The 72089-nt window shown below is 41.1% G+C and overlaps 2 protein-coding genes and 4 long non-coding RNA genes across 7 annotated transcripts; 4 read left to right on the plus strand and 2 right to left on the minus strand.

Moving 5' to 3' along the window:
• Nucleotides 1-5329: 5329 nt before the first annotated feature.
• Nucleotides 5330-8093, plus strand: LOC139815090 (uncharacterized). Of its 2 annotated transcripts, none has more exons than XM_071781723.1 (7): nucleotides 5330-5837; nucleotides 6422-6637; nucleotides 6756-6944; nucleotides 7032-7178; nucleotides 7280-7544; nucleotides 7665-7747; nucleotides 7931-8093. In XM_071781723.1, the coding sequence occupies exons 1-7, from the start codon at nucleotides 5820-5822 to the stop codon at nucleotides 8072-8074; spliced, it is 1062 nt and encodes a 353-aa protein (XP_071637824.1). In that variant the 5' UTR covers nucleotides 5330-5819; the 3' UTR covers nucleotides 8075-8093. The 2 variants fall into 2 exon arrangements, with proteins under 2 accessions (XP_071637824.1, XP_071637825.1); XM_071781724.1 differs by having other exon boundaries at nucleotides 5331-5748.
• An 827-nt stretch (nucleotides 8094-8920) lies between these two features.
• Nucleotides 8921-9847, minus strand: LOC139815091 (uncharacterized). Its single transcript, XR_011732666.1, has 4 exons — nucleotides 9709-9847; nucleotides 9380-9512; nucleotides 9136-9280; nucleotides 8921-9060 (listed from the first exon to the last, which is right to left on the minus strand). It is a non-coding gene; the product is annotated as an uncharacterized lncRNA (long non-coding RNA).
• Nucleotides 9848-22529: 12682 nt separating this feature from the next.
• LOC139814726 (uncharacterized) lies at nucleotides 22530-29321 on the minus strand. The gene is made up of 2 exons (XR_011732540.1): nucleotides 28896-29321; nucleotides 22530-28824 (listed from the first exon to the last, which is right to left on the minus strand). It is a non-coding gene; the product is annotated as an uncharacterized lncRNA (long non-coding RNA).
• A 4304-nt stretch (nucleotides 29322-33625) lies between these two features.
• Nucleotides 33626-36387, plus strand: LOC139814758 (uncharacterized). The gene is made up of 4 exons (XR_011732580.1): nucleotides 33626-34726; nucleotides 34917-35459; nucleotides 35547-35709; nucleotides 35789-36387. It is a non-coding gene; the product is annotated as an uncharacterized lncRNA (long non-coding RNA).
• A 6275-nt stretch (nucleotides 36388-42662) lies between these two features.
• Nucleotides 42663-44657, plus strand: LOC139814461 (uncharacterized). The gene is made up of 2 exons (XR_011732464.1): nucleotides 42663-43628; nucleotides 44516-44657. It is a non-coding gene; the product is annotated as an uncharacterized lncRNA (long non-coding RNA).
• Nucleotides 44658-44826: 169 nt separating this feature from the next.
• LOC139814460 (uncharacterized) lies at nucleotides 44827-49925 on the plus strand. Its single transcript, XM_071780723.1, has 3 exons — nucleotides 44827-45041; nucleotides 45767-46017; nucleotides 49665-49925. Exons 1-2 carry the CDS (start codon nucleotides 44883-44885, stop codon nucleotides 46013-46015), a joined length of 408 nt encoding a protein of 135 aa, XP_071636824.1. The 5' UTR covers nucleotides 44827-44882; the 3' UTR covers nucleotides 46016-46017; nucleotides 49665-49925.
• The last annotated feature ends 22164 nt before the right edge of the window (nucleotides 49926-72089 follow it).

Raw genomic sequence — 72089 nt, forward strand, 5'->3', positions numbered from 1 at the left:
GCACCGGACCGCGGAGGGAGGGAAGACAGGAGCGCCGCCAGGCGGCGCCCGACGCCCCCAAAAGTCCCAAGAGGAAAGAAAAATCCCCAGGCGCGAAAATAAAGAGTCCAAAATCAACAAAGGCTAATCGGTTACCCGGAGGGAACAACTTATCCAGGAGATCACGAAGTTGTTCTGGTTCCAAGGTAAAGGACAAACTAGGTGTAGGTTTGCGTAATTTACTTAGAACGATCTTGTAGGGAAGACCCCAAGGATCGTCATTCAGGGTGTCGATCAGCTCCTGCCAGGAGCTGGATTTTGCCCTCTTAATGGCGTATTTAAGAGCGAGGTTAGCGCTTATATAGTTGGCTCTTTTCCGCTCCGAAACTTTACGAGCATCCCTCCGTCGTCCACGAGTCCACACTCGTCTAGTCCTCACAAACTCGGCACGTAGACGGGCTATCTCCGGGCTCCACCAATACATCCCACGGCCCTTTCCGGATGGTCGGGCAAGAGGAACCGCAGCACGACAACATTGGTGAAGCCATTTGTCCGGTTTCAGTATAATCATGTGCGGGTCATCCGCAGGAGTGACCGCACATGACCACTCCATAGATTCTTGAAAGAGGGTCTTGTCCACCTCACGAAAATTCCAGCGCGGTGCAGGCTTCGGCAGCCGAAGTGCAGGAGCGGAGACAGACCGACCAGGGCCGGATATCTTAAAGGAGATACAGAGGTGGTCGGAGAGAGTTTCCAGGTCCTCCCTAACCGACCAGTCGGTGATCCTACGGAGGATGTCAGGTGATGACCACGTAAGGTCGATAATGGACGATCCCCGATGGCCGATAAACGTAAATTTATTTCCGACGTTAGCCGGGCGCAAGTCGGTCTGCGCCGCCCACCTGTGCGGAGCAAACTGGGCTCCGTCTTTCGGAAGAGACGTTAAGCTGTTGGTCCAAAGGGTTAAAGTGAGAGGAGAAGGGTAGTAGTGTAAAGGTTTGGGTAACGTTCCTTATAAAAACGCCTTGCAAACCCTGCGGAGATAAGCAATAAAGATAGTTTATGCAAAGAGATTATTATATCACAAAATTGTGTTACCAAACTCAATCCAAGTGATACGTACCAACCTAAGTGGTAGTAGCCTTATTTCTCCTTAGGGTGCCTCCCCATGCAAGACGGAATCTCGGAAAACGGAATCTCGGAATCATTCTGATTGGTTAGTCCCATGAGGCTAACCAATAGCCTCATGGGACTAACCAATCAGAATGATTCCGAGATTCCGTTTTCCGAGATTCCGTCCTGCATGGGGAGGCACCCTTACGCCAACTACAAAGAGAATATATATATTGCTTTGAAAAATAATTGTAGTGCAACTACTCTTAAAAAATAAAATAAAATTGTGTTACCTAACTTAACCCAAGTGGTATATATCTTTGTATTCTTGAGGGTCTTTCTATCAACCCAAGTGGTAATTGCACACAGCGCATTGCACACACGACCGTATTGCACACACGGCCGTAATGCACACACGGCCCGGTTGTATTGCACACATGGCCGTATTGCACACACGGCCGTATTGCACACACGACCGTGTTGCACACACGACCGTATGACACACATGGCCGTATTGCACACACGGCCGTATTGCACACACGACCGTGTTGTACACACGACCGTATTACACACATGGCCGTATTACACACATGGCCGTATTGCACACACAGCCGTATTGCACACACGGCTGTGTTGCACACACGGCCGTGCTGCACACACGGCCGTATTGCACACACGGTTGTATTGCACACATGGCCGTATTGCACACACGGCCGTATTGCATACACGGGAGAGCGTCCCGTTTGACCAGGTTGCGATTAATCACAGCCACTCACAGCCCCTGGTGCCTGGAGTTTTTCCACTAGATCAGCTAATTAGAAATTTTTACGGACGGCCGGATCGAGCAACGCGATTGGTCGAAACCTTACCTTACTGTTACACGGAAAGACTCGCGCCCGACGAAACGCTCGGCTACGAAGCAGAGAGAAACCTGATAGTCCGGTCAAATTAGCCCAAAAAATAGGGGTAAGGTTACAATAATTCCGATAGAGCTGAAAATTCGTACGAATGTTCGGAATACCATTATAAATGAACTGTGAAAAGTCCCCATACATCCCGTGCCTGGAAAAAATTTTATTCAAGGTCAAAGGTGGCAAAAATGGGTTTTTTGTGTTTTTCAGCCGAATGGTAAGTTTTATTATAAAAATAGCTTAGACAATAATTGTAGATCGTGCAATTATCTATAATAATTGTCTCTATACTTTTTTCTGTAAGAGTCACCGTTTCCGAGATATAATCATTCAAAAAGTTGAAAAACGGTGTTCTTCATAATATGCACACGTTTCCACGCCACCTGTGAGGTAGTGTACTTGACGCGTTTTTTTTAACGTGGTTTTCCCGGTAGGCCTATTCCACGAACTATTGTGACCGTATTTAATTCAACACTATACTATTTAATAATAAAAAATGGAAAATGTTAAAAATAATAAAAGAGGTGTGAATCGTAATGAATTGGGTTAAATTATTGGTTTGATTCATAACCATCAAATACTTCTGCATCTTCTTCTTCTTCTTGTTCTTCATGTTGTTCGTCTTCTTCTTCTTCTTCTTCCTCTTCCTGCTGAGTGCAAATAAATTGTTCCAAGAGCGATTCATCAGATGTTTCCTCGCTGATATTGTATGAACCCTCTTCTGATGGCGATTCAACATTGGAACACGAATTTTTTGCAATTGTAAAAAGGGATGTAATGCTAAATGCGGCTGTAAAAAAGTTGGATTGTTTTGTTCATTAGCATGTACTAATTGTCAAGGCCAGTCGTGTTCCAATGTTGAATCGCCATCAGAAGAGGGTTCATACAATATCAGCGAGGAAACATCTGATGAATCGCTCTTGGAACAATTTATTTGCACTCAGCAGGAAGAGGAAGAAGAAGAAGAAGAAGACGAACAACATGAAGAACAAGAAGAAAAAGAAGATGCAGAAGTATTTGATGGTTATGAATCAAACCAATAATTTAACCCAATTCATTACAATTCACACCTCTTTCATTATTTTTAACATTTTCCATTTTTTATTATTAAATAGTATAGTGTTGAATTAAATACGGTCACAATAGTTCGTGGAATAGACCTACCGGGGAAACCACGTTAAAAAAAACGCGTCAAGTTACACTACCTCACAGGTGGCGTGGAAACGTGTGCATATTATGAAGAACACCGTTTTTCAACATTTTGAATGATTATATCTCGGAAACGGTGACTCTTACAGAAAAAAGTATAGAGACAATTATTATAGATAATTGCACGATCTACAATTATTGTCTAAGCTATTTTTATGATAAAACTTACCATTCGGCTGAAAAACACAAAAAACCCATTTTTGCCACCTTTGACCTTGAATAAAATTTTTTCCAGGCACGGGATGTATGGGGACTTTTCACAGTTCATTTATAATGGTGTTCCGAACATTCGTACGAATTTTCAGCTCTATCGGAATTATTGTAACCTTGAATGTCTAATTTGACCGGACTATGAGAGCGGCCACCGGGATCATTCCGTTCCAGCGGACGTATACTAACGCGCCGCCTGAGAAAGTGCACGTCAACTACGTCGTTACGCTCGGTAACGGTACACACATGGTTCGTGTCCGTGCTATGGTTCGTGTCCGAACTACTCAGATGGAGGGGATATGCTGGTCGCGCAAACCCCTCTTCTGTTCGTGTACGCTCGGCACTCGGCAAGCTTCGAGCGGGGAGAGAAGGACAGACATACGATCTGCTGTCTCTTTTTCTCTTGAGCTGGGACATTGCCGGCGCGGCGTTGCCGTTAGCACGCGCCGGCTATACCACAATGCCACGCATTTCGGGTTTCGCGTCTCGTGTCTCGTGTCTCGCCGAGTGCCGAGTCTCGAGTTGGCAAATTGACGATGCGCTATACGTTACATTTGCGTTTATATTTACAAATTTTATTTTTTATATTTATAAATAAATATATATATGTATATATATTAGAAGTTTATAAATATATAAAGATTGCAAATATAATTAATTAAATAAATATTTATAAACTTAAAAATTAAAATTCGCAAATATAATGTATAAAAATCACGGTTCTATACATATGCTTTTCTATCTAAAAAAGTCTTACATTAAAAACCTTTACTTTAGCATAATAATACGTGTAATATTTAAATGCATACCAATAATTATATTATTAACTATGAGAAATAATTGTAGTTTATAATGTTCTTTTACTCTCATTAAATTTATTTTACCTATGCATGTTTAATTGGCCAAATTACGGCTAAATTACAAGCAACAACAAAAGGATATTGGATAAAAATAAAAACATTTTATTAAATAAACAATACACGTGGATAACATTTCGACTGTACTTATTATAATTTTAGTCTTCTTCGGAACGGATTACTATGAATATAAAAGAAGAAGATATAAATATTAAAACATGATAATGTTTCAGTTAACATACTAAAACATTAAACATTAGTCTACTAGACTAAAACATTAAACAATTTCCTAATAATATAAACAAAATAAACAATAAAATCTAATTGAATCACAAATATAAAAACGCCGGAGTAATCGAATGAAACCATGACAAGATAAATTTTATATTTATATTGAGAGGTGATAAAATCTCTTCCGTCAGGAAGAGAATGTAAACAATTATTAACGGGGGTATTCTGATTTAAAATATCTTTAAAATAGATATTTTTCAGGAATTTTTTACAGGGAAACAAAAAAAGTGAATAACGTTAAACTTTGCATGATCTCTTCACCTTATTTTAAAATTTTATTTTTATTTAAGTAACAAAAATGCTCTTTTTTTCTGTTATATTCTTGTCACTATAAATGACAGACGGTGTAAATAATTCTAGCTGTTCTAGGTATCTGAAACACCAAAAGCTAAAATTTTCTTTCTCTAAAATTTCTAATTCTGCAGAAGTGTGGCTATTGTCTGAACTAGAATTAAATCAATATTTCTATTTTGTGTGTAAAAGCGGCTTTTTTATTAAAAATATTATAATTTTTTTCAAAATTTTATTAGTATTTTATTAAAAAAAAAACTAATAAACAATGTTTATTCTAGTTCAGACGATAGCCATCACTTATTTTGAATAAGAAAGTTTTTGGTTTTTACATTTCTGATATTTAGAACAGCTAGAATCATTTACTTCATCTCTTATTTACGTCTTTTAGTGATCAAGATATAACATAGATAAGAATATTTTTCTTACTTAAAAAATAAAAATATATTCTTAAAATAAGATTAAAAAAACATGCAAAGTTTAACGTTATTCGCTTTCTTCGTTCACCTAATTAAAAATTCCTGAAAAATACCTATTTTTAAAGACCTTCCCCGGCTCCAGTCGTGCTCAACTTGTATTCATGCCTAAAAAGAAAAATTTATTTTACTAAAGTTAGGGCCAAAGCACATATGACAGTCGTAGTCGTGGACGTAAGTAACGCACAAACTTTGGCGTATCTTTTTGCGTTATGACTCCGCTAACGCAAAATGCGTTACCCCGTAACGCATTGCTTTCGGAAATCGTATTCTTTAGGCTTCGTTAACGCTTTGCGTTATGAGTCCCGTGTTGTTTGGGTATCTTCGGAAATATAACGCAAAGCCCAAAGGAACTAGGAAGAAATGATGACACCATATGCTATAAGCGAATCAGAATTGAAGATTTAAATTGTAAGTCGCGTGATTTTTTCCGGACGGAAACATTTATTTATGCGTATTAATTGTATGTGTAATAAGTATATATGAAAGAAATACGTAAAGTAAGTATTTATACCATATATATTACTAAAATATATAAATATATATTATACAACTGGATTATTTTAGATTAAATTATTTACCAATTTAACCAAATAATATAGATAAACAATCGTTTATCGTGTTTTAGGTTATGTGTACATTTATTATAGATAAGGTACTTATTTATATACTTTGGTTAAAGTATGTATGTAATATGATAGAGATTGCAACTTGATTATTTTAGATTAAATTATTTACCAATTTAACCAAATAATATAGATAAACAATCGTTTATCGTGTTTTAGGTTATGTGTACATTTATTATAGATAAGGTACTTATTTATATACTTTGGTTAAAGTATGTATGTAATATGATAGAGATTGCAACTTGATTATTTTAGATTAAATTATTTACCAATTTAACCAAATAATATAGATAAACAATCGTTTATCGTGTTTTAGGTTATATGTACATTTATAGATAAGGTACTTATCTCGGTACTTATTTATATACTTTGGTTAAATTTGTGTGCACATAATATGATAGATAAATATTCTACTTTTGGATGTACTTATTTCTAATAAAACATATTAATTTTATTAGAGTATGGAGATTGCTAAAAAAAAAACAAGGGCTCCTAAAGTCAGCAATATGCAAATGGAATATCTAATTTCATACATGCAAAACCATATTGCTTTTGCTACAAATAAATTACTGGGAGCGAAAGGAAAAGTAACCCACGATAAGCAATGGCAACATTTAACTGAAAAACTAAATTCTATAGAAGGACCATCAAAGACTGTGGATAATTGGAAAAAAGTATGACTTTATATATTACATATATTTCTATTTGACACTTAAAATTTTATTACATATGTTCTTCTCATTTTTCATATAATATTTTCTTGTATCATCACTTTTATATTATATGTTATAGCTTTGGTGTGATCAAAGAAACCAAGCTAGAGCGCGGGCAGCAAAGGGTAAAGCACAAAGACAACTTACTGGAAATATCGGGGAACCAGTTCAGCTTAAAGATTCTGATTTAAAAATATTATCAATTATTGGAGGTGAATCATCTGTGGGTTTACCAGTAAAGGAAGTAGGTCTTGGAGAACAGCCTGAGGTTTGTTGCTTTTTCAAAAGACTATTACAAAAGAAAGTTATAAAATGTTCATATTTTTAATTATTTTTATTTCGTTTATTTCCATAGGATATGGTTGATGCAACATTGATATTAGGATTGACAAATGATCCTGAGGATATTGAAAATACTGATCCACAGGAAATTGAAGAACAAGCTGTTCATGAAGAACAAGCTGTTCGTGAAGAACAAGCTGTTCGTGAAGAACAAGCTGTTGTATGTATAATATATTATAGTATGATATACAAATATAATGCTTTTAATTGTTTTATATACAACGCACTGATTTTTACTAAATTAAATGTTTCTTTATGTAGGTAATAGCAACAGCCGACATAACTGGTGATGGAGATGTGACTTTTGTTGAAAATACAAGTTTGCTTAATTTTCCGAAGCAACAGAATATTCATCAAATTAACAGTCCATCCTGTACTTCCAATGCTATTGCAACATCTTCAAAATGTATTAATAATACCTCTACTAGTAGTGCATCCGCAAATATTACAAGGTTAAGGACAAAGTTAGAATCATTAAAAACAAATACGAGTACATCAAATATATCTACTCCAATCAGTCTTGGTAGTAAGTACAAATTTATAATATATCATGTATATATTTTAGTATCTCTGCATTATTATTATATTTCCTAATTTGTAATATACATATAAAATGTTTTTTTTAAATAAAAATTTTTTATTATAGAAAAACGTATGAGGTACTCTTCCGTTAAAGAGGCTACAAGTTATTTTCAAAATGTACAAGAGGATCAGAGCAAATATTTGCAGGTATATTGTATACATATCATCTTTTTATATATGTTACGCGCACTTATTGCCCTATTGAAAATTATCAAATATAAAATTCTCTTGAAGTGGTTGAAAGTAATATCTATATATTAAATGTAGTAATTATCGAATTTCGCAATTTATACAATAAATGTCAGTAATATAATTTTCTTACTTTTGCAGACAATAAGTGAAAATTTACAACGTATCGCGTCTGCAACGGAAGCACAAAACGAACTTTTAAGAGACTCTATGAACTTACATGATCGTACATTAGATATTTTGTCGGAAACTATTCAAAATCTTACTAAAAGAACTTTATCTTAAAAACAGTAATTTTATCTGTTCTATGTTTAAAAAAAACTTTATGTTGAAAAGAATAACTTTTTATTTGTTCTATGTTCTTACTAAGAAATACTTTATGTTAAAGACTGAGTTTTTATTTATTTTATGTTTGTCTTACTAAAAAGAACTTTATGTTGAAAAGAGTAACTTTTTATTTGTTCTATGTTCTTACTAAGAAATACTTTATGTTAAAGACTGAGTTTTTATTTATTTTATGTTTGTCTTACTGAAAAGAACTTTATGTTGAAAAGAGTAACTTTTTATTTGTTCTATATGTTTGCCTTACTAAGAAATACTTTATGTTGAAAAGAGAGTAACTTTTTATCTATTCTATGTTTGTCTTACTAAAAAGAATTTTATGTTGACAAAAGAGTAGTAACTTTTTGTCTATTCTATGCTCGTCTTATCTTATCTATCTTATTTTACGTTTATACTTATTTTACATGATATAAAAATTGTATTAATAATAAAAGTAATTTTTATAACTTAGACTGTTGATTCTTATTGACGTAAACCAAACTGATTGCGAAGAATTCTTCTTTGAACTCTTCTTGCTTCTGTTAACCTATCATTACAATTCATATCCCCTTCATCAGCTCCATTAATTTCTTCAGCTTGAGCTCTAATACGATTACATATTTGAAGAGCATCTGGAAGTATAGCCCTTTGCTGAGCTGCAGCTTCACCCTCTTCATCAATGTCAATTTCATGATTCATAAGATTATAACGAAAACGTATATTATGTAATACAGCACAAGCTACGATTATGTTTGCTGCCATTCTAGGATCGTAATGTAAAACACGATGACTGAGGAGACATCTCCATACATTCTTTAAAACACCAAACATTCTTTCAACACAATTTCTAGCAGAAGTATGACATTGTGTGTATCGTGCTTCTGCGCTTCCCTCTGGTGCATTTGGGATGGGTGTCATTAGCCAAGGTTCTAAACAGTAACCTGCATCACCTGTAAATTACATAAATATTTATATATATGTCACTAAAATAAAGTAAATTAATAATCAGTGATAATAATACTAACCCAACAGCCACGTTGATCGATCTCCAGTATCATATAAGCGTATCATTTCGTTCCTTACAGCGGAATATCTCCATATGAAAGCATCATGCACCGTTCCTGGAAATCTGGCATTTATGTTTAATATTTCTAAATCATGGGAGGCTACCTGTGGTAAAAAATATAAGTATATATCAATTTTCTTTAAAAAAATTGAATGTAAAAATGACGTGTATTTATAAATATTATTTGTAATATATCAACTTACTGCCTGCGCATTAATGGAATAAAAACCCTTATGATTTGCGTATGCTTCTTCATGTTCTTTGGGTCTTACGATAGCCACATGTGTACAATCAATACAACCGATAACACCTTTAAAATTTCGTTCTTCTTGAAATCTGTAAAAATATATTTTTACAAATAAAATATTGGAAAAATATGCTAATAATAAATTAGATACAGGAAATAGCCAAGTAGTTATATATATTTGCCTTAAATATTTCTTATAAATTTGTTACAATTATTTAGAAAAAATGAAAGCATAATCATAAGTATAAATGGATGATTTGCTAATTTTAAATTAAAAAAAATTACCTTCTTTTTAAAGCTTCTCGCTTTTCCTCTGTTCTTGGGAACTGAATCCATTCATCGGCTAGTATTTCGGTAATACCTACTGCCACTGCTTTTATTGCGCGACTAACAGCAGGTTGTGAGATTGACACAAGATAGTCATTTCCGATACCCTTCTGATATGAGCCAATGGCAAAAAAACGTAATGCTGCCAAAACCTAAAAGTATTAAAATGTATTTTTAATATCTTTTATTAATTTCTTGCAGGTTTTGGCTGCATTACGTTTTTTGTATTTGCTTATTGAATATATATATGTATATATACATATATAACACAATTCAATATATATATAACACGTGTGTGTGTGGGTGTGTTAAATAAATATGGATTTCAATGAATGTAATTACCTGAGTTGTCACATGTAATCCATTCGTTCGTCTACGTTGAAGAGTAGGTTGAAGAGTATTACATAAGTAATGAACCGCATTTTTAAATAATCGAAAGACTTTAACAAATTGTTGGTCTGTCAGGCTAAAAGGATCAATAGTATCTCTTAATGTCTTCATTACAATAGAGTTTTCTCTCATTACTTCCTCTTCTTCTAAGAGATCCCTCATCAATGCAGCAAAAGCCATCTTAAAGTCAAAATATATAACCTGTATAATATTATTATTGCAAAATTTTAATTTATACCAATACAAAATTACATATATAAATATATATTTGTGTAAATAAAAGTCACGTATGCATAGTTAACAAATAATTACCTTTGTGATTGCGTTGTAACCTTCTTCTTCAGTCTTATTAGACAAAACGGGCTCGATACAGATCGCGTTATGATGTTTAACGCTGTTCAACAACCGACGTTACCATTGCGTTATGTAACGCAAGCCAAACGCATTAAAATTGCGTTAAAGTGGCTTACAGAATATGATTTTCTAGTGAAAAATAGTATAACGCAAACTGTAACGCATATTGCTAACGCCGTTACGTTAAGATGCATTTCGGGAATTCGAAATCGTAAAGCATACGTTACGAGCCATATAACGCATGCGTTATAACTATAACGCATGCGTTAAACAGTTACAGAATAGGGCTGCTGATCTGTCAGGTCGGGTACTACGACCGTCGTATATCGCTACGCCATGTTATGTGCTTTGACCCTTCATTGTTTATATACAAAATATTACATATAACAACTAAAAAATAAAAAGTTAACTTCACGCGTGAGAACTCATGCGGCGTTGCCAAGTAATAACTGACGCCTCTCCTTTTCTGTCATTCCTGAACCGAGCGAAAAATTCATCAAATCGCGTACTTTACACTAGTATTTCTCGAAAACGCGTACCGCAAGGTTATTGACACTTATCGCATATTATTTCTATTGTTATGGATTATATACTAATTTTTCAAAAACATTTAGAGAAAACTTTTTTCACAATTTATTATGTCTATATTACAATAGCTCGGAATAGGAATTCCATGTTAAAAGTTGAAACTTTGAAGCTCAATATCTCGATTTTTAATATCGTAAGAGGTACTGAAATTTATACCACGCATAAAGCACACCTAAATTAATGTATATTCACAGTTTTAAAAAAAATCTAGAGAAAATCGATTTTTCGGAGAACGTCCTTAAGATCTTTCAAACTAGAATACGCCCTTGTAATTTATTATTTGTCATTAACATATTGTTATTAATTACATACATATAAGTGTGAAGAAGCATATGGTACAAAATAATTTTAATATTCAAATGTAATAATAAAGAAATCAATTATTTACATTTTCTACTGTGTGTGCGTGTGTGTGTGATATTATTGACAAGTTTTTTTGCACGTTTACATTTTTTTTGCAGATTTATTACACGCTTAACTTTCACAAGTGTGATGTGAAATACAGACAAGATTTTTATTTATCTGTTATAAGCGTGACTTCAAATGCAAGATTACGTTTAACATTTTCAATCTGCAAACGAGTGATCAGCAATATGATCCACAACATGTAGTCTTAAAATACTACGATTTTCTCTAGAAGCACTAGCGTATAATTTATTCGCCGACATTACGAATTTCTTCTGCAACAATCACATAAAATATTGAACAGTTTTTCTTGAACGATTATAACAACGTCTGCATGCTTTTGCATCATTAACCCCCCGAGGCCACACCTCTTTTTTTAATACGCCCCGGCCACACGCGTGTGAATATGAAAATCCAATTTGTATTTCTAAACATCGTGAATATTATTAATTAAACGGACATATTTTACATTTAATTATATAAATTTGTGTATTTTTATGTTGTAAATTTTTTATCACACACAAACGTCTTGCCGTTGATTATTATTGTCATTAAGCTTTTAAAAAATAATATTTATCATATTTAGAAAAACAAATTGCACTTTCATACTCACACGCGCATTATATGCATTAAAGAAATTTAAAATATATTTTAAAAGTTAAGATAAGTTTCTGTCTCTATATATAAATTAACTCTTTCTTCCAAGTCTGTCAAAATTTTTTGAAAGAATAACATTTGAGACAGCATTTTCTTTAAAGAAGAATAAACATTTTTTAATAGGATTATTATTTTAGAATGAGAATGTGAACAATACCTTAACAAATTAATAATGCAAGTACAGACGTTGTTACAACCATTCGAGGAAACTGTTTAACATTTTATGTGTTGCTGCAGAAGAAATTCGTAATGTCGGCGGACAAATTATACGCTAGTGCTGCTAGAAAAGATCATAGTATTTTAAGGCTACATGCTGTGTAGATGATATTGCTTGTCCCTCGTTTGCAGTTTGAAAATGTTTGATTATTAAAAACGTTTGATTATTAAAATCTTGCATTCGAAATAACGCTTATAACAGATAAACAAAAATCTTGTCTGTATTTGACATCACACTTGTGAAAATTAAGCGTGTAAAAAATCTGTAAAAGAAATGTTGTTCGAGAAACGTTGAACTCGGTGCTAATTTCAACGCGATCATACCCCCCCTCCGCCCGAGCTCCGGCGGCGTCGATCGATACTCGATCACGCGTGGACGAAATACGTCACGTGCTCCGATTGGTTGAAGCCCGACAGCGGTCGGCTCCGACACGTGAAATGGTCAAAACAACGCGAATAGCGATTCAGCTCTGTGCGTGTTCGTTCAAAAAAAAAAAAAAAAAAAAAAAAAAAAAAAAATTCTCAAGCTCGCTGCGAGGACTCGCCCGCAGGAGTCAGTCGCACTTCTTCGTCGCTTTCGAGCAGTATCGTCGAAAGTCGGCGCTCGAATTGGTTCGCCTAAGCTCTCACGAATCGAGCTTCCGTTCTCGCGGAGTATAAAGTCGTCTCAGCCTAGCAGTTCTATCTCCTTCTCGCATTGCCTGAATCGCTAGTCGCGCCTATCTAAGCAAGTGCGCGTCTGTCACTTTTATGTGTAATTGATTGTTGTTCGAGGGGTCTGTCTACTGCCGATCGTGCTCCGCTCGCGACCGTCCTTCTGCCGCGCGCTCAAGATCTCCGCTCGTCGCGAACAAGATTTCCGTTCCGCGTGAAGCTTCACGTCCGAGGCTTTTTCAAGATTTCCGTTCGCGATATCTGGCAGCGACAAGGAACGGATCAGAAGATTTCCGTATTCGCGGTGCACGATTCGTCGTTCCCCCTCGAGTTGTTAATAATAAAAGGCAATTCTGCAAATCTGTGTTTCACGAGTGTTTCCCACTATCTATCCCTTCCACGAGTCTACGGACTCGCGATACACACGCTTCGCGCTCAAGTCTGAGCGGAACTCTGCGACAGGGCGATCTCGAAATTCGACGCCCGAACAAATGTAAACGCGCAAAAAAACTATTGTCAATAACATCACGCATACACACACAGAAGAAAATGTAAATAATTGATTTTTTAATTATTATTACAATAATTTGAATATTGAAATTATTTTATACCATATGCTTTCTAATACTTATATGTATATAATTAATAACAATATATTAATAACAAACAATAAATTAAGGGCGTATTCTGGTTTGAAAGATCTTAAAAATAAGTATTTTTCATAAATGGGAATTTTTTATAGCGGAACTAAGAAAGCGAATATTGTTAAACTTTGCATGTTCTTATTTAACCTTATTTTAAGAATTTATTTTTATTTTTTAAGTAAGAAAAATGCTATTTTTTTCTATGTTATATCCTGCATGATCACTAGAAGGTGTAAATGACAGACGGAGTAAATGATTCTGGCTGTTCTATAGGTATCAGAAACCCAAAAACAAAAAATTTTCTTATTCAGAATAAGTGTGGTTATTGTCTGAACTAGAATAAACATTATACGTTTATTAGTTTTTTTCTTTTACAATAATAAAATACTAACAAAATTTAAAAAAAAGTTATAATATTTTTAATAATATAAGAGAAATAAGACCCCCCGTTTTATGTGACCGTTATACAATCAATCAATATTAAATAAGCCGTTTACGGCGGTCCGAGCTTGGATCTTAATAGCCTAATAATATTTTTTGTGTACTACACGTATATTTTTTCCAACCTTAATAAACTGCGCGCCGACATAACTTGTCAGACTTACAACACAGCTCCTGTGTTGGAGTAGTAAATTCTTTACTATTATTTAAATCGATTTAATTAGAGGGGAATGAGGAAATTTTACTACTCCAATAGGAGCTGTGTTATAAGTCTGACAAGTTAGTCGGCGCGTAGTTTATTAAGGTTGAAAAAAATATGTGAATATAGTATATAAAAAATATTATTAGGCTACTATAAAATACAAGTTCAGACCGTAAATTGTTTATTTAATATTGATTAATAATATTTTTGATAAAAAGGCTGCCTAGAATGGAAATATTGGTTTAGTTTTAGTTCAGACGATAGCCACATATACTTCTTCTGAATAAGAAAATTTTAGCTTTTTGCGTTTTAAATACCTGTAGAACAGCTAGAATTATTTACACCGTCTGTCATTTATACCTTCTAGTGGAAAAGCATTTTTGTTACTTAAAAAATAAAAATAAAATTTTAAAATAAGGTGAAGTGAACATGCAAAGTTTAACGTTATTCACTTTCTTTGTTTCCCTATAAAAAATTCCTGCAAGATATATATTTTAAAAATCTTTTAAATCAAAATACCCCCGTTAATAATTTTTTACATTCTCTTCCTGACGGAAGAGATTTTACCACTTCTCAATATAAATAATCTTGCCATGGTTTCATTCGATTATTCCGGCGTTTTTATATTTGTGATTCAATTAGATTATTTGTTTATTTTGTTTATATTGTTAGGTGATTGTTTAATGTTTTAGTCTAGACTAATGTTTAATGTTTTAGTATGTTAAATGAACATTAATTATTATGTTTCTTGATATTTATCTTCTTCTTTCGTAATAATCCGTTCTGAAGAAGACTAACTATAGTCGAAACATTAACCGTGTGCATTATTTGTATAATAAATTGTTTTTATTTTAATCCAATATCCCTCTTTTGGTGCTCGTAATTTAGCAAATTTAATAAGAGTAAAAAGAACACTATAAACTACCTTTTTTCTTGATAGTTAATATTTTACTATTATTATGCATTTAAATATTAAATTTAAATATTATCCCAAAGTTAATGTTTTTAATATGACTTTTTTTCTAGATAAAAAAGCATATTGGCCAGAATGGGTATTTCTATACATTACATTTACGAATTTTAGTTTTTATGTTTATAAATATTTATTTAATTAATTAATTTTATGTTTAATTTTAACGGTACAAAAACTACGGAAGTACATGATCATACGCGATTTTATGTTTAATAAAATTTATTTATTAATTTGCAATTTTTTTGTAAATATAATTGCAATATTTATAAATATAACAATTAAAACTCGTAAATATAAACATAAATGTAACATAGCGCATCGTCGATTTGCCAACTCGAGACTCGGCACTCGGCGAGACATGAGAGGCGATACCCGAAATGCGTGGCCTCTAACAGCTCAAGAGAGAAGGAAACAGCAGATCGTATGTCTGCCCTTCTCTCCCCGCGCGAAGCTTGCCGAGTGCCGAGCGTACACTGACAGAGGAGGGGCTTGCGCGACCAGCACATCCCCTCCATCTGACTAGTTCGGACACGAACCATAGCACGGATACGAACCCATGTATCGTTACCCGAGATCTCTCTGATCGTTTCCTAGCGTAACGCCGTAGTTGACGTCCACTTTCTCAGAGGGCAGATTAGGACAGGCGTCCCCCGAAGCGGGATGGCCGCTCTCAGGTTTCTCTCTGCTACGAAGCAGGCAAAAGCACGTTGCTGCGGCGACCACCGGATGGCGCGTCTATACCATCGAACGTCAGTGGTGTTCTTTTGGTACAATGAAATCGCGTCTCTATTGCCAACTGTTTTCGTGGTCGAGACATGTGTTTTCGAAGTCACATTAGCACGCCGTTTTTTGCTGCAAATTGCCCGGTGTTTTCCGCGTCCCGCGATTTCAACTTCAATTATGCAGTTTTTGATTGTGGAATTGTTGAAGAGTGTGTGTCAGTGCAGTGTTTTCTCGAATTGCGGTAGAGTGCGTGTTGAAAAAGACATTTTTGTATAATTCATAATTAACGTTCTAATTTGCACGAGAAATTGTCGGGTTATTTTGCATGGGAAATCGCCGTGCAAAGTTAGCGCGGTAGATCGACGTGCAAGATTGAGCGGGAAAAGTCGGGTTGCACACAGCCTTTTACGTTGCGCGCGCAACGTGTTTATGCATGCTTCGCAGCCCAGCGTTTTGTCGGGCGCCAGTCTTTCCGTGTACGTTTTACCTGGAAAGTGTGTGTGGCCAGCAAAATCGTGGCATAGAAAAATTTAAGGCCTCTAGATACAAATTGACGTAGCAGTAACCAGAGCTCTAAAAAAGTAGGTAGGGGAGAGTGGGCACCCTTGAACCACGTTTTTTCAAATGACATTAAAAATGGTTTTTAATAACTTCATTAGAATATAAATGGTACTATTCGATGTTTAATATAATAAACTTTGTTTGTAAATGATTTAAGAAGTAAATTGTCAGAAATATTTTGCAAAAATAATGATATTTCGAAATGCTGCGTTTGTCACAGTGGACCCCACGCGTGGGGTCGATTGAGCCACAGCGTAGGGTACACTGTGACATGTAATGTGAAAGGTAGGGTACCCTGTGATATGTAATGTGAAAGGTAGGGTACTCTGTGACATGTAGAAGAGATCTGTTTAAATCCTGTTTATTACAGATCTTTGGTCAATTGCACGTTATTACATATTATAGTATATCATAAAATCCATACATAAAATCTATACATAAAATCCAACATAGTAATCGGCAATATATTATTATAATATACCTAACATCTGTTTTATGCGACTAGACATATAATCTAAGACGTATTGCATTTCAAGACGTATTGCACTTAGTTTTATTGCTGCTTAGCAGCAGTTTTTCGGGTCGTCTTTCTTTTCGATGCAGTCTTAGGCTTAGTCTTAGATTTCAGAGCGAGCGCCGCACTCCTTTTACGCTTATTCTCCTCGATTAATTCTTTTTTTATGACTCTGGCATTCATCTCTTCACATAGAGAGTTCTTAACAGGGCTGTCTGTTAATATTGCACTACGGACTCTCTTTCTGTTAACACTCTTTCGTGGTGCAGCTTTCGGAAACGGCTGTATATCCTGAGGTAAAACGAGGTTCTCTTTGTTACCAGCTTTTACGCTATCAATTGCGCCTGGTCTAACTTCGCAAGGCATAGGAACTTCCGGGTTTGGTACCAAGACGTCACTAACATCAAGCGACATGGTTGGTAAATTAAGGTCGATCGGCTCCATTGAAGTATTTAATACAGTAACGTCGTTAGGCAATTCGATAACATTGAGATTAGGATCAATATTCCTGTTCGAAGAAAGACCGGTATTTTCCGACGCAGTATCAGCAACCGTAGGATCGGGCCTATCCGTGACAGAAGAGCACAGGAAGTCGGAGTCTTTGAATACATTTCGATTTAATTTCCAAATACCGGTCGATTCAAATCCTTTCTTAATATTAGCAGGTGTGAAAGCCGAAGGATAAGCGATTCCAAAAAGTTCCGCCACTTCATAAATAGAAATCATTTTGCCCGGATTATTGATCATCCACTCGTTACAAGCCGCGTTAAAAGCACTTTTCAAGGACTTATAAACGGTTCGGTCAAGTGGTTGTAGTTTGTTAGAGGTATGCGGAGGCAGAGTCAGAAGGATGATTCCATTTTGTTTACAGAAATCTAAGCTCGTTATGGTGACATGCGATTCGTGGTTATCAAGAATGAGTAGAACCTTTTTCTCTATAGACGCACGCGCGTATTTTTGAAAATACTCCAAAACTTCAACAAACAATTGGCCATTCATCCAACCGCTTTTGGATGCTCCCCCGCTAGAGCCCGACGGAGCCCCTTTCAACATGTGCTGTTTGAAATGTACGCGCGGAAATACCATATAAGGAGGAATCGAGTTTCCGTTAGCCGAAATAATACCGCACGCCGTAACCAAAGTTCCCCGCTCACCCGATGTCACTTGGCCTACTTGTTTTTGTCCTTTAGGAGCGATAACATTGGGTGGATTGTGAACCGTCGACAGAGCAGTTTCATCTAAGTTATAGATTGCAGCGGGCGATAATTCAGCTCCGAGCTGTTTATACGCGGACTCTAAGTTATCGAAAAAAGCGTTAACCGAAGTACGATTGAAACTAGTGGAACGAGCTAAGCTAGTTCCTTCGGGTTTCCTTAGCGAAAGCTCAGAATGCCTTTTTATAAACCCATAATACCAGTCGACACCGGCAGACTGTTTTTCTTGCCAATTCCGTGGGCAATCAAGCTTGTTTGCAACAGCTAGCTGGTATGCTAATTGCATAACTTGCCTGCGAGTTAATCCATGATGCATTTGGGATGCAGTCATTAGGTATTCTTTCAGACTTTCTTCGATAATAGGTGAGAAGACCACTTTTGTTGCATAGTTTGGTGTGAGTCTTATGCATCTACGCTCCTCCGGTGCAGTCTCCTTATACTTTTTGACATAGCGATGTAAAGTTGTTCGGTTTATGCCCAAGCTCTCTGCTGCAGCTCGAATACTCCACTCATCATCGACAACTTTGCGAATCCCCAGCTCCATCGTACCGGCATCAACAGTCTGCCGTTCCGTTTTCTTCTTTCTCTGTCGCGGCATTTCAACGTAGTTTATTATTAACTACTCTCTCTACAAAAAAGAAAAATCAAGTGCTAGAGAACCAATTTATCAATAATCATGTCATATTTGTTTCATCAGATGACCTAAGAAATTGAAAACTGAAAACAAAGTCCTATAACCTTACTTTTTATCGTAACCTAGCAGAGATAAACAAATATTGCCTCACAGCGACTCGATTACATGTGATCTGTAAGTAAAGGGGAAAAAAAAAGAGAAAATGAAAGTGTGGATATGATTATCGATGAAAATTATTTCATTTTATAGGAAAATTTAGGCACTAACATTTACTATTCCGCGATCGAAACACACTACGGAAACTCGCGCTGTCACGTACCTAGGTTAGGTAGTTCTGTAAGCGTGGCACAGAGGACCCCATCAACCTGCGTCACATTGGACCCCACTAAACATCGATATTATTTATCGTAAATATTTCAGATACAGGACAATTAAACGTTTTTGTGCGCACGTTGGTATTGAACCTAGATTTCGACGAACGTCTTATGAATTTTTTTCTAACTGTAGAATCTCTAGAAATCCATACATATCAAAAAGTTATGACAAGTAAAAATTTACTTTGCAAGGCTCCAATTACTTATCTGTCTTTAACTAAAGTATACATGCTTATTTCGGCATAATTTTTTTATGGAAGTTATATATTTTGAAAACAAAAGTTTTCATACCCACTGTGACTATTTTGCAGAACGTTAATACAGAAAACTCGCACTGTCACATTGGACCCCGTGGCTCAAGGGAGCCCACTCTCCTCTATAGAGCTTTAAAAAGAAAGGTATACTTGTTCGCCATTTTTCTTCCAACCGCATGTAAAAGGTTATGTTTTTGTAACCGTCAATACGTTTTTTGGCGTCGCGATTAATCTAAAAATGTAACTTAAATATCGATTCTATTAAACTCAAGTAGTAGTAGTGTATGCGCACTCGGGCGGTATAACGGAAGAAGTATTCTAAACCCGGGCAGGAGACGCGATCTGCGGGGGGATTGCGGAGTCCCGTGGCTACGGTAACGAGAACTCTCGTTGCGAGGCCGAACGCGCTCGACCCCGCGCAACCGTGCCGTCGGGAGTTTGTTTGTCGGAGTTCGGGGACACCTGAGAACGCTCAGTCGGGGCTCAGAACTCTGGACCCCGTTTTGTGTGTCGCCCTAGGATTTGGACGGTGGGCTTCGTCGGGAGCGGCGGAATGCCATGGTGAAGACGAAGTCGAAGTCTCTCGCCGGAGCGCCGGCTTATATATCGCTCGGCGCGGCGGGTTCGGTGGGAGGGAGGCCGATCGTCAGGTGAGTCGCGCGATAGTGGGATCGGTGCGGTCCCGCGCGCTCGTCTTCGGCGGGGATCGGCTCCCTCCGGCGCTTGTTGGCGCCGTGCGGGGAAGGCACCGGTGCCGCGTTTTGCGTTTAAAGAATCGGTCGGGCGGCATCCGGCGAGTGGCGGTTGGGCACGATGCCTTGGAAAGGCGCATCGTTACACTCAAAATAAGTGTTAATTGATTCTTAATTGATTAGACGTGTGTTCTCAAATGCGCGACAATAGAATTTGTTTTAAAAGTGCCGTATTTTTTTGAAAATCAACACATCGTGTCTCTGTTTCATTGTCGCATAAAACCTTAATTTATTCTGGTGCTTCCAGAATGCCTCGCTGCATTGCAATAAAAACTGCACTAAAGGCAGTAGGTAAGCTAGGGGGTCTCTAATTAAGGGGCAATGAGGCGTGGTGAGAGGCGGGGGGTACCGCGGGGAAGGGGGAGGGGTACCGCGGGGAAGGGGGAGGGGTACCGCGTTTTTGGGCATCGCGGGGGAGGGGAGGGGGTACCGCGTTTTTCCGGCGCCGCGGGGAGGGGAGTACTGCGTTTTCGGGCGCCGCGGAGGAGGGGTGACTACGTTCGCGTTTTCGCCGCGCCGCGGGGTGAAGGGTCCGCGTGCAACGGCCGCGTCGGTCCGCGTGACGTCACACGGCACGCTCCCGCTCGCGTTATCTCCCCTTATGAAAATGTGCCCTTGAGTGCTCAATGGCGGTCAGTGGAAATGTATGGTTGCCCTACAGTTGCAATGCGAATTATATGGAAAAGATAATGGAAAATATTGAGTGGCAATAAGATGAATGGAAACGCAATGGCAAGATTTGAATGACAACTTTTTCCATACAGGCGTAATGGAAACTGCCAATGACTCATGAAGGATAAAATTTGTATGGGATTTTTCTACCTTCAGCCAATGTTGTTCAGTGTGAATTGTAATGGAAATTCGTCAATGGTAAATGTGGCGGTTCGCGCCACCAGTGGTACATGCATCATTATCACGCCCGCGCGGTAACTGTATTACCGGCAGTTTGCATCGACGCCGTTAGGCGTCGCATCGTTCATGCATACTCTCAAATTCAAGGTTCGGCACGGACTGGTATAAGTATAAGGAGACCCCCTACGGGACCGAGGCAGATATTTTCAGGCGCTAATCGCCTAAGGTAATTAGATTGTCCGTTGAACCAAAAGCAATGGGAAATGAAGGCATTTATATTAGTAGACAAAAGACAAAATAGTACTATTTATTAAAATGCCATTGAATTCTTATTGTTCCAGACGCAATGGAAATAAAGGCATTTTTGCCAAAGATAAAAATTTCTACACAAAATCCCATTGGTATTGCCAGTGTTAATACCAATGGCAATACTAATGGCAATACCAACGGCAAAACCAGTGGCAATACCAATAGCAATACCAATGGGATTTTGTGTGGAACTTTTTATCTTTGGCAAAAAATGCCTTCATTTCTATTGCGTCTGGAACAATGGAAATTCAATGGCATTTTTTAATGGCAATGAAGGGCACATTTTCATAAGGGTCCCCCTCGCTGATGTTTTCTCGCTCCCCCATCCCCCGTTCGCGCGCGTCTTCTCGTTCGCGCGATTTCTCTCCTCCGTTCGCGCGGTCCCTCTCGCTCCTACCCATTATAGTTAGATCATTTTTTATATTATTTTAAGTGATTTATTTATTGAAAATAAAAGAAAGAATATTTAATAATTTATATGAGAAAGATGAGAAAACGTTTAATGATCGCGCGACGAGTGCGGCACGTGCATTCTTATCGAAAGTTACCGCTCTGTAATTCTAAACCGTTGACGGTGGACAAGAGAACGGTAGACAGAATAGATAATTTTAGATACAGTGATATGCATTTTAATATACATTTATTTCTCATGTAATGCACCGTGTACAATATTATCTGCAGCATACGCCAACAGTTCACAATCAATAATTGAATTTTTATCATAAAATTCACGCAAGATTCTAACTGCATTACATTTAGTGGTGATACAATTTTGGCGTAAAATGGTTACAAATTGTTTAAATTTATCACTTACGGCATGAACATTTTGGCATAGTTGAAAATACACATTCTCGACGCAATGTTCTAGTTCGAACAAGAAGAGTACGGTTGACGGTTTCATGTACAAGCTGGTGTCTCACGATGTCAATTATGCTGCGTCGTCTTGTCCTCTAGATCAATAGGTAGTAACGCCAGTTGCTCGATCCATATCACAGTTTTTAAATTCCCGCTCAAAATTCGTGCCCCCATCTATAGAGGGCAGGTCCGTTCCTTCATGACCGCATTACGTCTTTCTGTGCGATCCATGACAGTCGTGATAAAAGATCGAGGGATTCAAGATCCAGTAAAGAAAGAAAAAGATGAGTTCATCAGAAGAAAAATCGGTCAGCAGTTCGCGGAAACGAAGAAGCTCATCGAGGGATACCTTTTTGGGTAAATTACGACGCCTGGAAGACGAGTACAGGCGATCGCGTTCCCGGGACAAGGGGCCTCGACGAGAACGTTCTAGATCTCGTCACAATGGACGCTCTAGGAAAAACAGTTCCGACAAAGAGAATGGCGAGCATATCGCTGATAATATCAGACAAACGTCACATTCTAGTCGGAGACACTTAACCTCAACCAGACGAAGGCGGCAACATTCAATGAGCGAATCCGATGAAGAGAGCGGTGTGCGTTATCCGCGAGATCCGTCACGTTCCAGTCGGGAATTCTTGAGCGAGAGAGAATCACCAAATTCAGCGTACGGGTCTGACAAAGAAGGCGGCGAGCGGAATCTGCGAGATTCGTCACGTTCTAGTCAACCATCAGAGACGTCGGTAAAACAAACAACTGACAAGGAAAAAGAGATGCCTACGGAACTCGACGAAGCAACTTATTTGGGATTGCTGGGAGATGATCCGTCAAAATACGATCAAACCGGTCCAGATATTTACCTAGCAATGGCGGAACGCTGGGAAAAAATATTGCGAGGTGGTCTACCAAAGGAGCAGAAGCGTGAGCTCCAAGAAAAATATCCGACAATAGGTAATTGCCGTCTCACTAAAGCGCCAAAACTTAACCCCGAAGTCAAAACCGCGTTGTCGTCGCTAGCGGTAAAGAAGGGTTCTTACCAATACCTGTCCCAAAACCAGCTGGGAGCCGGCATTAACGCTATCGGGGCAGCTTTAACGAAGGTGCTGAAGGCGGAAAAGAACACCGACCAAATAACGGATTCGGCAAAATTTATCGAAAGACTCGCAGATGCAGGTAGGATCTTGTCGGACTTACACCACGATATGTCGAAAACAAGAAAATCGTTCATTATTCCGGGACTAAATCCCATCGTGAAACACATCGCGGGGGAAAGTGTAGTCGACACGCTGTTGTTCGGGGAAAAATTTTCCAAAAATCTCAAAGCGGCCAAAGCTATGGAAAATTCTTCCAAGGATCTGGTCAAGCAAAGGAGCGGATATCGTAAGACTTTCGGTACAGAATCTCGAGAGGAAAATCGCAGATTTCGGTTCTCGCGATCCAGGCAAAGCGGTTATTTGAATCAAAAGTTCGTGTTCTTGTCGGGAAACGACTTGATTACGCTCATTGATGCGCGTTTATATGTAGCGATTTCTTTTTCTTTACAACCAGTTCCAGAGGTCAAACTGGCGCCGTCCCTCCGGGATGAGTTACAGGGGCACTCAGCGGAAGGGACATAATTCGAGAGACTCCCGATCCAAGGACAACAATCAACAAAGGATTAGAATCGGTGAGAATAGCAGGAAGAGTGCGCAAGTTTAAAGTATATGTATAAAGGGTTATGTTATCCCATTTGACAGGCGACCACATTCACGATTAAAAAGTATGGAACCGAGATTGACAACTCAAGAAAAGGTTGCTTGTGAATCTGAAATTCGTAAAATGATCAAAAAAGGTGCAATCTCTAAAGGTATTCCTAGAAAAAAATCAGTTCATCTCACCATACTTTTTAATTCCTAAACCCAACGGCGACGTGTGGTTTATCCTTAACCTAAAAGAACTGAATTCATTTATCTCGGCTCCGCATTTTAAAATGGAGGATAAAAAGACAGCCATGCGATTAATGCGTAAAGATTCGTTCATGGCGTCAATAGATCTCAAAGATGCATATTTCCTGATTCCGGTAGATAAATCATATAGAAAATATCTCAGATTTAGTTTTAAAAACAAATTGTACGAGTTTAACTGCATCCCATTCGGTTTATGTACGGCTCTGTTCGTATTTACTAAGGTAATGAAACCAATAGCTCAGTAGTTAAGGTCGAGAGGATTTCTATCAGTATTCTATCTAGATGATATTCTCTTGTTAGGACAATCAGCACAAGAGTGTCTTAAAAACGTCAGGGAAACTAAAAAGTTATTAGAAGCAGTAAGTATGTTTTTAAATCTAAGCAAATGCAAGCTCGTGCCTTCGAAAGAGAGAAAATTTCTTGGCTTTTTATTTAATTCGGAAGAATTCTGTGTAAAATTGACAAGGAAAAAAAGGCTGCAAAGATATACAATCTAGCAAAGAAATTTCAGGTTATTCATAGTTGTAAAATCAGAAAGCTTGCAGAATTTATTGGAGTTCTGATAGCCGCGTGCCTTGCGGTAAAATACACGGAAAAAGGTATTCACCGTATGAGATCGTGCAAGGCGGACCATGAAACGCACTGCGCCCTGCCACTACGCTGGACCCTGGGCCGTGTCCCCCACTCTCTTTCGTCGTGCGCCCATGTCAAAACACGCTGCTCGCGCTGCACGATACGACGTGCTACGTTCGCAACGCGAAAGCCGGTGCGATGCACGGAAAAATACCGTGCTTAGTCCGAGGATAGACGTTGCTGCGCGGCAGCGTGTTTTGACATGGGCGCACGACGGAAGAGAGTGGGGGACACGGCCCAGCGTAGTGGCAGGGCGCAGCGCGTTTCATGGTCCGCTTTGCATGATCTCATACGGTGAATACCTTTTTCCGTGTACGGGTCTTTGTACACAAAGAATTTGGAAAGAGAAAAATTCTTAGCCTTGGAAAAAACGAACGGATATTACGATAGATACATGACGATTTCGGAGGATATAATTCCAGATATAATTCCAGATTTAAAATGGTGGATGGACAACATAATGACGTGTGCGAACTCGATAAGAGAAGATCATTTTGAGATGGAAATCTTCAGCAATGCATCCCTTACTGGCTGGGGAGTTGCCTGTGATGGAGAAAAGACACACGGGTTCTGGAGTAATTAGGAACAGGAAGAACACATTAACTTTCTCGAGTTAAAGGCTGTATTTTATGGGTTAAAATGCTTTGCTTAAGGATAAACTCTCGTGTGAAATATTATTACCCATTGACAATACGACAGCAGTGTCGTATATAAATCGAATGGGCAGTATTCAATTTCCGAAGTTGTCAAGGTTAGCTAAAGAAATTTGGCAATGGTGCGAAACCCGCAACCTGTGGATTTTTGCATCTTACATTAGTTCTAGCGATAATAAAGACGCTGATACAGAATCGAGAGTCATACAGAGCGAAACCGAGTGGAAATTAGTGGATTGGGCGTACAAAAGAATAGAATCATTATTTGGAAAATTCGATACAGACTTGTTCGCTTCGCAGGTGAAAATGTAAAAAATTTATCTCCTGGCATAGAGATCCAGAAGCATGGGCGGTAGATACGTTTACGGTACCATGGACTAACTTATATTTTTACGCTTTTCCCCCGTTCGCGGTTATCTTACGAACAATTAGAAAAATAATTTCTGAGAAGGTATAAGGGGTGCTAATTGTACCTTTTTGGCCTACACAGTCGTGGTATCCTCTATTTAACCCTTTTTGGTCACACTGGGTAAAATACACCCCAGCGTTATTTTGACTTCGAAAACGACCCAGTAAACCAATGGAAATGGGCCTTGTGCCGCCATCTACAGGTAGTTGGGACCTTCAAGTATCGATCCCCGTCGGTGGTATATTTTTCGGCCTGTTAGTTCTCTCTCGGCATTTTTTTTCCGCAAAAAATTGCACTTTTATACCTCAAAATAAATAAACTTTTTGGAACGGCCGCATAGACTGCAATAATCAGTGAAAAGTGCATCATCTGAGGATAAAAAAACCGTTTGAAAAATTAAAATTGAAAAAGTTACATTAGTTTTTGTGAAAAAGTCACTTTTCCTACTTTTTTTTTCAACAATTTTTTTATATATGTTAAATTAATTTTTTGCAAATCAAACCTATACGGTCTTTTTAAGGAAAACTTAAGGGGATGCTGGAGCCGTCTGTATAACCGACAAAATTACCATTTTCTATGTTATCGACCATATCTGTCCTTGTATAGACAAAGATATAGACAAGGATAGCACGCTAAATTGCACGCACACATACGCACGATGCACATCGACATTATACTTTTATATTATGCTTCCAAATCTTGATTTGGAGGGTTTATCGATGTTTTTCTTGTTGTGCAATTTGGGGGAACTTGTTTTCGCGTTTGTACCAATGGTATATCTCTTATATGAAATACATCTTGTGACGAGTTGACAGCTCGTCGCAACTCGAGACGCCATATTGGGATAAAAGTAGGATAAGGAAATCTGTACTTCCGTAATTTTTTCTCGTTTTCTATATAAAATCGGAGTTTCCCCGAATTATTAATGTATGTACTGCAATTCTGGAGAAGGATTTTTAATTCTGTCAAATTAATACGACGCTACGTGCCGACAAAAAATGCCGGTAAAACAGACGGCTCCAGCATCCCCTTAAACTACACAGGATATTTTTTTTAAGGTCACCTACAATTTTTTATACACGTGCAAACACGCTGGGGGTGTATTTTACCCAGTGTGACCGGTACGGGATTCTCGAGAAGTGTGACCGAAAAGGGTTAAAAAATTACTTGTTAAAAAACCGATTAGGTTTACCCCGAAAAAGGACTTATTAATTGATAATTGCAGGCAGCATCATCTGTTATGAGCGTCGCTTTCCCTGGTTGCATGGAGATTATCGGGCAAGCGTTTGTCTTAAAAGGCGTTTCTCAAGATTCCATCCCAGTAATGATAGCATCTTTATCGGATGGGTCAATTAAACAATATCAGAAACCATTAAACTTATGGTGGGACTTCTGCCAATAAAAGAAAATCTGTCCTTTTCAAGCGTCGGTCGTGAGAGTTCTTGAATTCTTAACGCGTTGTCTAAATCGGGTAAGAACATACGGTACACTAAACTCGTACCGATCAGCTCTAGCGTTAATTGTTGGGGGAGAAATAGGACAACACCCGGTTATTAAAAGATTTTTTCGGGGTGTAGCTAATTTACGGCCTCAGGCGCCGAAATATGAGGAAATTTGGGATCCTGACCAAGTGTTAGTTTATTTAAAGACGCTCTGGCCTCACGAGACACTATCGCTAGAATTATTAATTAAGAAACTAGTCATAGAATAAAGACATCAGGTCCAAAAAGAACTCAACCGATGTTAGAGTTACCGTTCTTCAAAAATCAACCGCGTTTATGTGTGGCAACCGTGTTATGTCACTACATAGAACGCTCGGCAGGTATTAGAGCTCAGAACGAAGATATGTTGTTACTGACATATAAAAAGCCACATCGTGTTGCGACAATGCAGTCAGTTAGTAGATGGCTTAAAAGCGTAATGGCCAAAAGTGGAATAGATGTAGATAGATTTGGCTCACATAGTATGTACAAGACATGCCGCTACATTGGCAGCATTTCGTAGAAAGGTAGATATTGAAACGATTCGAAAAACGGCGGGTTGGACACCGAAATCGAGCGTGTTTACACGATTCTATACGACCAGTAATCGAAAATACGAGTGTGGCTAGATCTATTGTCAATTCAGTATAAGTTTAAGTCTAAAATTAAGACAAAGTCTCTGTTACTAGTAGCGTAAGTTCTAAGAGTTGTACTCAAATACAAATTGCATTTAACTTTAAACAACTACCTATTGATCTAGAGGACAAGACGACGCAACATAATTATACGATCAAACGAACTTACCTAAGTGATGTTCGATCATGATTATGCTAGTCGTCTTGTCCGAATAGATCAAACCCACCCTTTTATTCCCAACCTGGTTGATCTATTCGATATGCAATTTGTTGGCTTTCAAATGTAATGCGGTCATGAGGAAACGGACCTGTCCTCTATAGATGGGGGCACGAATTTTGAGCGGGAATTTAAAAACTGTGATATGGATCGAGCAACTGGCGTTACTACTTATTGATCTATTCGGATAAGACGACTAGCATAATCACGATCGAACATTACTTAGGTAAGTTCGTTTGATCGTATAATTTTACAATATCTGCGTCACGTATTTTAACAAGTTCCAGATCTCGAAACGCTAGCGATGATGGCGCCGGTGACTGCACAAATCGTTGAATATCTGCACGTTTTTCAATGAATGTCACCCACGTTGCATGAGGCAGAATTATCCGATTGCCTCGGTTATTGTCAATAAGTATATCCACAGAGGACATAGGTCCCGCGTTGATTCCAACATCCAAAAATTTATACGCTGTCGATGTCAAGGCATATCTCCTTCCCAAAATACGAGGCGTGTAGCGGGGTTTATCAAAACTGAAAAAATACAATTATGTTTATAAAAGTTTTTTTTTGCACAAGTATATACGCAAATTAGCGGTACTTACTCATTGCGTTGTTTCTCGCACGTTTCATCCTGAATCGGAACGTAGTTCGCACCGTGAGTGTAGCGTTCATCGTGATGTAGTGTTCATCGTAACTAGAGGCTGCGAAACTTGGGTCTGGACCTTGAGCCCAAGAAGACCATCCTCGTAGAGTTCTCGAGAAGCGGATATATAGACCGACACATGAAGATCCGCGTAGGTGACTGTGATATCGGCAATTGTGGGGCAGCCAGATTCCTGGGTGTGTGGCTTGACAATAAATTTGACAGACAGGTGCAAGAAATTAGGGGTAAGGTGAGCCGGGCCAACTCCATCATTAGATACTTGTGTGGCATCTCCAAGGGCATGGAGGTGAACACGTCCCTGATGCTATACAAGAGCTTAGTGAAGTCAATCACAGACTATGGAAGCTTTGCTTTTTTCCCCAGAGAGACTTCGTTACAACTTAAATTGGAAAGAGCACAGTTTCTGGGTATCCGGACTGCGATGGGATACAGAAATTCCACTCCGAATAACGTGCTAATTGCTGAGGCCAAAGTCAGACATCTGAGGGATCGCGCAATGTTGCTGGGCACGAATTTCGTAAACAAGGCGATGGCGTATAATCGCAATGGTTTATGTGACAGGCTACGTGACTTGTTGGATGGCGAAAATTATGTTCGCTATAGACAACCTACTTACAGGCCCTCGCTCTTGTCAGAGATATGGAAGAAGACTACCAGACGTAGACGTCTCATCGTCCCGGCGAGTAAATTTGAGATTTTTCAGGGGACATTCGGGGCTCACACTTTTAGACCTACGATTGACCTGACCACGGGGGTATTGAGGAAGAATGAGAAATTTTCAGACCGATCCCTTATGGACAGAATCAAAAAGAAACACGATCTGGGTCTGGACCCTGAAATTATATTCACAGATGGTTCATTCAGCGACTCGTCTATGTCTACTGGAGCGAGCATTGTTTTGTGTGATCAGGAGGAGGTGTACAAAATGAGTATGCCAAAGCTGTGTTCGTCGTTCTCCGCCGAGGCGTTCGCGGTTTATTCCTCGCTTCTTCTTTTGTGGCACCAGAGACAGTGGAGGAGGAGGGAAGCTGTGATTCTGACGGACTGCCAGGCGGTCGTTAAATCAATTTTTAATAATCACTTGAACGTTCATAAGAATAAATACATAACAGAATCTAGAATACTTATATACAATTTAGAAAGGCACTGTGGTAAGAGAATTGTCCTGGTTTGGATTCCCGCGCACGTGGGAATTCTGGGGAACGAGCTGGCTGACGGATTGGCTAAAGAGGCGGCGGAGGAGGAGGCGGACCCCTCCATTTCTGTCCCGGTGGGGGACCTAATGGCGGTGGCAAGGAAGGAGACATGGGAGGCTACCCAATCGTCGATCTTACGCGACGATTCACAACACAAGGGCGCTTTCTATTTTAATATGTTTTATGACAGAGAAGCCACGAAGCCATGGTGTAGCAAAGTCAGAGCGGAGAGATACTTTATTACTTTGATCAACAGATTACGAGCAAATCACTATAATCTGGGATCTTCTCTTAATCGAAAGGGTTATATCGATAGTGCGAGATGCGAGTGTGGTTGCGAGTTCGAGGATATACACCATGTACTACTTAGATGTCGCTTATATGACGATCGAAGAGTCATATTGGATTCGGATTTGAGAGAGGCCGGTTTTACAGAGGAGATAGACGTTTTCCGACTTGTTCAGTTAAAGAAGTGGGACGTGCTATATATTATTTTTAACTTTATCAAATCCATAGGCAAAGTGATCTAGTGTTAAACATTCTCGGGACTAGACTACATGTGCCAATTGCCTTGTGCATAAGGCACCCTTTCGTCTTCATCCGAGGACACCAAGGAAAACCCCCCCCCCCCTTAAAATATATAATTAGTAAATAATAATTACTGTTTTTGTATTATGTTGCAGTGTTACGTTGCTTTCCATCAGTGGAAGTTCACGCAGAGCAGCACCAAGCAGTTTGATTTCTATCAAACTCTTCTGAGCGACAGCTTCATTTATTAGATACATAAGTAAGAAAAATTTAAACTTGGTATAAACTGCGTTCCCCAATATTTTAATATCCAGTACTGAAAATCTAAAGTGTATGTATAACATTAACCATAGATTTTCAGTATAGACAGTGAATATCGGAACACGTCATACTTAACCCTGTACTCTTATGTTTTAATACGTAATTATGTATGAAATAAACAGGGTGATTTTTATTTCGTGTGCCAATCATCTCCGCTATAATTCTCTCAGAAAGTATTGATTTATTGGAAAAATGTTTCAGATAAAAGTTGGAGAGTTCAAGGAGGACCAATAGACAATTTTATTAGATTTTGAGTCCGGGACCTTTGTTAAGCCTAATAGGATTCAAGTCAAATTATTTAAATAGAAACCCCCTTTTTATGGTATCATCTTTTTCTACTAATTAATACGAACAACTTTTGTCTGAAACATTTTTTGTTTGCCTTATACTTTTTGAGATATTCAAGGAAAACTTGGTATTTTTTTCAATATTTAGCTTACAATAGATGTTTGTCAATAAATGTTCGTCGGAGTGAAAAGTGGTACAGGACTTTTTGACTTGATTTGGTTTCAAGAATATACTGTTGCAATAGTATTCTAATTTCTTTAAATAATTGTGTACACATGAAAGCTTCAAGAAAATGTATACACAAATATTTAAAGAAATTAGGGTATTATTGCAATAGCATATTCTTTAGACCATATCAAGTCAAAAAGTCTTGTATCATTTTCCCCTCCGACAAGCATTTATCAAGATATAAGCTAAATATTAAAAAAATTACCAAATTTTTCTTGAATATCTCAAAAAATATAAGGCAAATAAAAATGTTTCAGACAAAAGTTGTTTATATTAATTAGTAGAAAAAGATGATGTAATAAAAAAAGGGAGTTATTATTTTAAAAAATTGACTTGAACCCTACTGGGCTCAACATGGGTTCCAGACTCAAAATCTAATAAGATCATCCATTATTCCTCTATAAACCTTCCAACTTTTATCTGAAACATTTTTCCAATAAACCAATACTTTCTGAGATAATTAGTGAAGATAATTGGCATACAAAATAAACTCACCTTGTATAATTAGATATAAATAATAATTACAGTTTTTGTATTATGTTATAGTGTTACGTCATTCTTTATCAGTGGAAATTCATACAGTGCAGAGTAGCATGGAGCAGTTTTGAAGAAGAAAGAGATAGAAAAATAATATCAATATTATTTTCTTAATATTGTATGTCATACTATTATTAAAAATAATAATTTGATAAAATTTAATAATATTCATTAAAATGTTTTAATTTTTAGCAATATTAAATAAATATTATCTAATATTACACAAATAATATTATTGCGTTTACAATATCAATATTATTTTAAAATTGTATGTAACAATACTATTAAAAATAATTTAATAAAATTTAATAAAAATTATTAAAATGGTTTTTTAATTCCTAGCAATATTATACAAATATCACGCAAATATTATATATAGTAATTTTACCGTAATATTACTGATATATTGCAGTAATTTTACCGTAATATTACTGATATATTGCAGTAATATTACCGCAATATTACTGAAATAAATATTAGTAATATGGTAATTCTTCAGTTTAGCTACAGCAGCACAAAAAACGATGAATTTAGGCTCATTCGACGCGTTTTTGCACGAAACGACCGAATCTGGCAGAAAAAAGTGTCGCTCTGCCCCGCGACGCGAGATATTAATCGTTAAAGTTGACAGGAATCAGGTTATGATTCCTGTCATACCGACGACATGTAGCAACACTGAACGTGCCCTGCGGCCACATGCGCATGCTCAGTGGTCGCACGCGCATGCAAAGTGCGCCAATTTTGAACATAGGTTAGATGACGCGCTTTAAAAGTATTTAAGTGTTTAAAGCGCGTCATCTAACCTATGTAGATTAGATGACGCTTTTTTTTAACGAAAATCACAACTTCTATAAAGCAGGACATACACACGTGTGTGTGTGCCCTGCTTTAACGAAAATCATTAAACAGTTAAATCGTGCAAAATAACCAAGCATCTCAATTCAAGCAGTTAGGTCTCACGCTGGGAGTTTCTTTAGTTTAATTATGCGTGGGAAGCACACACACACACACACACACAACGGGGGGGTGCGAGGGGGGGGCCTTCGGCCCCCCCCTCCCCCGCACCCACCCCGCCGGTAGGCTGCGTGGACCTCGCTTTACAACATAAAGTACATGCTAAGTTGTAAAGCGAAATTATAAAGCACATGCATGGAGGGGTGCAAGGGGGCTTACATGCGTGAGCGCACGTGAACAGAAAGGCTGAGTTTCCACTGAGCGCGTCACGCGTCGCGTCATCCAATCAAAACATCCCATTTCGATCCCGTCACAAGAATGTAATGAAATGGGATGTTTTGATTGGTTAACTTGTGACGACGCGACGCGTGACGCGCTCAGTGGAAACTCAGCCAAAGGCTTTTCTCCCCTGCACCCTCCCCCATGCATGTACTTTATAATTTCGTTTTACAACTTAGCATGTACTTTATGTTGTAAAGCGAGGTCCACGCAGCCTACCGGCGGGGTGGGTGCGGGGGAGGGGGGGGCCGAAGGCACCCCTTCGTTGTGTGTGTGTGTGTGTGTGTGCTTCCCACGCATAATTATACTAATGAAACTTCCAGCGTGAGACCTAACTGCTTGAATCGAGATGCTTGGTTATTCTGCACGATTGATTCATTTAAAATTGGCGCAGTTTTACATGCGCGTGCGACCACTGAGCATGCGCATGTGGCCGCAGGGCACGTTCAGTGTTGCTACATGTCGTCGGTATGACAGGAATCATAACCTGATTCCTGTCAACTTTAACGATTAATATCTCGCGTCGCGGGGCAGAGCGACACTTTTTTTCTGCCAGATTCGGTCGTTTCGTGCAAAAACGCGTCGAATGAGCCTAAATTCATCGTTTTTTGTGCTGCTGTAGCTAAACTGAAGAATTACCTCTGATACATTTCATTGTAATATTGCAATCGAAAAATAATATTGCTGCAATATTTCTGCAATATTATGTGCTGTGTGGGATATCATAAAGCGTACGTGACTATAATACACTGTGTACTTTTCAGATTATACCGAGTTATACACGCAGTAATAAATAATATAAATAAAGTATTTTCCCTACATCTGGAAAAAGTTGTGAGTAGAAAAAGTAATATTACTGATCTATTCCGTGTTTTAATTCCATTTAATAGTTGAAGGGTTAATTGATACATTATTAGATTATGCCATGGGACCTCCGTTGAGACGGTGGAAACCGTTCCTTGAGCTTTCGCGAAGACAGCAAAGGCGACGAATCCGCAACCTTGTGCAAGCGGATCTCGATTATTTAAAATATTCAGCGAATAATGCTGCGTCTAGTAACGTCCTTCATACTCACCGCCAACAGCTCGTGCTTCTAACATTCCCAATGACGTTTGTCATCAAATTGATGATTTCTTTGATAATCTTGAACGCTTTGATGACGCAGATGATCTCAATTTACTAATCAATGAAAGACCGACACTGACTAATACAGATATCCAGATGGAGAATCAGCCTCAATCGATTATCACTCGTCCCACTAGTACAACTGATCTTCAAAATTTTCTTGCTCATTGGGCAATCCAAAACAAAATACCTCAATCCCTTGTGAACAATCTTTTGAGAGGGTTAGAGAAATTTCGTCATCCTCTGCTTCCGTTTGATGCCAGGACATTATGTGACACGCCAAACAGAATTGATATACAGGCTCTCGCTGGAGGTATGTACTTATATATATATGTTCATTATGGCTTAGAGAGAGCACTGAAGGAACAGTTGAGATACAGAAACTAATGTATTGCTGCAACGTAATGCTGATACGGAAATTTCTGTGATTCTCCAAATTAACATTAATATCGATGGACTACCTCTATCAAAGAGTTCTAAGAGTCAGTTGTGTCCCATATTAGGTAAAGTTGTTGGAACTCAGTTTGTCGAACTAGTCGTTATTGGAGTGTTTCATGGAAGTAAAAAGTCTTCATCCGCTGCTGAATTTCTACAAGCATTTCTCACAGAGTACATTAAATTGTACAATGAGGGTTTTATTTACGAAAATCGAAGCTAGTTTCCCGATGAGACATTAGGCACTTACTAACAGAAAATAAAAGCTGAAATGTTTAAAATAATATACAATAAGCACGTATTAAAATAATATGTATTTTTATTTCTGCACCATTTCTGAACGTTTTAATATTTCAGCAATATAACATGCCGAGTGGGTATTAATTATATTATTTTTCAGATGATTGTAGAGAGGATCGAAAGCGTTTTGAGAATTTGATTCTACGAAAAGTAAATGAGTTGCTGGAAGTAGTGCGAAGAAATGATAACCCAGTGGAGCGTACAGATCGTCATTATGCACTTCTGCCCCAGATGCCATATTCAACGATATTAACGCATTACAAACATTCGATCGTGATCTCAAAGACAATGGATAAATGCGAGATCAATTTGTACGTATGCGAGTATTGTGAAACTGTGCCGGTACATTGTTTCATCAATATTTTAATTAAGTTGTTTAAATTGTTGATCTTTTCTAGATGAAAAAAATTCAAGACATCGGCGAAAAATCGGTTTAAAAAGCCGTTAAATATGCAATGGAAGTAGTTATGACGGATGATTTAACTCAACAAGTCGTTTGGACCCTCGGAGCTGAGAACAAACCAAAAATCTCCAAGTTCACGTTTCCATATGTCATAATTGGTATGTACATGGCATATAACACTTTTGTTAAGTTCTTCGCCGTGAAAAAGCTACCACGTCTCATAGTCTACTTTTTCAGATGTTGTACGTAACACATTTGAAGGGACAAAAATCAAAGCTGTCGAAGATCGAATTGCCGAGTGGCTTCGCCGTGGGGGCGACCGGAAAAAAGCTAAGAATAAACGTCGAGAACTTCTAAATTTTCAGCAGTGATACATCATTGTACTTGGTAGATATGTATATTACACTGTACCTGCGTCTATATGCATTACGCATGCTTTTTTTTAATAAGATAAATATAGGTATCAAGATATTGGTATAGGTATCATTTAATAAGTTTAATTCGTCATGGGTAGCGACTGTTGCGCGTCCCTAGCGGCCCCGAACAGAACCTTCCAAGTCGTGTATCGATGCGATTCAAAGATCGGGCGCGTATGCGAGTTGTAAAATAAATTTTTTAATAATCTTTTAGTAAAACTTAATTGATTATGTTGGAGGTGGTTTGAGAGCGTATGTTGAAGGGGAGAATGTACTGAAGGCAAAGCACCCAAACAAATCCGAGCTTTTTAAGCACAAGGACATTATTTTTATTTCCTCTACTTTTTTGGAAATTATTCCAATATACATAAGGTGGTTTGCCTTCAGTCTTCAGTACATTCTCCCCTTCAACATACGCTCTCAAACTACCTCCAACATAATCAATTAAGTTTTAAGCGGGGAGCACACACTTCTTCACAACGCATAATGCGTAAGCATAAGAGAACTGATTGGTCTATTTCTTTATGCATATGTGTATGGACCAATCAATTTTCTTATGCTTATACGCATTATGCGTTGTGCAGAAGTGTGTGCTCCCCGCTTAAATAAAGGATTTATTTAAAAAGTTATTTTACAACTCGCATACGCGCCCGATCTTTGAATCGCATCGATACACGACTTGGAAGGTTCTGTTCCGCTAGGGACGCGCAACAGTCGCTACCCATGACACGGAGAAAAAGTTACGGTTGCTACAACAGAATAATGCTGTTAATTTTCGCCCATCCATACAAAAGGGTTATGGAAACCATAGTACTCTGGAAGTGACCTATGGTTTCCATATAGTTTCCATATGGTTGCCCTAACCTTAGTGAGGGTAGCTACTATATGGATGTTGCAACCATAATATATGGATGTTACAACCATAATGAACAAATATTCACCCGACAAAATAAAATTATTTATTTCGAAATTTTATTACTATTTTTTAACTAAATTTGTTTCTTAAGATGCAGTCTATGATTATAACTATTTTCTCGTATTTAAAAACACATATAAAAACACACTTACCTTGGTGGGATTCGAACTCGGGACCTCTGGATCGTGAGCCAACTGCCTTACGTGGTAGACCACTTCTTAATTTAATGTTAGTGTTATATTTAGTCTACATATGTCAACCAGCGCAAATATATAATTTTTCAAAAATCATCTTAAGAAACAAATTCAGTTTAAAAAAAGTAATAAAATTTTGAAATAAATAATTTTTTTATATATGATATAATATTTCTTATACTGTCGGGTGAATGTCAGAAACCAGTGTCGGCTCATTACGAAATTTTGTGTTCGTAAATATATTTATGAAAAAAGTATATTTATAAAGGCCTATCTACATAAGACGCAGAACGCGAGTCGCAAGACACACGCACAGTCTACATGTCAATCTAACCTCTATACACAAAGAGGTTAGATTGACATGTAGACTGTGTGTGTGCTTGCGACTCGCGTTCTGCGTCTTATGTAGATAGGCCTTAAAGTTAAAACATCCTTATCAAATCCACTTTATTCTATGCAGAAATTCTTTTGCGCGCGCAATGGAACTAAACTCTCAATCATGCAGTGATTCAGTGCTGTACCGTGCAGCTATATCTTATGGATCTCTCAACCATAATAATTGTGCTGCAGACCACATAAGAGGGATAGCAATAATTCTTTGGTTGAGGTAACCATATACGAGGGTATTATAACCGAATGTTACGTATCGTAAGAACTACGGTTATGACAACTGTATAAATGGGCATATCTTAACAGCAACATTGAATGTAATATCAATTTAACTTGAATTTACATCCATTTCTCTTTTAATCATAGAGAACATTGTTGTAACAACCGTAACAATTTTCTCCGTGGACGAATATAGGTATAGGTGTTTTTTTTCAATAAGATAAATATTACAGGTATAAGTTCCTAATATATAAATAAGTAGATTTTTGATAATGTTTACATACATACGGTGTTTTGCTTATGTAAGATCTACTGTTTCTTTATGTACAAGTTATATATATTACTGTACTGTACTGTTACTGTGTCTATATATAGACACAGGTACAGTATAATATGCACATTAAATATGCATCACGCGTGCCTTTTTTCAAATAAGATATAGACATCAAAGTCCTTAATATATATATATATATATACATAAGTAGATTTGATAATATGTTGTTTATATGCAACTATGTTTCGCTTATGTAAGATCTGTTTCTTTATGTACAAGTCTTATGAATAATACTTTCATTATATTGTAAATAATGTGAAATATGGATTTATATTAATTATATTATATACTATATGATAAAAGTTTATTGTTATCTGAAATATGGATGTACACAATATAAAGTTAATAATTGTATTATCTAAAATTATTTAGTACGCGCAGGTAACAATCAACTAGTATATTTTATAATATAAAATTGATATAATATATATTATATTAATTATAATTATATCAATTTTATATTATAAAATATACTAGTTGATTGTTAACTGTGTACTCATAATTTTAGATAACACAATTAACTTTATATTGTGTACATACATATTTCAGATAACAATAAACTTTTATCATTTATTGTTCACCTATCCCTGTCCTATATATTCCATAAATAAGATATCTTTTGGACATCATTTATTCGTGCCGTTTAGATGCCATTTTGTTAATCTTTTGGACATCTATAAGACATCTGTTGAATGACGGCCATTTCTGTAAAGCATTTTGGTAGAGCAATTCGGTAACTTTACGTTGACCTATTGGCAGCTGATACAGGTTGACCATGTGTTGCCAATTTGGTAAACGCTATAAGTTGCCTTACAGTTAGCGTACGGACATCGACAGTTAGCGTATGGACATCCATACGTGCCGTTTATGTAGACATAAGACACAATTTTGTTGTCAAAGAGGAATCTTTTTAGCCAATTAAAAAGTCATCCCAGTTCTTTTTTGGTTAGCTTTTCAATATCTTTGGCGTATTATTTTGCTACCTGGGAAACTTTGCTCTGATTGGTCAAATTTCAATCCAATCTCAATCCCAATCCGTAGTCTGATACGGGCATTACAGGTATTAGGAATGTTCACTGAAAACTCGGGGCAGATGGCGCCATGGCGTTCTGTCCTGTCATGGCGGCGTCACTAACACCCCAGATAGCCAAGTCTGTCGAAAACAGATTTTGTAAAATCTTGCTACAAATGTTGTTGACAAGAAGGATACAAATTTAATACAGAATTTGATTTAACAAATAATGTCGACAAAATGCTAGCAAATATGTAACAAAATTTGTTGACATAATTAGATAGCAAATTGCCAACAAAATACGGGCAAATGTGGCCATGTAACCAGACATCAAATTGGCAGCAAAAACCGAGCAAAATTTGCGTCGAGCACTCTGACGATAAATTGGCGACAAAAACCGAGCAAGATCTGTGCAGCGCTATCTGATAACACATTAGCGACAAAATATGCGCAAGGTCTGCGCAGCGCTGTCTAATGATAAATTGGTGCAAAAATCGAGCAAGGTCTGCACAGTGCTGCCTAACGACAAATTGGTGGCAAAAATCGAGCAAGCTTTGTATAGTGTTGTCTGATGACAAATTAGCGGCAAAAACCGAGCAAGACCTATCACAATTTAACGATATATTATTAATTATATATTTTTTAATTCTTATATATATATATATATATATATATAATGCTAGAACAATAAAAAAATTACTGAATATAAAGTATTTTTGAATACTTTTATGCTCATTATACACTGTTTTTCGTTAAACGCATAAAATTAAATGAACACTGAACAGATTAAATAATGAGCACGCGCGGTCATATAGACTAGCTATAATAACATGGCTATTACACAAAATCCGGTTTAATAACTATATATACTGTATATTATCCAATCCAAAATTTTTGCAGCTCCACCGCCACTCTCGATCAGTTTTTGTTTACTCAGCGCCAGTAGTTTTTTAGCTCTTCCCCTGGTCTGCTGTTTTAAAAATTATATTCGTATATTTAATTCAAAATTTTATTACTCTTTTTAAACTGAATTTGTTTCTTAAGATGATTTTTGAAAAATTATATATTTGCGCTGGTTATGACATATGTAGACTATATATAACATTTAAGGTAAATGTCCCCATGGCCGACCATGTTCCCTCTACCGACTTTTTTGACGTGAAACGCCTTTGTTTACGAGGCTGCTGATTCAACAACACGTTCATTAGTGCAGTGGAAAAATTCAGGAATTCGTGCAGTACAAAAGAATTATAACGTGCAGAGTAAGTACAATAGTTAAATATATTTTTTTTCGCATTTCTTGCCGCACGTCACCATCCACGCGTATTCTTAAGAGTGAGGTTAGGAATTGTCGGTCGCCTAAATAGTCCGTATTTCGTTCAAAATCCTTTTTTAAGGAATAATCCGAGCGCTAAATGGTTTGTTACAATTTGATTGCCATATTCGAAAAAAAAAATTAGTCAAAAACTCATTTTTTTTATTTATTCGATGGTCGAGGTTAGACACAGCAAAACGCCTGCATGTCCCCAGTACCATACACGTAAACGTCAGTATCATCGAAGCTGCGGAAGCCGACGGCTGCGGTGAGGTTATCCGCTTAGAGGCAGTACTATGTGGGATCTCGGTAGTCGCGGCGCCGTGGTGTTGAGTGTGACGTGTGGGTGCGTGCTGATATACAACGCCTGCTCGTCAACGACAGTCTGCTGTCGCCGCACGCGTATCACGTTCTCGGTTACCTGCGGGAGGCGATTCACGAGCTCGGCGCGGCCCTCCGTGTCGTCCACGTCCACGGTACCGGTTACGTGCGTAAGCTCTGGCACAGTGCGAGCCGTTGTTACCACGAGCGTTTCCCTCCGTTCAGGATGGACAGGCGACGCGCGAGCAATTATCAGCTCAGCAGCGACTCGTACGCTGCCAAGCGCGGAGAGTCGCCGTCGTTACCGTCATCGCCATCGTCGTCGTCGTCGTCCAGGTTTGGCTTGATAAAAATACCTTTTCATGACTTATGTGTATTTTTCATGTTTATCATTGATTTATGTTCATTTTTATGTTTACTTTTCGGTTGAAACCTCCGCCTCGCATGCTCTGAAAAAAGGTAATCGGTAATGGGGACATGCCCGGTCGGAATTGGACACAGCTGGTCGGTAGAGAGGGCACGCACTAGTGCGCCTTTATTCTTCTCTATCTAGAAAAATACTTGACGGAATGGATTGAGCCTACAATTTTTGGAAAGTGCATGGATGAAGCTATCCACCAGTATGAAACTCTTTATCGAATTTATTTTTGTCACGCTTGACAACGCCATTCTTTTGTTGGGTCGGCCTTATAGGTGTCGGCCATAGGGACATTTACCTTACATTACATTAAGAAGTAGTCTACCACGTAAGGCAGTTGGCTCACGATCCCGAGGTCCCGAGGTCCCGAGTTTGAATCCCACCAAGGTAAGTGTGTTTTTCAAATACGAAAAAATATTTATAATCATAGACTGCATCTTAAGAAACAAATTTAGTTAAAAAATAATAATAAAATTTCGAAATAAATATAATTTTTTAATTTTTTTTTGACAGTTTTGCGCATTCCTTGCACGGTTTTTGAGGACAATTTGTCGTCGGACAGCGCTACGCAAAGCTTGCTCGGTTTTTGCCGATTATTTGTCGTCAGACAGCGCTACGCAAAGCTTGCTCGGTGTTTGTCGACAATTTGTTGGTAGACAACGTTAGACAAAGCTTGCTCGGTTTTTGCTGCCAATTTGCTGTCTGGTTATGTACACAGGCTTTGCTAACAAAACACGAGGTTAAAGATGACACAGATGGCACCGGATTTGACACCAATCTTTGAACGAATTTGATGCCATCTTGGCGACAATTTGTTATCAAATTGCTTACTGGGTACATGGTGTGCTCAGAACTCGTAAACCACGCCCCTTTTCAACGTGATTGTCACCGAAAAACACAGGGTGGGCAACTGTGAGAAACAAAATGTTTAGCGTTGGAAGTTTGGCACTACTGTACTAGTAGCGTCTATCTTGCACGTGAATCGAGGTGTGTATCTCGTACTTCTCTGTCGTCGTCTGTCTCTTTCAGGCAAAGTGTCTGTGTGTATTTTCAACCTCCACTTACTAGATAACGTTTGTTTAATTTTGAAAATTGATTTGAGGAGCTTGGAGAACGCTAAAATGGTGCGGTGTATTGTAAAAAATTGTAAAAACACCAATACAACATGTACTCCGGCGGAAGTCAGTTTCCACAAAATACCGGAAAACCAAATCATGCGTGAAGGATATATGGTACAAAAATATCGGAGAAGTTGTCCTTCCTTCCAATACGGTGAACGGTAAGTCTTAATAATAATAAATATAATGCTAATTAATAAACTGTATAGCATAGACATTTACATATAATAATATATGTAAATGTCTATGCTTATTTGAAGTAAATTAAAGGTGATGTTCATACATCAACAAAATACATTACGATTTTTTGTTATTACAGCAAGAATTTGTTCAATGCACTTTACGCCAGAGTCATTTGTTCAGCCGAAGAGAAAGAGAGCTGCGGCAGAAAAGATTTCAAAAAGGCGGAGTTTTTTACCATCCACTGTACCTACATTATATCTGCTGCCATTAAATGAACAGTAAGTTAAGAAGGAAAAATCAATATAGTCCTTTTTTAACCATAGCTCTATATCGTTAATAATATATAGTGCTATAATATATTATTTATGAATTATTAGACGAAATATAACAATCATTTTCATTGCTCTGATATTTATTAAAATTACAAAGCTAGCAATTGTAGTCTTTCTGTAGTATGTATATGAAATTACAATAACTTTTTTCTTCTTTTAGAGCATCTCGTGAAGAAGATAATATGAAGGTGATAAGGCGGGAGTTTCATTTGGTTTGCCCATCCACGAGCACTAATATTCCGATACGATCTTTGACCCCAGTACCATCCCCCGCAGGAGTCACTAAGCACTTACAAGATTTGGATCTGTTGATGATAGACTCAACGAGTTGCCATGAAACATTAACATCAGTATCTACTAGGTATGTATTAAAATACAAGTGTACCACATTTGGAGGATATATCTTGTATTCAAGTTATTTTTTTTCCACAATAAGTAATGTAATTCCTACAGTTGTGTAATATACATTCGACTCAAGTGAGCCATTTAAAGATATGAGAAGCTGGGCTTTGAACGAGCGATGTGCTCCCGCCCTTCTAGAGGGCAGCTCCCGTGTGGCGCGAGCCTCGGGGCGCCACGCTTACGTGCGGTCATTGTCTGCGTTGCGGTCGTCTCGGTCGTGTGCAGAAGAGCTCGTAGTGTCGTAGAGTCAAGACGTGTTTAAGTGTACAGAGGACAAATATATATATAGAGTATTCGAGAAATCCTTGTGTTTTCCTGTTCACCCCGCCAAGCATACAGTCGCCGTTACCGAATAGCCTACAGGTTATGGGCCCAGGGCACGATTCCCCTGCGTGAAGAACGAAGCACGAAAACATCTAGTTGAACGTGTAACGCGAAGTGTGTGAGACGCCGGCGAAGGGCATCGGGAAGACGAAAAGCATTTAGAAGAATCTAGAAGATTAGAGGGTAAGTAAATAATATTCCTCGTTGCTGACGAGCAAAACGAGAGAATTCTCAGCAAATAAGAACGTTCGTTCGATAAATGCTGCTAGAAGGAGATAGATGTTTTTGCCTTCTTCTTGAGAGATAGAAATAGAGGCAACAGTGACAATAAGAGAATTAGAGATAGATGTATAAAGAGATAGATGTGTGAGATATAAAGAGATAGATGTGTGAGATAGAAAGAGATAGATGTGTGAGATAGAAAGAGATAGATATATGCCGCTTGGTAACAAGCTGGCGGGAAAAGCGATGTGCCTGTGCAAGTCCGATCGTGAACGGCGAGAGTCATTTTTTTGGCGCGCGAAAGTCCGATCGTGAAAAGTGAGTCATTATTTTGGCGCGAGGGACGCGTTGCCGGGCACGCGCTGACGCATGATCGATTTGAAAAACATAGCATCGATGCGACGCCATAACACACATATATATATATATATATACAGGCATGTGTATGGAATAAATTTTCAAAATCGACATGTATCGGGTCGGTAATTGAGCATGACTAGCTGTGCGGTGTAGCTTGATTACTGTACAGGGAGGCCGCGTAAATTTGTATGGGCCCCGTGCGCGTGCGTGATCAACCCGAGCTCCCATAGATCTTTTCAGCAGTGCTGGAGATCGTAACGGACAGTGGTGTGCGCGTGCGGATAGCCCTGCAGAGGCGCGTGGTTTTCTCGCTTTGGGGTTATTGTGAATTGCAGTGCGTTCTATATAGCCTCATAAGCATTAAATTTTTATCGCTGAAAGAGATCTAGTGATAGAAATTGTAAATTATTATCGGTCAATATGAATGTTGGTTTATCTTGTCAAAAGAGGAATGCTAATGTTCAATTGACATTTAAATCCCGATTTAGATGGAAGAAGATAAGACGAAAAATCTTCCGATGGATGAGGAAGAAAACCAGGATTCACTGGTTGACTACGATAGTGACAGCAGCGTGGTCACAGTGGTAGAGAGAGAGAGAGGTAGTGATAAAACAATAAATAAAGATGAAGGTAAGAGAGTATTTTTTTTGAAATAAAACAATCAAGAAGGATAATATACTTGTGTATTCAGAGATAGAGTAATTTAAAAATTTTGTTTAGAAGAAAAAGAGAACAAGAAGGAGACTGAAGCAAAGGGTGCAATCCCGAAACGTGGCAAACCAAAAATAATAGAAAAACATAGATGTAAATAGAGAATGGGCTGAAAATCGTCCTGTACTACCTATAGGGACAAAGATGCTTTACGAGAAACAAGAAAAGATGGTTGATAAAATGGAATCGGTAGTGAAGATGTTGGACAAGGTTATGACCCAAGCAACCTCCATGATGGAAAACATGGTAGAAGTCGCCCACGTAAATTTAGAGAAAGAGAAACTAAAGATTAGACGTTTAGAGGTAAATAAACAGAATACACAAAGTAAAGTAGAAAACGGTATACAAACGGTTAAAGAATCAGAAGTAGAGCCTAAAAAGAAAAAGTTAGATGAAACAATCTGTTCAGTCGAGAAAAATAGAAGTTTAGAGACAATTAAGAGTGCTTTAGAGATAGAATTAAACAGTCAAAGGTTGCATATTAGAAGAGAATATAAGCTGACGCAAAAATCCAATTTTGATCTTTGGATGGATTATTTAAAATTCGAATTAATGAATAACGATTTATTAGATGTAATAGATTCAAACATTGAAAGTCCAGAAAATCTTTCCGAATTAAAAGTTGCTAAGAGAAAAAGTCTAGTTAGAGATATAATAATCAATCATTTAGATGAAAATTATCATAAAAGGATTTTACATGAGAAAGATCCAAAAGAAATTTTGAAGAAATTAAGAGGTTATAAAAAGAGTGAAGTAAACGTTACTCATGCATCGTACGAACTAAACTCTATCAAATTAAAATGAGAAAAGACGAAAAAGTAAGTGATTTTTGCGAACGCTTTGATTCAATAATTAGAGAATATGAATCATGCGAAGATGCGGTACCTCTCACAGAACAAGAAATGAGATCTGCATTGTATCAAGCTGTGTCAATTAATGTGCCGGAACTGAGGAATGTAGATTTAATTAGAAGACAAACTAATCTTAAAGAAATGAATGTAGATGAAATAAAATCTTTCATGATGCAGTTAGAGGCAGAGACTAAGAGTGAAGTTAGAGAGAAGCTAGAGAAATCAGAAGTTAGAGTGCAGAGGGCTACCGCAGAAGAGCACAAAGAAGTAAAGTGCTACCGATGCAACAAATTGGGTCACATGGCGAAGGACTGCCCACTAGCGGGATCAGAGGCCTGGTTCTGTTATTACTGCCAGGAGATTAGAGGACACAAGGGTGATAGCTGTCCTAATGCCGGAGCCCAGACGAACAGATTTAGAGGATAAAGGTATACAAATAAAACCGTTAATAAAAATATAAAGAAAAAGGGTAGATTTGCGCAAAGAGGAACAAAAAGAGTAGATAATAAAGGGAAAGTAACCAAAATACAACCAGCCAAGAAAACTATACCATCGCAAACAGCAATTGAAGGCAAACCAAAAGAAGGTAAATTATGCATGGCTAAAGTAATAGAAGATAGAGATAGTTCAAAAGAACTAGTCAATTTTATTGTAGATTCGGGTGCAACAGATCACATTGTGAATAAGAATATAATTTTGTCAAACTTTGAAAAATGTAATAATAGAGTTATTAAATGCGCGAATAAGAATGAGCTTGCAGACATTTCAATAGATGGTAAAGGAGATCTTTTGTTGTTAACAAATGAGAAAGAAAAGAAAGTCATTAAATTAACAAATGTAATTGCAACGAAGGAAGTATCCGAAAATTTACTATCTTTAAGAAAGCTGGCTGATGCAGGGTTCAGTATTTATTTAGATGATAAAGTATTTAAAGTTCACAATAAACTAACAAATAAAATTGTTTTTGAAGGAATTTATGAGAAACCAAATTGGATTATGCAATTTGAGGTTAAAAACAATAATATAGAAGACAATGAAAGTATAGAATGTGCTGTGTATAGATGTAGAGCAGAAATTGTTCCACATTGTGAGTTTCCTGAACAATCGCAAGCAAACATTCAGACCAGTGAATTATCAATTTCGGAGGGAGAATTAGACGAAAGAGACAATGTTGGCTCTGCGATTGGGAGGGAGAATGAAGGAGAACTCACAAATGTGAACGAAAATATAGAAGACAATAATGCTGAACTCGATCAAGTCATTAAGTTAGAAGATATACAAACATTAGAGAATATAGAAGAAATGTGTGAAAGCTCAGTAATTGAAAAAGTAAAGAAATTAGAGAAAATAAATGAGGCGATGTTATGGCATGTTAGATTAGGTCATGCGTCGTTAAACTATTTAAGACAGCTACAAAAAGTAGAAAAGAGATTAGAGACAGTTAAGTTTGATAACTCCATATTAGAGTGTGAAGTCTGTATAATGGCAAAGATGGCAAAATTGCCGTTTAAAGAAAACAGAAATAGAGCACAGAGACCACTACAAGTGATACATACGGATATCATGGGTCCAATAAAACCTACATCTTATCCAGGAAGAAAGAGGTTTATAATAACCTTTATAGACGATTATTCTAGATTAGCGAAAGCTTACTCCTTGAAGACGAAAGATGAATCGGGAGAGGCTCTAGAGAAATACCTAATATCCGCCAGAAATCTACTAGGAAAAGAAGAAAAGCTATGCTATGTGAAATCAGATCAAGGCAAAGAATTTACGGGAGGTGCTTTTAAAGAAGTGTTAAAAAGAGAAAATATAGAAGCCATATATGCACCACCGTACACTCCGGAACATAATGGAGTTGCAGAAAGGTTCAACAGAACGATGCAAGAGAAAATAAGAACATATATGTTTGACTCGGGATTACCAAAGAGTATGTGGGGTTGGCAGTTGACGCTGCTGTGCATGCGTACAACAGATCTCCACATAAGACTATAGAGTATGAGATCCTCTTGAAGAAGTTCTCATCAGAAACAAGTTGTCATTTCGAGCAAATAAAGAGATTTGGATGCATTGGATATGCAAGAGTACCAAAGCCTACGTCGAAATTTGACAAGAGAGCTATTAGAGGTGTGTTGGTAGGATATACTGACACTGGATACATACTCTGGCATCCAAGCACAAGAAAATTTATAGAGTCCCGACACATTAGATTTAATGAAAAGGTAACATATAAAAATGTATATCAAAACAGTCAAATAGAAGAAGAAAAAGACTTAGATGAAAATTGGATGAAAGAATTTGTAGAGGATGAGGAAAAGGGAGAACAAAAACTAGAGATTCCTGAGAAAAGGAAAAGAGGTAGACCGAGAAAACAAACAACACAACTAGACGAACAGAAGCAGAAGGACGCACGAAAGGAAAGTGAAGCTCCAATGATAGAAGTAAAACTAAAAGAAAACTAGAAGATAATGGAGACACTGATGTGCGGAGAAAAATAGAAGATGTTAGCTTTGCTAATTATATTAATGTGAAAAACATTCAACGGAATATAGAGAATGAAGATGAATTACATCAATGCCTTATGGCATCGTTAAATAGAGAGCCTGTTACTTATGAAGAAGCTATATCAAGTAACGAAAAAGAGAATTGGAAAATTGCAGTCAAAGAGGAACTTGAATCTATGTATGCTAATCAAGTGTGGGAACTTGTCGATAGACCATTAGAGAAATTAGATGGAAGACGACCTAATATAATAGATTCAAGATGGGTATTTAAGAGGAAATTAGAAGCAGATGGATCAACCAGATATAAAGCGAGACTGGTGATAAGAGGATGTAAAGACAAAAATGTGTATGATCTAAAAGAGACATATGCACCGGTTTCAAGACTGTCACTGGTTAGATCTATATTAGCAATAATAAATAAATATAACTTATACGCTAGTCAGCTAGATGTTAAGACTGCGTTTTTAAATGGAGTTCTAGAAGAAAAAGATGAAATATATATGGAAATTCCAGAGGGAGTAGAACTGGATGAAAACACCAAGAAGACTAAGGTGTGTAGATTGAATAGAGCTTTATACGGATTGAAGATAAGTCCGAAAAGAGGGAATAAGAGATTTTCAGAAGAGGCTAAGAAACTTGGATTAGAGAACGACCTACATGAGCCATGCCTGTTCACGTGGAGGAAAGAAGGCAAAATAGTGATCGTATTACTTTATGTAGATGATATGTTGGTTGCAAGTAATGATCAGAAAATTAGAAGAAAAGAGTATTAGAGAAGAAACTAAAAGAGTACCTTATAGAGAAGCTATAGGAAGCTTAATGTATCTGGCAAATGCTACACGACCTGATATAGCCTTTGCAGTAAACTATTTAGCAAGAAGACAATTAAAGCCCACGGAAGAAGACTGGCAAGATGTAAAAAGAGTCTTCAGATATCTTAGAGGAACTGCAAATAGAGGATTGATGTTTAAAGGTAAAACAGATGAGTTAGAGTCGCTGACAGACGCTAGTTTCAGAGATTGCATTGATTCTACATCCACTGGAGGATATATAATCAAAATATTTGGAGATGTGATAGCATGGAGAAGTCATAAACAGACATATGTCACACTCTCTACCTGTCAAGCAGAGTATCTAGCAATGAGTGAGGCCTGTCAAGAAGTAATCTCATTAGACAAGTCGCTCAGATATGTTGTTGGAAAAACATTCTTGCCTGCAACAATCTGGTGTGATAACAGAGCAGCAGGAAACTGCACTAAGAAGGATGGAAGTCACAAACTTAAAATGTTTGATGATAACTTAGAAGAAATAAAGAAAAACTTAGAAGAAAGAGAAGAAACTGGAAACAGAAAACATATGGCTGACACTCATGGAGACTTTATCAAGCAGTGTGTTGATCAAGGGAAGGTGAAAGTCGAATGGATTGAGACCAAAGAGAACTTGGCAGACATTATGACGAAACCTTTACCTTTAGAAGCATTTGCATATCTAAGAGACAATATAATGAATGTAGAGTTTGAACAGAGTTAGAGATCAATTTTACTCGATAACTGATTTTTGATATGTTACAGATAAAGAAGAAAATTAGACGAACACGGATCGCTCGCACAAAGGGAGGGAGTATGAGAAGCTGGGCTTTGAACGAGCGATGTGCTCCCGCCCTTCTAGAGGGCAGCTCCCGTGTGGCGCGAGCCTCGGGGCGCCACGCTTACGTGCGGTCATTGTCTGCGTTGCGGTCGTCTCGGTCGTGTGCAGAAGAGCTCGTAGTGTCGTAGAGTCAAGACGTGTTTAAGTGTACAGAGGACAAATATATATATAGAGTATTCGAGAAATCCTTGTGTTTTCCTGTTCACCCCGCCAAGCATACAGTCGCCGTTACCGAATAGCCTACAAAAGATATTTCGATTCTTTTGAAATTTTCCCATACGTCATCACTATAAGTTTGGTGTACATTAATTGTAACATTATTTTCTATATGTTTTTTTCAGTAATCGTTGCCAGGAACCAACCAACAGTGACAAAGATGTTCAGGAAGTATCCTCTACGAACTGTAGTTTTCCAGCAAGGTTGGTAAAATTTATTCGTGAGGTAACATACTCGTACGCATAGATGGAAAATTTTTAACAAATTTTTCAGCAAGTCCATTTTAATGCGTTGCACAACGATTTGTTTATATCTGTTAATTCTTGTTTAGTTTTAACAATACAATAATTAAGTTTTACAGTGACAAGTTAGGAAATTCTTTAACGACCTTATATATGTACTTATTTTGTAGATCCAAAAAGAAGAAGGTAGTACTACATAAGTGTAGTACACTTTCGTTACGTCGCACAGTAAGATCGAGGAGTAAACGGTTTACTCCGAAGACGAAAGTTCACGAAGCAGCATATAATAGTGAACAAGGAAGTCCACCATTGAAACGTCAACGTCGGTGAGTGAAATACTTTATTGCCTATTTATGGTGCAATATGTAGTAATGATTAATTTGTAATTGCATTGATATTTATTATTTATCACCAGTTTAAAAAAAGTAACTTAAGTTTCCGTTTTAAAAGCATAATAGTTTCAAATGACATGTTGAAAAGTATAATATTCATTTTTGAAGTAATTTAAAGAAATATCTTAATTACGTAAAAATGTTTTCAGATATATGGACGAAAACATTATCAGCAATGTTCCTGGCAACACGGCAAGCAAAGAAGAGGATCCACATAAGACCATTGTGGTTGAAAGCTGACTTAAAACATCACAGATCTCTAGACGAATTTCATGCAAGTTCAGTAGAAAAGTGTATGCAGGAATTGAACAGTCTTGAAATCAAAAATAAATCACTGACATTGCAACTAGCAGAGCGGGAACAGTACGTAAAGACCATTCTTGCTGAAAATATCCAACTGAAGACGTCCATTGTCGAACTTAACGAACAATTAGAAGCGGCGAAACGCGAAAAAGAAGCGGCTCTAACAGTACGTGTTTCTGAAAAGATGAAAGCGGTACTGAACCCCTATTTTACAAAGGGACAAATTCGGTGTTTATTGAAAAATAAAAACTGGATCAGGTGATCAGTTGATGATTACGCTTCGTAATCAGACTTCACGCACCGAACTTCACAGATGGGAATGTTGTTGAGAACACTTCTAAATATGACGATAATAACCTTCAAGAAGAAACAATTTTAACAGAGGAGTTATTCAACAATATTATAAATATAACATCCGAAGACATATTAGACTATTCCGCCCGTGACAAAGGTGACAATTGTACAGAAGACAACTTCGACGTAACGGAACAAGCTGTAGAAATAGAAATTGAAGACTGCAACGAATTATGGAAATTCATGCAAAATAGCTTCCACTCATTGTTACACGAAGAAGAGAAACCGCACGGCTGTGCCAACAGCTCGGACATAGTCTAAATGGCAGGACTGAAATACGTTGCGGGGTATGTAGCCCATCGATTCAGGTTGAAGTACCCATTTCTAGGAGAGGCCACTGGCGATTACACTTACAATTCTAGCCACGATGAATGTGACTGGGTCCAAACAGTCTCGAAAGGGTATCTCATCATTCCGTCAAAGGAATTGATGAAGCTTAGTAAAGTTGTGGAGGATTGTTTTGTATTGGGGACAGTTTCATGGGGACAGTTTCTCAAAAGAAGAGTATGTCGTCAGAAAAGTGGTCACTCTTGTTAAGAGCTCTGGATACAACGCCAATTGGGTACCTGAGGAGGTGTTAAAATGCCTTGTTAGAACTCGCACATACATTCGAGTTAAAGAAATTGGCAAAAAGACACACGCAAGAAAGAAAAAAAAAAGATAAACAATTAAAAAAAATGAACGTTCTTCCGACAAAAAGAAAATTTACATAAATATAAGAAACTTGTTATGTTTTATATGATTAATTGTTACCTTGTCTTTGTGTGTATATTTCAAATTAAACACATTATATATTAAATAAACATTATTATATTCAAGTCTCGTTCTCACGATTAACAATGTAGTACCGGCTTCCATGCCCGGTGGCGCCACAATCTTCAGAGTAACTTTTTTCCCTAGCCCCATGTTTCTATGCTTCTATTCTTCATAACGTTTTTTGTGCTCGAAGGAGTCACAACTCAGAGTGTTTGATCGGGAATTAGAGGAAAGTCTTTTGTGGATAGTATTCTGCCATAATGTTGAAAAGAAGGCTGTGTAACGCGGAATTCGGAAAATGGAATAAGCAAATGAAGAGACTGCGTAAGAAACTGAGAAAGCGCAAACGGAAAAAGACCACCGAAGTGGTTAAGAGGCCTCGACCGCCATTGTGGTTGGCAAGGCACAAGATCTGACGAATGATAAGAAAATCGGTGAGTAATATGGAAAAATGTGCTCGTAAGCGTCTTGGCGGTGAGCCTTCACTAGAGGGAGGACATATCGCACGTTCGGAAGAGAGTAAATCTCTGGGCGATGAGCCTTCACTAGAGGAAGGACATATCGCACGTTCGTAAAAGAAAATCTCGCGGCGATGAGCCTTCACTCGAGGGAGGACAGATCGTACGTACAGCGAGTCAGCTGCTTGTTGTGATTGTCGTTATTCTCCATAACCTCACGGCAGCTGCCGTCACAAGGGAGGAAGCAGACCTTGTGACGAAGGACGCGAGCGAGGAGAGGTCAGATTCCTCTGCGTCAGTACTTGGCGCGTCGGATACTGACGAGGAGGTTAGAATAGACGCAGAAGTTACAGAGGACGGCGCGGTAGATATTGCAGTGAGCCTCAGCAAAGAGAGACTTTACTTAAAGGCAGAGCTGGCTCAGTCGTCGGGAATCGCTCTGTGCTGGTTGCAGAAGAGGCGAACTGGATGCGCTAAGGCTTCTACGAAGGGGACGAAGAGGTCAACGAAGACGAGGAGGAGGAGAGTAAGCTACGCAAGGAAATTATTAAATACATATATTATATATAAGAATAAATATTTTTTCCTTGGCGATGAGCCTTCATTAGAAGGAGGACATATCGCGCGTTCGCAAAAGAGTAAATCTCTGGGCGATGAGCCTTCACTAGAGGAAGGACATATCGCACGTTCGTAAAAGAAAATCTCGCGGCGATGAGCCTTCACTCGAGGGAGGACAGATCGTACGTATAGCGAGTCAGCTGCTTGTGGTGTTTGTGGTTTATCTCCATAAACTTACTGTAACGTTTTGATAACATTTTACTTAAAAGAAAAAAATTACCTCAGATAAAGATCTAAAAATACCATGCAGTCCTCGCAGCAATGCAGCAGCCATTTCAATGTCACGTTTCACGTAACAGTTTCATTTCTTTTTTTCTCATCGTTCATATTGCACTTTTCACAATTCACGCTAGCGGAAAAGTTTCATGATCGACCCCCAGAGATTCTGGTTTACATGGTTTCGGATTTGCATGTCAGGGACTATAAAGAGCAGAGACAAATATTTTGCTCCATTGAAAAAACGCTAGGCTCGGCTCGGTGATGGTAGCCATGGCAAAAGCCATCTCTCTAATCCGCGAGCTGGAAGAGGACAAAGTCTCAAATGCTCTGTTGCATTTTTTTAGGAGAAATGCAGGCAAGCTTTTGGCAGGCTTGAGTTATCAGCAGTCAATAATGACGAAAGCGTTTATCCTGCCAGGTATCGAGGAGGAATACCGGGAACGGTTGAAGAAGTCGTAAAATACGGCCGATTTATTTGGCATTTATTTGGCAAAAACCGTAAAAGTCTTTAGATGAAGTTCAAGAGCTACTCGCAGCAGGCTTAAAAAGGAAACCCAAAAAGATCCTTGCGTTTCAGAGGTACTTTTATTATATAATTCAAACTGAAATTATTGATTAACCTATTGTGTCTCTTGATCCAGTTTACGTCTCGGCCTTGTCAGACGCTGGTTTCAAAGGCACCGCTATTGCAGAGTTTGCAATCTCTCGATGACATCAGAGAGGCAATAAATTAACTCTTGAATTAGAAGCTATCAGGCTTAAAATCGGATTAAATTTTCAGGATTGCTTTGAATTTAAGAAACTTAACGAGTTTACATTGACAAAGCACTTTAAATTGGAAGACGATAATACAGCGAAAAAGCTAATTTCCAAAAAATTGTTTTTTGTTTAAACAAAGTTAGATTTAGAGAATGTCTATTTTCTGATACCAGTAGACGAGAGTCCTTCTAAGTACTTGAGATTTATTTTTCAGGGCCAGTATTTCGGGTTCTTATGTCTACCTTCCTGATTTTAATGTAACCCCTCATGTGTTCACTGAGGTCCTGAGGTCAGTAATAAACCAGCTGAGTAAAAGAGGTTGTTTTTTTCTTCAGTTACATACTTAGACGATATACTGTTCGTTGCGTCATCTAGGCAGTGTGTGGATAATGTAAAGGCCTCGATTGAGCTCTGGAATATTTAGGCTTTATCATAAATTATAACAAGAGCCTGGTACCCAGTCAAAGAGCGAAGTTTCTGGAAGTAACGTACAATTCTGAGACAATAACATTGGAAGTACAGAGGATAAGAAGCAAAAAATATTCGATTCTTTGGAGTTGTAAAAAAAAAAAAAAAAAAGTTAGTCTTAGGCGATGATCGAGTTTTGTCGAATCAGTTAACGCATGTTGTCCAGCAGTTAAATACGGTCGATTATACACTAAAAGATTCAAACGTGTCAGATATTTGAGATTATTAAAAAATGGTAATAACTAAAAAAAAAAAAAAAAAGGAAATCTTGAGCCAGTTTTAAAATGATGAAAGATGAATATTCTGTCTTAAAATTCATATAAAAAAAAACAAAAAAAAAAATTATATATAATAACAAAAAATAAGGCTCGAGGTTTCATTTTTTGACAGGAAAGAAACAAAAATGGCACAGTAACTTTGAGCTTTAAAACTCAAAGCAGCATTGGTTGTTCAAAAAAGCTTTGCTAGGAATTTTAAAAATTGTGAAACACATCTGCATATATACCACGGCTATATCATATGTCAACAAAATGGGGGGGGAGTGCAGCACCCAAATCTGCATAGGGTTGCGAAGGAAATCTGGCAGTGGTGTGAAGTAAGGAATAATTTGTTAATGGTTTCGTACGTTAAGTCCGAAGACAATGTCGAAACTAACAGAGGATCTCGGATAAGAAATATATATACAAGACGGAATTAAAGAGTTACGCCTTCCGTCATGCCGTCAGAGCGTTTTTTGATATCCAAAAATTGATCTGCTTGCCCCTAGAGGTAACACAAAATGCGAAAAGTTCTTTGCTTGGGAAAACGATCCTTACTGGGCTAGCCAACCGTGGTTTCCCTTATTTATGAAACTGTTGAAGGGAAAGCCGTTAATTGTTAATCCTGTGCCTGCTTTACTTTTATCCCCCTTATAGGTCTATTCGGCATCCACTAACAAAGAAGCTGCCCCTGATGGTTGGAGAATTATCAGGAACCCTTCAAAAGAGAAGGATTGCCTAGCTTAATATCTTCGAAGCTTTGCTGATGAAGTCAACTCGTAAGCAGTATGCAGAATTTTTAAGACAATGGTAGTCTTTTGCCTAGATCAAAATCTGGACCCTTATCAACCAGAAAAGAGAAGTTGATTTCATTTAATTTTTTCAAAAAGGGGGCGGCGGCATACGGATCCCGTAACTTGGTAAGATCGGCGATTTCTCTGATCAGCGGAAGCAATATTGCCCAAAATAAAAATATTTCTAGATTTTTTAAGAAAATATTCTTGCTTAACCCTGTGAAACCCAAGTATGATAGAACTTGGGATGTTGATACAGTTTTCAAAAAGTTGAAGGTTTTTCTCTTAAACAAGCTGACTCTTGGTTGCTTGACTGAGCGTCTCGTGTTGCTGCTTGCACTGGATATCGTGCACAGGGCACAAACATTGACCTCAATCAAGTTTTAATTTTTCTAACTTAAACGAAGTTCGGAAAGATACGAAATAGGAATATCGGGTCGAATTAAGACCTACCGTCCAAGATCATACCACTTTTGCTAGTTTGCCAGTTGTTCTGAAAAATCCCAGGTTAGGCTAATGTCAACATTTGACGCTTACATCCAAGCGACATCGCAGTTGAGAGGTAAAGTAGATAATCTCTTTCTGACAGCTAAAAAGCCACTCAGAGCAGCTTTTATAGCAATGATGAATAGAAGAATTAGGGCAGCTATGTCTCGCTGGGGTATAAGTGAGAGATTCACTATTCACTCCACAGAATATGCGGCGAGTTCGATAATAAAAAAAAAAAAAAAAAAAAACTGCTAGTTGGTCGAAAAATTTGTAGGTTTTTTTTATTAAACACTATAATACTGTTATTTTGTAGTAACTGTTGTTTTAACCACGAAATCCTTGGTAACTCTCTCGTGGTGGACCACCTTGGCGTGGTGAGAGGGCTCCCCGTTCGGATCCGACGGGCCATGTCCGGCGTCCTCTGTTCGCAGAGGATGCCGCGGTGGCTCGTTGGTGAGGTGCGGGGTCCAAGAGTCCACTCTTCCTGCCGCCGGTCTTTGGACCGGAGAGGCGGGAAGAACGGGGGTCCGGCAACCTCCTTAAGGGTGCGGTCTCAGGACCGCCCCCGATTTGCCGGTAGGGGAAGGCGACCCCGACTACAAACGCCCGGTCGGCCGGGACCGTTAGGCGGGGGCTTGCCCTTGCCGCCGAGCCAGGGTGGGGATGGGGAGGGGGTCCCGGTTCCCGAGACGGGCAGGGATGCCATCTCGCCGAGGGAAGCCGGAAGGCCCCCCCTTCCTCCTCCATTGCACGCCGGTGCTCCGGCGGGAGGGAGTGGGGGGGCTCCCTTCTTCATCGCGGTCCCCGTACGTGGTGCGGGGACGGGTGAGGAGGAAGCCCACACAGGTGGCTTGCACGCCAGGGGTGTGACCCCACGGCGCTGCCTGTGTGGAGGGTCGTCCCGGGCCGCTCGGACGTATTCCGAGGTCGGGGCCGGGGCGACCTTGGGGGAGAGACCGGCAGGGCCGCTGGGAAGTATTCCCGGGCCTGGGTCCGCCGGTTAGACCGGGGGGCAACCCGGACACACTCCGGGTCAGCGCCCTTGTCCACAGTCGACGGGACGGGGGATGGCTCGAGGGGGCCAGTACATTGGCCTCCGCCGATCGTTCGGCGGGGGCCGCACCCTGGCGACTCTCGAGTTTCCGTAGTCGCTCCCGCCAAGACAGGTGGGGCGACGCTTCGCGAGGCTCGTGGTCTCGCGCCGGGACCCGAGCTCACGGGGGGGGGGGGGGAACGGCTGTCGAAGCCGCCGGGACGTTTCCCGGGTCGGGGTTCGGCAGCTGGGATTGCCGAGGCCGCACTGCCGTGGCAGGGCTCGACGGTCGGCGGAGCTGCGAAGGAAAACGCTAAAAACCCGGGTAGACGGGGCTCGTTAGCCGTGGCGAAGGCAACCCGTCTAGGAGAAGGCCACTCCAAAATTAAACCAATTTATAGCAATCATGATGAGTACAACGAAAGGTGATAAACTTACCGGCCCAGGGGTTTCGGACCCCCAGGGCCCGGCGGAAGAGAGGTATCGTCCCGGCCTTTCCCCGTCGTCATCGTACGCCGGGCTAACTCCAAGGTTGACGGCGGGTCCTGGAGCGGAACGAGCTACCGCCGATGGTAGAGTGGAGTCGGGAGTCACGGGAGACCCTGTGCCCAAAGAAAACAACAAGGGCAAGCTTAGGGGCCCGGTGAGCGCCCGATTGAGGGCGAGCGGTGCAGCGGAAAGAGCGATCGCTCAAACCACCAGCCAGGGTGGAGTCAAAGGGGTAGAGAAGGTAACCGTTTCGTCGTCCTTGGGGGGGAACAGTCCCCTCCTGTCTGACTACGAATCGGAGCCGGAGCACTCGGCGGCGTCGCAAGACGACGTCGCGATCCGAGCGATGAAGAGGACAAGGAACACGTTCCCCTTCACCACGTCGGACTCGGAGCTCGAGTTGGGCACGGGCGGCGACAATAGATCGCACCCGAAGAAAATGAAAGACGAGCGTGTCGCTCCTCTCTTTGGGACAACGGCGGAGGAGTACGCCCACCTCCCGGAAGAGGACGACTGTCAATTGGACGACGAAGACGACGACGACTGCGTCGAAGTGGTCGAAGTTCAGGAGGAGCAATCCCAGTCCCCCGTTAGACTGTCCAAAGAGGAAATCAAGAACGCGCAGGGGATCCTGAAGGAGACCAATGAGAGGCTGACCAAGATAGTCGGCCCCGACGGCGGTGCTTCGCTGAGCATAGCCGAGAAGCGGGACGGACGTGGACGTCCCCCCACTACGGGGGAGTACTACTTGAAACAGCTCAGGGACGCGAGCAATGATCTCATCGCTCAAGCCCAGGAATTGAGGATGCTGAGGGACAACATGATTCCGGCGAATCTGTCCCACAATCGGAAGCTAGCGGAAAAGAAGGCGACAGAGGAATTCAAGTACGCCCCAGCCGCAACCCTTCCCAGTGAGGTGTTCGAGGCCATAAATAACATTGATTTGGTCGCGGACAGGTCTTCGAGACTTAAAGGCGAGTACCGGGCTTTGCTGAACAACGGCGCGGCCCGCATCAAAGCCGCGGTGACGGCTCTCGTCGAGAGATACGAGGCCCCGGAGATGGGCTTGTCGAGAGACGTCGAGATGGAGTCTCTAAGGGAGCGGCTAACCGCTCAAGAGAAGGAGATGGAGACTCTGCGACGCGAGAGGACGCGTACGGAACAAGCGCGGCACGAGGAGCAGACTCGGAACGAGTCCCTTCAGAAGGAGCTGCGCGAACTCCGCTTCGAGATAGAGCGTCTCAAGTCGCAACGAGCCTCCGGGGGAAACATACCGCCACCGTCGTCGTCCAGATCGAGACCGGTTCTCGATAGGAAGGCTAGCAGAAGGCCTCTTCCTCCGGCATTCACCACGTCGTCGGAAATCGAGGACGACGAGGACGTGGAGATGGCCGGGACGTTCGGCGTGGAGATAAACCGCCCGGCTGACGGGGCGGAGGATAAGGACGAGGACAGATGCACGAGGGACGAGGTTCTCGCGGATATCGCGAAGAACGGGATGCCCCCCGCTATCCGTCCGTCGGTACAGGGAGTCAGGCGGATCATCGACCCCGCGATTCCCGCCGCGGGAGCGAAAGGGGGCACTTCCGGCGTAGTAGCCGCCGCCTCGACCATGGAGGACAGGCTGGCGAAAATGCTAGTCTTCTCCATCGAGGAGAAGGTAGAGAAGATGAGCGAGCGACTGATGACGTATGTCAATCAAATGGTCGCCCCGCTCACACCCAAAGGAGGAACAGCCCCTCTCCAGAAACCCGCGAAACCGTCCCTTCCGACGCGCGAGGCCGACGTTCGGGATCGGAGCACGGGGAGGAAGCTCGCGGACAAAAGCGAGAAGACCCCCGGGAAGAAGGGGAAGAATAAGGGCAAGGCAGGGAAACAGGTACAGTCCGCTCCCGCACAGGCTGCGCCCGCCAAGATGCGGACGCAGAAACCAGGACCTGCGGGTGCTTCCGCTTCTACGGGGGCATCGCAAAAGCGCCCCGGGACAACAGGGACTGGAGCGAGGGAGTCCCCCGCCGCGGCTGCGGAGGGCGATTGGGCCCAAGTCGTCGGACGCAAGGCCCAAAGGGCCGCGAGGCCCGCGCCCCCGCCCCAGGCGGCTGCGTCGTCGAGCGGGACTCGACCCGCGGCGCCGACCGGCTCACAGAGGACCGTGAAGCCTTCAGTCGGGAACACCAAGGCCGGGACAAGTAAAGGGAAGAAAGGGAAGAAGGGCGCGCCTCCCCCCTTTCCCCCTCAGTCCGGAAAGGACAACAAGAAGAGGAGAAGAGCGCCGCGCACTGCGGCGGTCACGTTGACGTGTCCGCCCAACGACTATACGGAGTGCATGGCGCTGGTCCGTCAGCGTATCGTGCTGGCGGACCTGGGAATCAGCAAGACGCCGAACGTCAGACGGATCGCGACCGGGGGTATCAGTCTCGAGCTATCCGGACAGGGTAGTTCCGAAAAGGCTGACGCCCTGGCCACGAGAATGGCGGAGGTGCTCGCGGGGAAAGAGGGGGTCAGAGTTGGCTGCCCCGTGATGACGGCTGACCTTCGCCTGACGAACTTTGAAGAGTCAGTGCTGGAGGGCGAGGTCGGGCACGCAGTGGCGATGAACGGCGGGACACCGCCGGTGAGCGTGCACGTTGGGCCCATACGCAAGGGGCCCAATGGGTTGTGCACCACCGTGGTGCGGTGCCCGCTCGCCGCTGCCAATACAATCGCCCGGATGGGGCGTTTAACGCTGGGGTGGTCCTCGGCTCGGGTGGCGATGCTGGAGAGAAGGCCTCTTCAGTGTTTCCGCTGCCTTGAGCTGGGGCACACCAGGGCGACCTGCCCCAGCGAGGTGGACCGCACTGGTACGTGTTACCGGTGCGGCAAAACGGGACCCTGCGCGCGCCTGCCAGGCCCCGGTGAGGTGCGCCGTGTGCGCGGGAAAAGGTCTCCCTCAGGACCACAGGGTCGGGGGCCCCGCGTGCACCGGATGCAGGAGTAAGGGTCGCCGCGCGAAGAAAGGAGAGGGCAGGCCTCCTCTCCGACGCGCAACCCCGCACAGTCGACCGCTGGTGCCAAAGTCAAGGCTAAGGCCAAAAGAAAGGCGCCGGTGGATCTCGAAGTGACCGGCGTCGAGGTCAGCCACGCGGGGAAGAAGGTGGCTGGTCTGGCGGCGGAGGGGACGGGATTCGTGGAGCCCCCGAAGCCGCAGAAGCAGCCGAGGGTCAGGCCGGCCCTCCCGTCGGCGACGACGACTGCTGCGTCGTTGCCCGAGCTGATGGAGGTCGAGCAGGTCGTCGACCTGACCGAGACGTGCGATCTGACTCCACCCTACAGTCCTCCCTTCGTGGAAAAGGACCTTAGGGCGATACAGGAGGTGGAGAAAACCGCGGATGATCCTCCACCCGAGATGGAGATCGAGGAGGGCGCCCCGTCGAGAGACACAGAGACGGAGGCGAATGAGGACACGGGTAACGCCACCCCGGAAGATAAAGAGGAGGAGAAGCCGGAGGACCTTGTGGGCTACATCTAATGGCCCTCAGAGTCCTCCAGGCTAACCTGAACCACGCCCGCGCGGCCCAGGACTTATTTTGCCAGGTCCTGGCCGAGCGCGGGTGTGGTTTGGGTATCGTGGCGGAGCCATATCGCGTGCCTCGCAATCACCCCTGCTGGTTCAGCGACAGGGGTGGCTCCGCCGCGATAACGGTGAGAACAACGCCGACGTCTCCTCCGTGCAGCCTCAAGTGCGCGGGGGAGGGCTTCGTCGCCGTTGAATACGGGCCCATCTGCGCGGTGGCGATCTACGCCCCTCCTAGCTGGACCCGTGTCAGATACGGGCAGCTCCTCGCTGAGGTCGAGGGCGTGCGGTCGTGCACGACTGGCCGGGTCTTGGTCGCGGGGGACTTCAACGCAAAGTCCGCGTTATGGGGTTCCCCGCGGACCGATCAGAGGGGCGACGCCACCGAGCGGTGGGCGGCGGGTCTCGGCCTCTGTTTGGCGAACAGGGGCCGAGAGAGCACGTGCGTGCGGCGGCGGGGGGAGTCTATCGTGGACCTCACGTGGGCCACGCCCCTCGTCGCCCGCGATTTGCACGACTGGCGGGTGGTCTCCGATTTGGAGACTCTCTCGGATCACCAATACATCGAAATGGTGGTCCGGGGAAGCCCGCCGGGCCTGCTCACCCGCCGCCTAGCCGCTGGCAGGACACAGCGCAGGTGGGCCCTCAAGAAACTGGACGCGGACCTACTGAAGGCCGCGATCCTGGCCCTGACATGGGGCAGAGAGGACGTGGTTCCCGGGGGGCGGAGGCCGACGCGGAAGACGTCGACGGACTCGCCGGGGACATGGTCAAGTTGGTGTCGCGTGCGTGCGACGTGGCCATGCCCCGGCTCAAGCCGATGCCCCCCCGAAGACAGGCGTACTGGTGGACCGAGGAGTTGGCCGATCTCAGGCGCTCCTCGGTCCACGCCAAACGCCAATGGAGAAGGGCGCGCGCGGAGCAAAGCCGTGGCGGCGCCCTCTCCGAGGAGGAGGCCGGGCGGGCCTGGCGTTCCGCCCGCCAGGACCTGGCCCGAGGGATTTGCGCGGCCAAGGAGCGGGCCTGGAAGGAGCTCCTCGACAGCGTGAAGGAGGATCCGTGGGGGCGCCCCTACAGGCTTGTATTGAACAGGCTGAAGCCATGGGCGCCCCCGTTGACGGAGTCGCTGGCCCCCGAGTTCGTCCAACAGATAGTCAACGAACTCTTCCCCTCCGCGGATGGGGGGGAGGTAAACTTTCCCCCCACCGCCCATTACGAGTGGGAGGGGGCTTGGGAGGTCAGCGACGAAGAGCTGTCGAGGGCTCTCAAGAGGGTCAGGAGAGGCAAGGCTCCTGGCCCCGACGGCATTCCAGGCCGCGCGTGGACCTTGGCCGCGGGGGGAATCGCCGGCGACATGAAGCGGGTGTACACCGCCTGCTTGCGAGCCGGCAGATTCCCCCGGGAGTGGAAAATGGCCAGCCTAGTGCTCCTGCCAAAGCCGGGCAAGTCTCCGGACCAGCCCGGCGCGTACCGTCCCATATGCCTGCTGGACGAGGCGGGTAAGATATTCGAACGAATAATCGCCGAGCGCCTCGTCCGGCACCTGTCCCGGAAGGGAAAGGAGGGAATCTCGGATGACCAATTCGGCTTCCGTGCCGAGAGATCGACCATCGACGCGATAAAGCGCGTCCTCTCTCGGACGGAGGCCGAAATCGCGGAGGGGAGGGTGGTGGCAGGCGTCGGATTCGACGTCAAAAATGCCTTCAACTCCCTCCCCTGGCCCGTGATAGGGGATGCCCTGAAGGCGTACGGCGTCCCCGACTATCTGATAGTGGTCATCCGAGATTATTTCCGGGACAGGGGTCTGATGTACACAGACCGGGACGGTGTCCTGAGGGTTTGTTTGATCGAATGCGGGGTCCCCCAGGGGTCGGTCCTGGGGCCCCTGCTATGGATCATTGGATATGATCGAACCCTCAGGACTCCCCTCCCCTCGTGTTGCTGGCTCTCGGGATATGCCGACGACATATACCTGGGAGTCAGCGGGGAGGGGTGGCGGGAGCTTTTCAGGCTGGCCAACGTGGCAGCTGAGAGCGTGGTGCGCTCGATCGAGAGGCTGGGCCTAGAGGTGGCGCCCCAGAAAACCCAGTTTACGGTTTTCTATAACAAGAGGGAGTGAGGCCCACCTCCGGAAGGGCTATGTCTCTCGATCAGAGGAGTGAGAGTCCCGACCACTCCGTGGATGAAGTACCTCGGCATGTGGCTGGACAGCGGAAGGAGCTTTGGCGAGCACGTGGCCCGCGTAGCCCCGAAGGCCATGCAGATGGCCAACTGTTTGGCTCGGCTTATGCCGAATCTCGGCGGGGCAGGAGGGCACGTGCGTCGTCTCTACGTCGCGGTGGTCCATTCGGTGCTGCTATACGCAGCACCGATATGGTGGGAGAAAGTGAGCCAGACGGCTCGCCTTCGCGGGCGCCTGGCGGCGGTACAGCGGGTCGTCGCGATCTGTGCCGCCAGGGCCTATCGGACCGTATCGCACGTGGGGGCGACGGTCCTCGCCGGAATACCGCCCGCGCATCTCGTCGCGAGAATGCACGCGTCGGTGTACGAGAGCATCGCGGCGATGCGCAGGCGCGGGCAAGTCATCGTCCCAAGGGCGAGGGCGTTGCTGAGGCTCCAAGGAAGGGAGGCCATCCTTCGGTGGTGGTCCGACTGGCTGTCGGACCCCCGACAGGCCAACTACGGAAGGAGGACCGCGGAGGCTGTCCAGCCGGTACTCGCGGAGTGGGTGGAGGGCCGGAAGTACAGATACCTGGCCTTCCACGCGGTGCAGGTGCTGACCGGCCACGGCTGTTTCAGCGCGTACCTGCACCGCATCGGGAAGGAGCGCACCACGCGCTGCTACTACTGCCCGGAGGAGGCGGACACGGCGCAACACACTTTGGAGTTTTGCCCCTTTTGGGACGAACAGCGCCGTGTCCTCCGGGCAGCCATAGGTGAGGATCTCTCCCTACCGGCAGTGGTGGCTGCGATCGTGCAGCCAGGCCGCGCGGGAGAGATAAAGTGGAAAGCGTTCGCCTATTTCTGCGACCAGGTGCTGTCGCAGAAGGAGGCGGACGAGAGGGTGAGGAGGGGGGAGGTTTCCCCTCCCTCTTCCCCTCAAGAGAGAGAAGAGGAAAATGAGGAGGGCCCCTCCCCAGGTCCCGGGCCCTCTGACTCCTCGGCGACGTAGAGTAGCGTCGTCGTTGCCGCAGTGACAATGGCAACCGTGGGACGCTGGCCTCCGACGGGGCGGCGTCCCGGGGCACCCGCTTCCCCCCTGATTCACCGCACTTACACGGGGCGGGTGTGCCGATTTAAGGAGGGTGGTGTGGGCGGCACGAGGGCGGACAACCCCCTCCTCGGAGGGGGTCCGCCCCCCTGCCGCTCTTCCTTTCGCTGCCGGGGCAGCCGGTGGAGGTGCGCGCCGGGGGCCTGGCTCGGGCCGATACCCTACGGGGGTCGGTCACGTGCGCCCGCCCCCGGCGCGCGAAGGCGGGAGGCCGCGGCCGCTCCGGCGACCGTGGCGTCCGCCCACCCGCTTGCGGGCGCGGGGGAGGGAGGAACGGGCGGTGGCGGCCGCCTCCGCGGTCGTCGTCGTCCTCCTCCCTCCCCCGCCCGGGGGGGCGGGCGAGAGGTCTGGGTAAGCCTCTCGCTCGCTGCCAAACGGCAACTCCCGGAGGGGGGGTGGCGGATGAGGGTGGTGGCACTCATCCGCCACTTGTTGAAACTGGGAGAGCTCGCCCTTAGGGCGACATGCGGGGGGGCCCACGGAAGTGATGCCTTCGGGCTTTCCCGGGGTCCCTCCTCATGGTCATAGCGAGGGTCACCGGTTGGGGGTTTAGTGGGTAGGCGGCGGGCCCGGACTTTGGTCCGGCCCGTTAAATCCCACACTCCCTCTGCCCCGCCCAGGGGGTAGAGGGGTCTTCCCCTCTTAGGAGGGGCCACAGGGCACGGCCATCGCCGGGTCCGGTTAGGTCTGCAGGTCTGCCGGTGTGGCGTTGGGTCTTTCCTGCGGTGGAAGATTCCCCCAACCAAAAAAAAAAAAAAAAAAAATCTTTGGTAAAAGCGCGTATGTGTTGATAAAGCGCAATATAGGATTTTCAAAAAAAAAAAAAAAAAATGTTATTGACCTAAGGAAAAAGTTAGCTTTCCTTTGTAATTGGCGTATGACTTAGTTAGGATTCGTATACGAATTCGAAACAAGTAACAAACGAATAAAAATTATATTTCTCTGAACCTCTACATTGTTAATCGTGAGAACGAGACTTGAATATAATTGGAAGATCAAACGATCTCATAGAGAGATGTTCGATCGTAATTATATGAAAAGTCTCGTTCGAGCGATTACTCCCACCTGATGTAATTATACATTTCCCAACCCCAATTTTATAATAATTTTTATTTGATATGCTAGTGAGCTAGTCGAGCTCTAAACTATATGAAGAATAGAAGCATAGAAGCATGGGGCTAGGGAAAAAAGTTACTCTGAAGATTGTGGCGCCACCGGGCATGGAAGCCGGTACTACATTGTTAATCGCTCGAACGAGACTTTTCATATAATTACGATCGAACATCTCTCTATGAGATCGTTTGATCTTCCAAATAACCTTCTGTCAGCTTTACTTTTAGAGATACCTTTTATTAATCCTTAACTCCTGCAAGTTCATTAATATACCTCGACCTGGTGGCAAATATATAACTTGGCAGTTATGTGACAGTCGATATGCAAATATCTTTGGCAGCTTCGGTTTTGCTGATAGACAAGCATTTTGCGCATCACATTCTGGACTGACAATATTGATTTTCTTATCCACTTGTTCCAACTCAACAGCTTCAGTAAATTCGGTCTGAACATAAAAAAGAATGATTTTTTATTTAGTAAATATAAAAGAAAGTACTAGAAGCCAGTTTATCGCATTGATTAAGTTATCTAATAATTAGTTGTAAGTGAAAAATTATTTTAAAAAGGTATTATTAATTATGTAAATTAATCACAAAATAATCGTGAAAACAAGTAAATAAAAAAAAATTTAACGTATATATATGTAATATGAATAATGCAAGCCTACATTCGAAGAAAAAGCTACCGAGACATTGTGGATTAGCTATGATGAATAATTTACAATGTCTTTAATAAACAATAGTCTTTATTTAAAAAAAATAGATATAAAAAATTAATCGACAGTATATTAAAATAAATCTTTCTTTTCTGTTTTTTTACTTTCATTATTATATAAATTTATTGCATATTATATTTATTACTGTTACGAATAATGGCCAAATATTTTAGTGTGATCGTGTGATGAGCAGTGAATTCTGCATCATAACAACACAAAATACCCACTATTCTAGGGATATTTTGTTGATGGAAGCCTGTGTTTGTCGGCGACAAGAAAAGAGAGAGCTGGGAGATTTTAGAAAAAGACAGACTAATACTGAGCACACCATGTATATTTCCACCATGGGTAGAGGGCGAAGAAGGGAGGGAGGGAAAAAGTGTAAAAGGCCGTAATGGTCAGATCGGGTCAGGAAGGATGTATGTAAAGGGTTGGGTACGTTCCTTAAAAACGCCACATGTTTTGTATGATGAGGTATGATATTATTGGTTGGGCAAAGACGAGAGAAATGACTGCAGTGTAAGAGGTTTGGGAACGTTCCTTTGTTAAAAACGCCTTATAAACCCTGAGGGGATGTACAATAAACTCAATACATATATATACAATACTGTTTTTATATTTTACAATCTCATCAGTTCTGTCTGAGAGAAAGCAAGAGATCCAACATAGGAGAGAGCCTCCGACTCCATAGGCTCGCAGTTTACATAATAAAAGAGTATGATTCACAGTGTCAAACGCTTTCGTAAAATCAATATAAATAGAGTCAACTTGGGATCCACTCTCAACAGTAGTTGTTAAAAAATTATAGTAATTTACAAGATTTGTCGTCGTAGATCGCCCTGGAACAAACCCGTGTTGTTCAGTTATAATAAAATTTTTGCAAAGCGCTCCAAGTTTGTGAGCCACAATGGCCTCGTTCAGCAGACACAAATGTTGAGTTCGTCTTATCAACATTCCGCGTTGATTGGTTGGTTCTAAAAGTAAGAGCCAATCACGTTCGACTGCTACTGAGCGGCTTGGTCTGCTGAACGCAACCAATACTGTCAAAGATCTTAGGCATTATGCTTTGCTTACAAATAGGACGATAGTTTGTGACAAGTTGGCGTTCACCTCCTTTAAAGATTGGAGAGATAAGCCATTGTTTCCAAGATGCAGGAAATGAGCCCATTTTTAGCGATTTGTTAAATATTAGCCATAAAAACCGAGATGCAATAAAAATACTTGATTTGAAAAGTGACGAGGAATACCATCCACACCGGCGGCACAATTTGGCGAGAGATTATTAATTTTATTGTACACCTCTTCTATAGATATCCAAGAAGAGGAGATTCAGAGAGTGAACCAAGTTAAAATCTGTTTTCGAAAGACACGTGTTTAGGCTTATAAAGCAGGAACCGCAGGAAAAATTTGACATTATTTTAAGACTGAGGAATTAAGCAGCAAAATTCGATTTTAAAAATTTAGAAGGGCACCTAATATCAGAGTTAGGGAAGAAAATCTTAACAGCAGGAGATTCTTTTTCTCTAGATGATATTATCAGAGAAGCAAACACCCTCAAAACGGTAAATAGGCAACTCGAAGAGTTTACAAGCAAAACTATACTAACGGAAGTTAACAAACTCGAGGCAAAGAAGAAGATACAAAAAAGTATTTGCTCTCAATGCGGAAGTGGAAAACATACATCCGAGGATAAAAAATGCCCAGCTCGGAATAGAAAATGTATTAAGTGGACTTCAGAGAACACTAGGACGGTGAGGAAAATACGTCTTATAAGTTAGCGGAACAAAGTGAGCAGAATCGATTCTAATTAATATATTTATTTGTTGCTCATTTGTTGCTAAAAAGATGCCAAAGAAAAAAATTTGTTGCTTTGTAAGTTTTCTTAAAAAACGATGTTCCGCTAGAAGAAGATTAAGTTAGCGTGACAATATACATATAATAACGGAATTACACATAACAATAACGTAAAAATTTGTTGCTAATTTGTTGCTAATTTGTTGCTCGCAAAATAAGTGTAAATAACAGCGAAAAACCTCAGCGTGCGGACAGTTATAAGAGTAAAGTATCAGAAAAAAAATTGTTGTTTGTTTAAATTTGGTGCTGGCGTATTGTCTAAATTTGTTGCTCTCGAAATATCCGAGTTTGGAATTTGTCGCTTGCAAAATAAATATAAACAATAGCGGAAAACCTCAGCGTGCAACTAGTTACAAGAGTAAAGTATTAGAAAAAAATTTGTTGCTCGTTTAAATTTGGTACTGGCGTATTGTCTGAATTTGTTGCTTTTGAAATATCCGGGTTCCAAATTTGTTGCTTGCAAAATAAATATGAACAATAGCGGAAAACCTCAGCGTGCAGCTAGTTACAAGAGTAAAGTATTACAAAAAATTTACTAATTTCTGCAAGGAATCTGGAATTATTCTCTACAACATACCATATTGGCTACAGCAAAATGGAGAAATTGAACGCCAAAATAGGGACATCTTAAAAAGGCTTAAAATTAATCAGATAGAAAGAAAGGATTGGAAACAAGAACTTTGCCTCATAATGAATACTTACCTCATAATGTACAATAGCATCCCACACACTGTCACTGGTAAATCACCCTCTGAATTATTTTTCAGAAGACAATTTAGAGACAAAGTTCCATCAATCGTGGACATAGAAAATCAGGATAAAAATCCAGAAGTAAGGGATAGAGATAAAATACAAAAAGAAAAAGGAAAACGCCACAGTGATTTGAAGAAGAAAGCGTCGGAAAGTCAGAAACAATTTTAGAAGGAGATAAGGTTTATACGAAAAACATGATAAAAGGAAACAAACTTACTTCAAATTTTAATCCAACACAAGAATACAGGAGGAATGTCGTACATCTCGTACATCTCAAGAAAATCGAAAGGGAATGGAAGATATATAAGGAAATTGATAAAGAGAATGATACAAAATCCACAGAAGAAGAAGAAGACGTAATTTAAAAAATTGGAGACTGGAGACAAGCAAAGAAGAAATAAAGACATAATATATAAATGGTTAATTTAGGAATAAGAATATTTATCAAAAAGGAATCAAAATAATACAGGTATAGGAGTAGACCTTAGAATAGATTTAAATTGAAATGTAAAGACTTTTATTTTGGATACCATATTGTTTAATTTTCTTTTAAAGCTAAGTAAGTTATTTTATTAGAAATGTTATTTGGATGCAAGGTTTAAATATCTTTTATGCATTTTCAGCAGAGCATTAGTTTATAAGTCATTTGCGTATAGTTAAAACAATCGCCAAAGAAGTATCTCTTAGCGCAGTAAACGCTGTTAACATTCAAATTACTTTATTCTTAAATTAAAATAAGAATAAAAGGGATTGTATAATAAGAGTGTATAAGTATTGTACATGGAGGGTGTAGATAATATATATACAGATACAGATGGGCACGCCCACGGGAGAGTAACACGGTAATCGAGTTGATAAGATTATTATTCTCCTGACCCCTTACAGGGAAGTTTGGCTGTTACAGGGCCTTTTCTGAATTTTGATATTTTCTTGCGGCTTTTTTGGTAAAAACGTTTATTGTGACTCCGACAGTGATAATCAATCGGGGTAGCCCGAAAAATATGTACTCTACCTATTTTTTTAACCAATTTTTGTTCCTATTTTTATACCTATTTTTTCCGACCTTTATAATGCTGTGAGCGTGAATCGGACGGCAGCCTTAGTATGTACTTTAAGTTGTAAAGCGAGGTCCACGCTGCTTACCGGCGGAGGTGGGTTCGGGAAAGGGGCCGAAGACCTCCCTTTGCACCCCACCCCCGCGCGCGCGCGCGCGCGTGTGTGTGTGTGTGTGTGTGCGTGCCCCTTTTATGCATAAATACTATTGTTTGTTATAATTTTGTTCGTCGCGTAGTACATTCCTCTCGTCTTCCTTTCCTTCCGCTTCTACTAAAAAATAGGTAAAGAATAGGTAAGGTACATATTTTTCGGGCTCCCCCGATTGATTATTATCACTGTCGGAGTCACAACAAAGGTTTTTACCAAGAGAGCCGAAAAAAATATCAAAATTCGGAAAAAACCCTATTGTAAAGAATTATCGAAGCGAAATATCAGTGGGTCGGATTTATCAATGTAGTGACAGTCGTGACAGATAGTGATAATCAATATATCAATATATATTGATCGCAGGGAGTTGATATCAAGGAGATCTTTAAGTGTTGGAAATACAACCACGCCTGCGCACGCGATACTACTAGGGACTTGCGCTTGATTCTCTTCGGGCGCTTTCGCCAAGCGTCGGGCCCTTTCGGTTCTCGAGCGGGCGCCGGTTACCCCGCGCAATCACTTGCCATCCAGCGGATTCGCGCGCGAACCAGCGTAGTGAGCGGACGTGTTTTCTCTTGCGTGTTCTTGTGCTTTTGCGTATTGGTGTTTCAATTAAGGCACTTACCGGTTAAACCGCGCGAATCTTTTTCTGAATCTGGATAACGTTGTTTAGCATCTCGAGTTCAGATATTACTCAACGGCGAGCGGTAAAACTTTTCCTTCGTTTCGACAGAACACTTCAATTTGCTGATTCCTGACGTCGCGTAACATAATGCGAGGGGCTTCGGCCTCTTGCATCGGCTCAGAGGGAAGGCATTCCGGAACCTCTCCTAATCCTGTAAATCATACGTTACGCACACACGTCTCAATTCCGCGTTTCCGAGTTTCTGCGTCGAATCTCCTTAAACTATGCGACGATCATTTAAATAACAAGGAGAACAGCCCGCAAGACAACCCTCTTCCCATGGATGACGAAGATAACGACGAGCGTATGAACGCATTTACGGCGGACGGCAAGGACGCGGCCCTTGACGCCCGATATAGCGAAGTCTAAAGAAAACTTTCTCCCCCCCTTCGCCATAGGTAATGATCGTAAAAGGACGTCGTCATCGAATATGGAATTATCTGAAGATTCAGGTAACACGCCCAAAATGTTAAAAAAAGGATCAGACAGTCGTGTGCTGTCGGATGGCACACGTGCTCAGCAACCTGGCGAGTCAACTTTTAAATATTCTTCGACAGACAAACCGCCATTCTCGGTGTTTGTCCAATCGGACAAGGAAGAAGGCGACCCCTCCTTGCACCCTCTTAATGTCAGCAGGTTAATATCGCACTTTGCATATAAAGATGTTATTGAGGTTCGCAAATCTGGTCGCGGCAGAATAACTGTAGATTTTCATAATCGTGAAGCTGCAAATAACCTTGTGGGTAATCCAGTGCTAAAGGCAGCCAGTCTTAAAGCTTATATTCCGTCTTTTAAAGTTCAAAGAGTGGGCATCATTAAAGATGTACCTAAGGAATTTGATACGGACTCTCTTATTCATTTTATCGAATCCTCTGTTAAAGTGCAAAATATTGATAGGTTAAACCGTTGCGTCAAAGTGAGAGAAGAATTTCAATTTCTCCCGTCCCGCACGCTTAGAATTAAGTTCTCAGGTCAATTTCTTCCTAATTCGGTTAGTCTGTTTAAAGTCAAGTACAAAGTTTATCCATTTGTACCCAAAATTCGTGTCTGTTATTCGTGCTTTAGACCGGGCCATATTGGCAGCCAATGCAAGGGAAGCCCACGTTGCCTTGTATGCGGCAAAGATAAGCACGATAAGGACAATGGCGAGGAATGCCCTTACAAGGATTATCCTCCTAAGTGCATTAATTGCGATGGCAATCATCGAGCCACGTCAATCAATTGCCCGATAATATTACAGCAGAAGCAAATAAATGAGTTAGCTGCTACGAAAAACATGTCATACGTCGAGGCTAAAAGAAAAATTAAAGGCGACAGTTTGACCAGTGACCCAAGGCTTGACTTTATCAATTTCC

The sequence above is a fragment of the Temnothorax longispinosus genome, chromosome 6 (genome assembly GCF_030848805.1).
Source record: "Temnothorax longispinosus isolate EJ_2023e chromosome 6, Tlon_JGU_v1, whole genome shotgun sequence".
Classification (NCBI taxonomy): domain Eukaryota; kingdom Metazoa; phylum Arthropoda; class Insecta; order Hymenoptera; family Formicidae; genus Temnothorax; species Temnothorax longispinosus.

Excerpts from the sequence above, each read along its gene's own strand:
- LOC139815090 (XM_071781723.1), top strand. Across the intron at positions 7,545-7,664 it reads TACTCCAATCAGTCTTGGTA|AAAAACGTATGAGGTACTCT; the intron begins GTAAGTACAAAT and ends TTTTTATTATAG. Across the intron at positions 7,748-7,930 it reads ATCAGAGCAAATATTTGCAG|ACAATAAGTGAAAATTTACA; the intron begins GTATATTGTATA and ends TTACTTTTGCAG.
- LOC139814460 (XM_071780723.1), top strand. The coding sequence starts at position 44,883 with ATGCTTTACGAGAAACAAGAAAAGATGGTTGATAAAATGGAATCGGTA. Across the intron at positions 45,042-45,766 it reads TAAAGATTAGACGTTTAGAG|TTAGAGGCAGAGACTAAGAG; the intron begins GTAAATAAACAG and ends TTCATGATGCAG.